Source organism: Chrysoperla carnea, chromosome 4 (assembly GCF_905475395.1).
Source record: "Chrysoperla carnea chromosome 4, inChrCarn1.1, whole genome shotgun sequence".
Lineage (NCBI taxonomy): Eukaryota > Metazoa > Arthropoda > Insecta > Neuroptera > Chrysopidae > Chrysoperla > Chrysoperla carnea.
The window spans coordinates 56,398,349-56,459,296 of NC_058340.1; the positions used below are offsets into that span (position 1 = coordinate 56,398,349).

Genomic DNA, 60,948 nt, shown 5'->3' on the forward strand with positions numbered 1-60,948 from the left:
ACTCTATGACGTCATCAAAATCCAAAAAATTTTATTTTGCTCTATCAGACCCGAATTTTATCCAATTTTGATAAACGAAGTATGTAATCCTACTAAATATGGGTGATACTTTTCAAATTTGTGCTCAAAATTAACCTTGCTCTAATAGGTTTCAAGATTGTGGTGTCCTGGTCCCGGAATTAAACATATTAGTGATAGCTAGCGAAAAAATGACATCGCAGCTGAAAAGAATTTAGTGGGTTTCAAAAAAAATTCCAACCAAATCGGATAAAATTTGCTTGTGTTGTCAAAAAATCGAAATTTTGAACTGTATGACGTCATTAAAATCCAAAAAATTTTATTTTGCTCTATCAGACCCGAATTTTATCCAATTTTGATAAACGAAGTATGTAATCCTACTAAATTTGGGTCATACTTTTCAAATTTATGATGAAAATTATCCTAGCTCTAATTGGTTTCAAGAATGTGGTGTCCTGGTCCCGGAATTAAGCACATTAGTGATAAATAGCGAAAAACTGACATCACAGCTGAAAAGAATGACCCAAAATTAGTGGGTTTCAAAAAAAATTTCAACCAAATCGGATAAAATTTGCTTGTGTTGTCAAAAAATCGAAATTTTGAACTGTATGACGTCATTAAAATCCAAAAAATTTTATTTTGCTCTATCAGACCCGAATTTTATCCAATTTTGATAAACGAAGTATGTAATCCTACTAAATTTGGGTCATACTTTTCAAATTTATGATGAAAATTATCCTAGCTCTAATTGGTTTCAAGAATGTGGTGTCCTGGTCCCGGAATTAAGCACATTAGTGATAAATAGCGAAAAACTGACATCACAGCTGAAAAGAATGACCCAAAATTAGTGGGTTTCAAAAAAAATTTCAACCAAATCGGATAAAATTTGCTTGTGTTGTCAAAAAATCGAAATTTTGAACTCTATGACGTCATCAAAATCCAAAAAATTTTATTTTGCTCTATCAGACACGAATTTTATCCAATTTTGATAAACAAAGTATGTAATCCTTCTAAATTTGGGTCATACTTTTCAAATTTGTGCTCAAAATTGACCTTGCTCTAATAGGTTTCAAGATTGTGGTGTCCTGGTCCCGGAATTAAACACATTAGTGATAGCTAGCGAAAAAATGACAGCACAGCTGAAAAGAATGACCCAAAATTAGTGGGTTTCAAAAAAAATTCCAACCAAATCGGATAAAATTTGCTTGTGTTGTCAAAAAATCAAAATTTTAAACTCTATGACGTCATCAAAATCCAAAAAATTTAATTTTGCTCTATCAGACCCGAATTTTATCCAATTTTGAACACATTAGTATGATAGCTAGCGAAAAAATGACATCACAGCTGAAAAGAATGACCCAAACATTTTTTACATTCAATTTTCAGGACGAATATAATAAATTTGAATCAAAAAAATTAATATTTACTGAAATATGAAAATATAATAAATTAAAGTGTTTGTTTATAATCGTATAGAATGTTAATTTATACTTTTCATAAATTTATTTTACACACTACATCAGATATTAGTAAAATTTTATCAGCTTCAGCGTTTATAATTTGACGCATACAGAAATAATATATAGTTTGATAAACAATCAAAACAATGTGATTATCACTATTTTTGTAAGTATAATCAAATATTTTTATACAAAATTTACTTGATTGCTTATTTTAATAAATGTATTGATAATACCTGTATGGAATTTTAATTTTAACTAATCATTTTATTTATAAATAAAGAAAAATTTTGGTAGAATAAGATCAACCACACGTTCTCAACTATGGAGATAATCAATTACACCAAAATTTAATGATTTGAAAATATTTCATGCAAAATTCCCGTGTTTCAAGGCCATTCATTATTTGTTTAAAAATATAATTTCGTGGTTTACTACACTTAAAATGGATAAAAAATGAATTAAGAATCACGGTACTACTATAACAAATAATTTCGGTTTTTGTGTTTTTGATATACCTGAAATATTTATTTGAGTTTGGGGAATTAGTAGTAGATTTTGCATTCAGAATATCTCGCAAAAACCGAGTCAACAGTCTAAATTTTATATTGGCATGTATTAAGACTACTACTAGCATGCTTATGTAATAGGATAACTTCCTTAAAATATTCTAAATATGTATTAATAGAATAATTTTACAAAATATATAATTAACAGAACAAATAATATAATATAGTCAGAAGGCTACTTATAATAACAATATTTAGGCAATAAAAATAATTGTATACCATATAATCAAAAATCACCCACTTTAAAACATTTCGTCAATTATTATTACTTATATTACTATCGATGTATTACAACTGCACACAAATATTTTCAATCTAAATTCAATTAATCATCGTTATTATTACCTACTAGTGTCAAGGATTTATGACAATGAATATATTTAAGTTTTACGCTTTGACCTCTTAGAAGGATGAGAAAAATGAACCGAACACTAGGTAATTTGTTTTTGCGCATATTGATTTTCAACGTTTTTTTTGTCTGTATGATTAAATATCTTTATTGCTGTATGTAACCCCATGAAATAGGTATCAATGGAAAGGTTTTGCTGAGAATAATACGAATAACATATGTAAATTGGATAACAATGCATTTTTATGGTAAACATGACCTGATTTTCCCATCGATTCTGCCATATTTGATATACATACCTTTTTTAGTTTTAAATTAAAAGTTTGAATCAAAAATAAAGGACTACCTTTTATTGTCATGTGACAGATGGACAGACAACCGGAAATGAACTAATTAGGTGATTCTATGAAAATCTATACCAAAATTTTTTTCCTAACATCAATATTTTTAAGCGTTACAAACATGGGACTAAACTTAGTATACCTTGCATATTACATATATGCATGGTATAAAAAACCTCCTTATATTTAAATCTAGAACAACTTTACAATACGACCATATAAACATAATCGTATTATAATAAACCCCTCCATTTTGGGAATATTTAATGATTAACACAGAAACGAACATTTGTGGAACTAAATTGAAGAACACCTTTGCACAAAATAAATAAACGTATAACAAACATCCTACACATTTTTTACACTTTATTAACTTTTTAATTTACATAATAATTATTTACTAATCATTTGTTTTTAATAATTATTATAATTTGCGCATGTCTTAATTTATTATGAATGAAATGTGGTATGGAGTGTAGTTACGAAATATTTGATTTTCTTATTAATGAAAATTTTACTGATTCCCATAATAAAATCTTTCACGTAATAAAATTTTCCATAAAATACTTTGCTAATGAAATGCAAGAAAAAATTATGAATGATGCAGAAATGTTAATATGATAGGTACAAATAAATAATTTTTTAACTCCAGAATGCAAATAGAGTCCACTAATCTCACAAGTTTTTAATATTGAACAAGAGAAAACAAAAAATTCATTGAGTTAATTGTTGAAATACCCTGTAAAGAATATGTTAAATATCAGTACTTGGATTTTTTTTTTAAATAAATTTTTGATAATATTTCACAAGACCGCTAGTGGAAGCTGTCTGCAAATACTCCTTATCTTTTATAGTTTTGGAGAAAATGGACACTAAAATCTTGTCCTAATTTATGCCCTCACGGGTACACAATGACGTTTACGAAAAAATGTTTCAAACAAAAGTTGTTTATTTTTTTGTAAGGAACATTTTCTATATAACTTTTGTTCTATCTCTAACAGTTTACAAGATGGGTAATACGAATCCAAAATTCAAGAGCACGCTATAAAAATTTCAGCTTGAAATCTCTTTTCGTTTTTGAGTTTTATCGTGTTAACAAAAGGGTAGACATACAGACAGACAGACTGACAATCGGAAATGGACTCTTAAGTTGATTTTATGAACACCTATACCAAAATTTTGTTGGTAGAATCAATATTTTTAAGCGTTACAAACTTGGGACTGAACTTAGTATACCTTTATCTATATTACATATACACAGGGTATAAAGAGTACCTAAGATAGGTATGATTGATATTTGTAAAAAAATCGCTTACAAAATTTTTTAAAATAAAATAAATAATTTAAAACAATCAAAAACCTGACTGCATTAAATAAAATCTGAAGAGAAAAAAACAAGTCCAGTAGTTTACATAGCGATTTTAACAATCGGGGCCCTTTATTGAGAATATTTGAAACGGTCTAGGGCTTCTCTGTTAAAATTGCTATATAAACTACTGGACTTGTTTCTTTTCAGATTTTATTTAACGTAGTCGGGTTTTTTTTAGTTATTAATTTTAATTTAAATAATTTTTTAAGTAATTTGTTTACAAATATCAATCATACCAAGCTTACTCTTTCAATATTTAAATTTCCGCCTGCTAACACTGCTTCCAATCGGCTATATTACAGTGCAATGATTTTCTCATCATTTTTTAACCTGAAAAGCGGCTATTTTCTTTGTGTTTACATATAGTTTTTAAATAAAAGACATCGATTACGGAAGACACACATACATATTTGTTTTATATGATTAATCAAGCAAGGTGTAGTATAAATTTTCAAAATAAAATAACACGTTTTAAATCAAAACAATAATAACAATAATTAAAATATTAAATTTCAAAGGTTGAGATCTTGACTTGACCTTCAAAAAAATAATATAATATTGATTATGTATGTTAACGCCCTCAATAACAATTATATATTAAATTTTTGGAAAAACTATATAATTAAGAAAAAAAATTATTATTGATTTAAACAAATAATTTTATTATTTTAGTTTGAAATTATTTATAAGTAAAAAAGAACATAATCGAATTTATTGTGAATAGTGACGTCATTATGCAGATTGGATCGCCTATATCCAAAAATGGATTTGCAATATTTATTTTATATATGAAAACTTGTTATAAATTTATATGTATAATAAAGACAATTTTTACTTCTAATTCAATATATCATGTTTAAAAATTTAATTGGAAATCCATGCCTAATGCACACTGATTTTGTCAGAAAAGCACACCGCACACGATACATGAGATATCGCCACGCATCAAATGTGTTCTAATTGAAAAATTGATCTTTTTTATTTTGTTTTCAATAAAAATTCTTAAAGAAAATTTAGAAAACTGATGATAGAAGAAAAGTGCAATAAAAATTCGATTTTTAACCGACTTCAACCCAAAAAGGAGGATGTTATCAATTCGACTGAATTTTTTTTTTTTTTAATGTGTACCTCAGTACTTTTGACTGGGTGAACCGATTTTGATGAGTCTTTATCTTTTTGAAAGCTGGTGCTTCTCGTGTGGTCCTATTTAATTTTGACCCAGTTCTGACAACGGATTGATTTCGATGATTATATTTTTAGTGACAAATTAGTTAGTGTACTTTTAACAAAAAGAAAACCCACTTCAAAAGAAAAACTTATCTTCTATCTGTTACAGTTTAAAGATAGATATTAAAATTTCTATATATAATTTTGTATGTTCAAAATCCAATTTCGACAAACCTTTCAATATCGAAGATCGCGGCCATTAGATCTTTTATTTAATGCAATATAATTTCATTGTCTAGAAACTGATTTGATGGAAGGTCAAAACTAATGAATGTGTCCTTTTGCTATCTTGTTTTTTAAAACAAGATAATATTCCTTCAAAAAGGGTCAGAAGAAATATTAAGGGATATAGGACGAACTATTTTGGAGAAATGGATTATTTCTTTATTAAACTCACAATGGTCTAACATCGAGATTTTTCTTATATAAAAACAATTGTTTTACTTTTTTCAGAAACCACTCCTAGGTATAAACCTATAATGGAATTTTCAGGCCAAAACAAGGCAATATGCTTTAAAAAAAGCTCATGGCATAAAGTAATAAATCAGAAAGTTATGATAACACCTTAAAAGCAATTTTTTTCCAGAGAAAAATTAACATAAAAATAATTGATCGTTTTGGTTTAAACTTTCAAATAAATACGCGTCAGAAAGTTGAAAATAAATGAGACAGTATGCCATAGTTTCCTTGTTATTTAGTTGGCCAATAAAATAATTAATTCGAATTTTCATCAAGAAATTTTTTTTGCAAACTTCAAATTCATAAAGAGATAAGATCGATTAGTAGGGTGAATATAAATTACCAGTAAGCTTGGATATTTTAATTTGCTGTAACTAAAAACGTAAAAATGTCGACTGGAACGGAGTTTCATTCGCTCTACAATGTAATAAACAGCTAGCACAATGGACTAAAGTAACAATGAGAGTATTTAAATGAAAAAACAAATACTAACCTACAGCATTCAACTATAAAAGTCTTGATTCCAAAATGAATAAACTATGTTTGAAGTAATATACCCATATACTATATCAAGTATACAAAGTGATTTTTTTTTGTTAAATTTACTGTAGGCGTTTTTAGCCTTCTTGTTTATATAATACTATATGACGACGTCACCAATTTCATAAAATCATACCAAATTTAAATAGTGTGGGACATAGCACACTATACAATAGAGTTACTTCAAAATATTACTTTTATTTAAACAAAATGCATTTAAAGTTAATTACTCGGAATTATAAACTGCGTGACATTGACTTTTCATATTAGTTTTCCATCGCGACATGCTACTCATTATTATAGATTTTATAGTAATACAATAAAATGCATTGTCTAATAGTTACAACACATAGTATTCAATCAAGTTTGAATAAGTTAAATCGAAATTTTAATAAAATTTATTTTTTTTTCACTTTACACCCAAAAATCAAATCAAATTTGTCAAGTTTTAGGCAGAGGCGGGTTAAGAAAATTAATTTTCAAAAATTAGCGCCCCGCTTAATAAAAAACTATCAGACCTCCTATTTAGTCTTTTAGTTTCAAGTTCTTTATTTCTTAGGAAGTGTAATATTTCGTTGAATAGATGGATTAATCAAAAAATCACTTTTCTAAATCACCAAAATACATCGTTACTATCATACTTGCGCTATTTTGAACGTTTTAAGTGTTCAAATTGATCAAATTGCATAGAAACAAAAATTTACCGTAAAAATTCACCCACAAGTCTGTCTATAATGACTAGATATACTGCCACTCTGAATGTTTCCCGACCAGATAATAAAGAATTACAATACCTTGATTTTTATATTCTTTGACTATTGAGAGTTCCAAGGCTTTCTGTCTATTTTTATTAAAATTTTCTCTGACTGCAGAAATTATATGAATTATTTTATGTTTGTTCTTGCACCCCTTTGCAATATCGCGCCTAATTTTCATTATGGATAATCCTCCTCTAATATGTATTTCCCTCCTCTGTATTTATTTTTTGCAATGTTTACCTACATATTCTTTTCAGGGTATCCAATTTTTTTTTACCAATAGTTTTAAATTTTATAGTTATTGTTAAAAAGTCAAAACTGTGTAGGACGGTAATCTCATACTGTGTCATACTGTGTTAATCAAACAGAATAATATTCTATGTAAGTTCAAAATTATCACAGGTAGATAATATAAAACCCATCATTTTCAATCCCCGAACAAAAAAAAGGGGTGTTATAAGTTTGACCGCTATATGTTTGTATCTGTCTGTGGCATCGTAGCGCCTAAACTGATGAACCGATTTTAATTTCTTTTGAAAGGCAATTTAACAGAGAGTGTTCTTAGCTATGTTTCAAGTGTGAGCTTAGGGTTCCGTACTCGAAAAAACGAAAAAATTGGCGATTATGACATATACTATGGAAACGAATGGTCAAATAAACCTGGCTCAATTCATTTCCAAAAATGAATTGGTAAAATAATTAGCTAATTCAAAACAATAATTCAAAAGAACAAGATCAACTTAAACATTTCAATTTCAATTAAAATATTTCCAAAAATTTGCCCCAAAAAATGATAGCTCTCTAAGTGTCCTTTTCATCTCATCTGATGTCCTTGACCATCACTTTGATATTGATTTAAGAAGGAGTGTTATAAGTTTAAAGTGTTTATCTGTGCGCCTGTGTGTTTCTCAGTTGCATCGTAGCTCCTAAATGGTCTAACCGATTTGTTTGAGAATATTTTATAGCTAAGTTTATAAAAATCGGTAAGGTAATAATCGGTCGGATAGAGAATCAACGAAAGAAAGTCGCATGATTTAAGATTTTTGTTTGAAGGGCCCACAATTTTATTCGCATTTTATTAAAATTTTTATGGTAAGCAAACAAAGCTAGAAAAATTTAAAACAAAGAAAAACATAAACTGTAAGTAACGCGTAGTCTTCAAAAGACGCTATGAAACATTTTAATATATATAAGATAAACATTCTATAAATACCGTACACAAAAAGAAATTATTACTAAAACAAAGGAGCAAGCCAGAAGCATTGTAAACACCTAATTTTATAAACTCAACCGGTATTTTTTTTTTCTTATTTGTTTATAATAACCTTGCACACATTAAAATCTTGATTCACAATTCTGTTGAATGTAAATATACATAGACAGATAGACATTTATAATAATGCACTATTTATAGTTAAATTAATAGTCAAGTGTACCCATATAGATACTTAAAGCAGTAGCGTATTCTTAAACTTCGTACAAAGGGGGTAAATATCGTGAATTTTTGCACTTACAAATTGTGGTGACGTTATAATGTATACTATAGTATCTCGAAATGACTACATTCGGGACAATGAATTGATGATATACTACAATTACTAAAGTGATCTACATCGATTGCGAGCCGCAAGGGATCCATATCGGTGATAATAAAAAATAAGGAATCCAGGAGAAGTAAGTAAATGGAAATCCACATCCACCACCTTGTGGTATCATAGCTAAGACGGTATACCTAAAATTTAGCAGGTAATCTACAAAACATCGAAGTTTGGGAACTATTTACCCCAGAAATCTTTACGGATAGAAACAAATTCTTAAGGATAAGATAAGCAAGCTACTTGTTTTGAATGCAATTTATTGGTTAAATCAATTACATATAATTATGGTGGAAGCGTTGAGTAGATTCAATTTGTGGGAAAATGAATGAAAATTTTTTTTTATCTAACTGTAACTTCTACAGTTTTTTCGAAATAAAATGTAATAATTTCGAAAAAAATTCGATTTTAAATGTAAGAACTATAAACATAAACTCTGTAAATATTAAACTTAAAGAAAAAGTGGCTGGATTAAATTGTGGTATGTTTTATTTTCTACAACTCTGTTTATTATAAAAACTTTGGCTTTTCTAATATTATTAAAGAAGTTCTGAAAATTAAGTAAGGTAATTAGCGAAGTCCTAGTTCTTGGACGATGTGTGAGATCGAAAAAGAATAGAATTTTCCTCTATTTACCATTTTCTGCTGTTTTCTATTTTTGGCCACCCTGTACATATATGTCAAGCTATATAATTCTCTATAATATGTCAGTGTTTAATGCTTGATATGAATTTCTAACAGGCATTGCTATTATGAGTAAAACTATTTTTACAACTATGGAAAACATATTATCTTGCTATACATACCTTAAATAATATGGCTATTTTTAGGAATATTAGATTCAGAGGACACTACCTACGCATTTCCCTACATTTTTTAGCGTAGAAAGAATTTTGAGCTAGATATTTGATTTAGTTTATAGTTGTAAGATTTCTCTTTCTAGAATTAAGTAGAAAACTGGAATTCCAACGTGTAATTTTCGTATTTTTGTATAGTAATATATAAAATTGCTTATAAATTCAACATAATTTGACTCGATAGTATCTAGTTTTACAATTCATCCAGCTTTATTTTACAGCCATGTTGAAAGAAATCTTACTGCGTTAAAACAGTATATAGGTAATACAATATGCTATCAATATTTGTCTATGGAATATTCGCTTTAAAAAGAATACTCTTTAACGGTTTTAATATTGTATAATGTCAAGTACTTAAAGTCTTAAACCAACATATACAACAGATATTATGGAGATAATATATAATATGGTCGGTCAACATGCAAGCGGTTCTGAAAAAATATGAAACAGAATACTCACATTACTTCAATACAATAATATAGCAAACTTAAGCCAGTAGTAAATTATTTCTTCTGCATTCCATTTTAAATTTATTTTGTACTACTTAACCGAGGACTTCATATCCAAGCTTACCGAGGACTTCATATCCAAGCTTAGATTTTACCAAATGAAAAAGTAATCTTTACTACTCAAATTCCGAGTAACAATATTCGAGTATTAAGGATTACAGCCCCACCTTCTCGAGTGAACCGGGGGGAAATAGTTAAAAATATGTCCAAGAAAAGCAGAAGCTTCCCGTGAAAGTCTCACCGAACAGGCAGGCAAACCAGTCACTTCAATTTTATTAATTACTAGTTCTATTAGCTATTTCACCCCCAAGGCTACGAATTTTGTTCTATTCTCCGCTAATGTGAAAGCCTCGGTTTTAAGAAATTAAAATAGTTATATTTAGTCATATTGTGGCTGTTTTTATACCATCTATATGTGAAATATATCAAGGTATACTAAATTTAGTCTCAAGCTTAAAAATATTAATAGTACAAACAAAATTTTGGTATAGGAGTTCATAAAATCACCTAATTAGCCCATTTTCGGTTTCGGCTTGTCTGTATGCGCCTGTCTGATGGCACGATAATTGAAAAACGAAAAAAGATTTTTTGCTGAAATTTGTATAGCATGCTCAGGACTAAAAAAGTGAGGTCGAGTTCGTAAATGGTCAACATAGGTCTATCGTTTCTTGGGCCCGTAGGACCCATATTGTAAGCCGTTAGAGATAGAACAAAAAGTTAAATATAAAAAATGTTTCTTATAAAAAAATAAACAATTTTTGTTTGAAATTTTTTTCGTAAATATCACTGATTACCCGTGAGATCGCAAATTATATAGTATGTATTATATGGAAATATCAGTGTATGTGTAACATGTATGTATGTGTGGCTATCTTTCTTTACTTACGTGACGTAAAAACACAAACGATTGCGTAATCAACACTGTCTATGCATGGTATTTCAACAATTAACTCAGTCAATTGTTTGCTTTCGCTTGTTTCAATTAATAAATGGATACCATTTTCTAATTTAAAAAAATACTTATTTTAGTATCTAAACTAGTACGTAAACATTTTGGGGGGAGAGGGTTAAACCCAAACTCTAGTCTCGGTGCTAAAGAATAAAAATTTACGTCAAACTGTGAGTTTTAGTGTAACTGATCGGCAAAACGAGATTAAATCTTGCGTAAGTTGGGGGGGGGGGGTTATTGGTATAGGTTTACGTAATTAATGAATGACCCCTTAAGGATGTATGAGCACGGTAGTGGGAGCACAAATTTAAAAAATATATATTTTCAATTTTGATGATAAATTATATTATAACTTGACAATATAAGACGAAAAATAAGAATAAAATTTTTCGATATCTGGCTTAATTTTCAAAATATCGAAAATTGAAAATTTTGTTTAATTATTTAGCTTTCGATATTTCGAAAACCAAGACACATATCGAAAAATTTTTTTTCTTATTTTTCGTCTACATTCATGAAGTTATAACAAAATTCATCATCAAAGTTGAAAATAAGATAAAAATAATTTCAACCCTTAATCTACCCTGCTCTTACATCCCTTATATGGACGGAGACACTTAGTTTTTTTCTTTTCTAATTCATTGCTAATATGTTTACTTTCTATTAAAAAGTTTTTTTTTAATTTGTTTTCATTCATTCCAAATGAAAATTATCAAAAACTTCCAAAATATGTCGTTTTTTGAGATTCCTCCATAAGAGCCAATGTATTTTATATCGATTTTTAATGACTTTTTTCTTAAAAATTTGCACGGATACCTAAGCTGAAATTTTAACCACATATTCTTGGAGTAAAAATCTGCCTATACAAAAATTGTGAGCCTTTAAATCAAACATTGTTGTCATGCTCATACATCCTTAAACACTGTTTTGTACATAGAGGTAAGAATGGAAAACCGCGAATAAATACGTAATATATATAAAGCGTATTTATAAAACGTAGGCGAAAACCATACCAATAGATAAGACAAAAATATTCATCCTAATAATACATTTAATAAACTGAAGTATATTTAAAATAATATTTATATTTTATACATATTTTATTATTATTATATATTATGTATTTATTTGTAAGTATTGTGAATGATGTCATTTTTAAAAGTAAAATACATTCAATAAATAAAGTTGTAAAAAATTATTATTTAAACACATAATTTTATTTCCAAAAATGGTATTAGTAAAATATTATTATTATGAGTATGATGGATGTGTTATGGGTACATGATTACCCATATGTGTATATGTTACAAATTCATCAATAATTAAAGGGGATATCTTCAAAATTTTCTAGAAAACTTTCACATTTGACTTTCTTACTTTTATGGAAGATCAGAAATTATACATTACTGTATCCTATCACGCTTCGCTGTGGAAATAGGTGAGAAGTTTAACAACTTGTTTTTATAAAATTTAGTAAGCCCCCGATAAAAGAGCTCACAACTTTTAAACAGCTGAACTGATTTTCATGTAATTTACAGTTTTGTAATTTACATTATGCCCTTTTGAGACCAATCGATGCAAAAATTTAAAAGTTTTTGAAGCATACACAATCTAACTTAAAATTTTTATTTAGGTATGTAGATTTTCAATTTACGGAGAAATTTCAATGATCACGCCTCCTATTAAATTGTTCTTTACTTTGCCAAACACATTAAAATTATTTCTTGTATTGTCTCATTGTATTGTTTTTAAAAGATGAAAATTATATATCGCCTGGTGTTTTGAATCTGTGAAGAGGGGTGTATTTTTGTCCCAATGTTTGAAACTGGATTTTTTTGAATTTTTGAGCCCCATTTACAACAAAACGGACCATTACAACCTCAAAAATTCACTGCATGGGATGATTGGAATAGTTTTCCAAATATTGTCTTAAATCGTTTTGTTTTCGATTTCCATAAAGCTCAAGAAATATGGTCATTTTAACTTAAAAATTCAAAAACCAATTCTCGCCGTAATTAAATGGAATAAAATCTTAGAAACAATTTATATTATCTGGTAGAAGAACGTCTAGACATTTTCAAAGTTTTTTTTGTAGTTATAATACTTTTTTTACAAATTGGAGATATGTTGATATATATAATTGAGATTTATTTAAAAAGAGTACATTCTTTCGTTTTGCACTCGAATCTCAAATATTTATCAAAAATAAGGATTTTATAGTTTCGACTCTCCATGATTTTTCCCGTCTCGTCTTGTTTCTCTCATCTCTTGGGGCATCAGTAGGCAAAAACTCAAAAATATTTAATTTACACAGCGTGGTCCACGAATACATAAAAATTCAGATTTTACTCAAAGTGGTGCAAACAAAAGTTATTAACAATTTAATTGTTTTAATCGCTGTAAGTCGGAAACAATCAATTTTAGCGATAAAAATTAACAAAACTTGTGTAGAGAATTTCCTTAAAAATATGCCATGAAGTATAATTTATTTTAATTTATTTCTGATAATTATGGAGATAATTACCGGTAATTAGCGCGAGGCCATACTAGAGGAGCGTCGCGCGGCAAGTTTAAGTGCTTTGTCTCTTGACTGGGAATGCTTTTTGTAAATTGATTTTTTTTAAATGTCGCTACAATGGATAATTTTCGATTTACAGCGATTCGACACACGTATTCGTAATCACCTAAAAACACTGCCCCCAGTTTTAATCCCGACGAAACTCCCTATTCCGCTAAATTACTATATATTTACAAATCACGACATACTAGCTATTGACTATTAAATTTTGTATTGCATATATCTCCTTGATCTTTGAACAAAAGTAGACTTTCAAACAGGACTTCGGACCCAAATGAAATAGCGATTGAGTATCGTAACTGTATCGATACCTACCTAAATAATTTCGGGTTGATAACACTTCGTGTAAGGTTTTACCTATTTTCTTGACTTATCTAGCACCTGTCTTAAAATAAATGAAATCATTTATAGGTCTTTTTTCAAATAATTATTGATTAAAATGGCATAATGGCATCAATAACATTTAATTACATAATAAAATATATGATCTTGTTATGTGTATCTGTGTGTTGATTACCTAAAATGGTAACTGAATTACCTAGTAGCAAGTTATTAAGAATATGATTATTACATTGAATTTATATACTTACAAGTAAATAACCTTTTTAATACTTCTTTTTATTATTTTTATTTTACAAAGAACTGAAAATGAAAGCCGTTATTGTATTCACAATTCATATAAATTCTCTCAATATTATTTATTATATTATAATTTATAAATTTATACGTAATTATTATAATTAACATCTTAACTTATAAAAATTAACCAAATCTATTCCATATTTAATTTATTAGGTATAACTTTTATGAAATAAAATTTAAAAGAATCTCAATGTACAAGATATATATAAAGCTTTTTCTCCTAAAGCTCACTCATCATTCGAAAACTGACCAGCTGCCATTGAACGGTATTGTAATTTTTTGGTAATAATTCATTAGACGCTTTTAGCTTAAGCCGCTTTTCCACTAAACGGACAAACAAAAAACAAAACTCAAACTGCAACAAAAACAAAAACAAAACTAAAACTATAATAGCCATTGGCTAATACATTGCCAGTCTCCAAAGAGTTTAAAAAAGTTGCAGTTTTGTTTTTTTTCGACTCGAGTTTCAGATTTGTTTTTGTTTATCCGTTTAATGGAAAACCGGCATTATACAGGATAAAGCTCTTTACAGTTTGTGTTCTTTTGATTTTTTTAATCGCAAATTTTTAAATTTGTACCCTAATATAACAAGATTTGTACCCTAATACAAAAATTTTCTTACAAATACTAACAACTCTTCCAGTCAGCGTAAGCTACAGCAGAGAAATCTTTTTATACACTTCGGGGGGTAAAATCTTAGTTGCGTGCCTCATTGGAACTGGAAAGATTATTCGAGCTAGCTCTCCTAAACATCTGGTTATCAATGACATTACCAATTCGCTTTCGCGAAAAAACAAAAGCTTGAATTTGTTATTTAAGTAAGCCCCTCAATAAAGTTATTTAATGTAAATGTATACTAGTAGTTTAGTTGCAAAAATTTCATCAAAATTGGTTCAGTAGTTTAGAGTCTAAATGTGACACTGAGCGAACAAACTAAGATATTACAGGTTTATTAATTTACAAATACACTGTACAAAATCTTCAGGTCAGGGCGTCATATATTTTGTCAACATCTCCTTTGTAGGAATGCACTATATCGATCATGAACGAGTTCATACTATGACCCGATTTGGACCGATTTTCGGGTGCCATGCCCATCACTTTTTTTGAGGGCCTGAAGCTAGTGCTTAAAATGACTAAAGAAAGGTCTGTACAATTAAAAGGTTCTGCTTATTTTTTCACATAATTTGATTTTAAGTAATGTAGGAATAAATGAAGAATATTGATTTTTTGTACGTGTATGCATCTGTGTCGCGCCTTTTCATTTAAACACACAATAAACGACTTTATATCGCACTTGAACAATTTTATAAATATCTTTTAATTAATAAACGAACATACATCAACAATTAACATGTTTTTTTTTTAAATCGAGTGACTCATTATTATTAAAATGGTAAAGAATTGCAATCAAAATAAGTAAAACTCAGTATGAGTGTTTGTCTGTCTAGTACCGATAAATTATAAAAGGATTAGTATATCGTAAACTGTAAATAAATGGTCATTTCACATTTACTTTTTTATTAGAATTGCTTCTTGTATGCATTGGGTCCAGTATAAAAATAGTAGTTATGTTCAGTTAGATATTTCATTGTGAAATAAAAACACATCTTTTTCTCAAGACTCGAACAACTTTTCATATGACGAGACTTTTCGCATAAAGTTTATTATTTTATGACACATAATATCATCAAATACTTTGTTTCGTTTAAGTATAGAGTATCAAAAATGAGTAGATAGAACATACAGTACCTTGCATTAAAGATGAAGACCCTCTCAGATTTTTGTTATACAGTCATACAAAGTGATAGATCACATTTTTTACTTAACCCAAGATACTTAACCCAAATCAGAATTTTAAACTCAGCCTATTACAAATTTACAAATAGGGGCGATTCTTAATATTTTGCCTAACGTCAGAGATGGTTAGAAATATCGAACAAAATTATGAGAAAAAGTTGCTTGATTTTCATAACAAAATTCACATTTTTAATTTTATCATTATTTTGATCTTCACTCAAAATTATTACAAGTTTATTGAAATATTTGAATACATAAAACTATTAAATTATCAATTTGTCCAGTTTTTATATTCCATAGTACACAGCACACTAGTTATAAAATTAAAAAATTAACTTTTATGTATTCAAATATTTCAATAAACTTCTAATAATTTTGAGTGTATATGCGTTTTGAATAAAATTTGATCAAAATTTGAAAATTACAAAAAATATATATCGTGATATCATCTTTACCAATCCTCCAAAAGAGTCATAGAATTTCACTCCATTATGAGCTCAAAATCAAATACGATAAAAGGCAATAGAGCAAATATTTTCACCTTCTTTGCGCCAGTACCAATTGAATACACAGTATTTCTGAAAAACTTGGGCTCATTAAATTATGAGTCCGATCAAATCAATGAAAATCAATCTATATCTATAATCATATACTTTGTAAATGAATAGAACCAAATTGTTATGAAGAAATAACTATTGGCAGGGAGTATAGTAGAATGTTTAGTTAACTTTAAATTGTTCACATGTAAATGGTATAGAAATGTCAAATTGAAATTATTGAAAAATAATACAAACCATAAACTTATATGTCCATCCATACAATTATATTAATAAAGTAGTTTATGGTTACCATGGAAACAGCCTGAAATAAAACTCATGCAGGTTGCCAATAATAACAAAATCTTTTTAGAACTATACTTTTTACTCCCTGTGTCTTAGAGGAAGTTTTAATTCCGTACGGTAATTGCTCCAATTTTAGATTATTTAAACTTTTAGCCATTTAAAATAGCCCGTGACAAAACCAATACTTGAAAATTATTTTGTCTCACTTTTTTAAGACACCAATTCAAATGTCGGCTGATCTCACATATAAACACATACTAATATAAATTTTCAATTGAAATAAGTATTCGTAAACATATGTTTTAAAAAAATGTAAATTTCATATTTTAATTATTTAGAATTATGTAAATAAACCTTGCACTAATGTAAATGAATTTTGTATGAGCATTTATCCAATATATGCATTGTTTTAAAAATGTTAATGCTTTTGATATTATTCTTTTTGGTTTCGATGCGTTTAGCATCTTTTTGTTTTTTTTCTTTTTAATATACTTTCTATATAAAAAGCCAAGCCAGGGTCGTCAACAAACTACTTCCAATAAACACCAATATTTATGTTATAAAATGATTAATCGGTAAATTACATCACTCTTTTCTGATTCTGAGTACATTTTCAAATAAATTATTAGGTAATTCGTTTTTATAAAATTATACTGGTCAACACAAATTTTGTCACAGAAGCATGAGTGTACTTCTTGAAAGATTTTTGACGTGCTTAATACGAATCTAAGCCCAAAATTGCTTCAGCATGTCACGTTTTCGAGAAATTTTGCCCTTAATAACCCTTTTCTCTTTAACGGGTCTCTAAAATAATAAATAAACAAATTAGTGGGCCCATAATATTTTCCGGGGGTGTATTTATCAATTATATCATATTATGCTGGCGGACACCTATTATACCATGTATATATGAAATATACATAGTATATTAAGTTTAGTCCCAAGTTTGTAACGCTAGAAAATAATGATGATAGGAAAAAAATTTTGTCCTAGGTGTTCATAAAATTACCTAATTAGTCCATTTCCGGCTGTCCGTCCGTCCGTCCGTCTGTAGACACGATAACTCAAAAACGCAAAAAGATATCGAGCTGAAATTTTTACAGCGTACTCAGGACGTAAAAATTGATGTCAAGTTCGTCAATGAGCATCATAGGCCAATTGGGTCTTGGGTCCGTAGGACCCATCTTGTAAACCGTTAGAGATAGAACAAAAGTTTAAATGTAAAAAATGTTCCTTATAAAAAATTAAACAACTTTTGTTTGAAACATTTTTTCGTAAACATCACTGTTTACCCGTGAGGGCGCCAGTTAGGCGAAAATTTTATAATATGTACTATACTTGATTATCAGTTATGCATGTGTCACATGTCTGTATGTGTAATGTGATAAAGAAATCAACACTGACTATGCATGGTATTTCAACAATTAACTCAGTCAATTGTTTGTTTTCACTTGTTTATTGTTTACGGCAAATAAGATTATTGTATTTGTTTATGGAAGTTAAACACAGGGTGTCTCAGGAATAACGGACGCCCTTGAATCAGGCAGAAAATAAAATTCTGAGATGAAAATTCCTCTTCCATTTGTTGATCCGATAAATTAGCTATTAATCAACACGGATAAAGTAAACTGCGAGAGTGAGACACGAGAGCTTAAACGTTACGCTGGTGTGAACGTATACCTACATGTGAAACTGTGTTAATGTGAAAGGGCAGGTGCAAGATATGAAAGAGTTCGTTACTCCTGGGACACTCTGTGTAATTTTTATATTACATCTAATGATTTCATAATTTTTTTTGTTTTAAATTAGACAGTGGCAGATTTAAATCAGATTTGTTCAATTTATAAAAAAAAAAAAATGATATATCTACTTATTTATAGATGACCTGATTTTTAAATAGCTTATTAATATTATTATTGATTTTATATCGATATTGTGTTGTGTTATTATTGATTTGAAATAATGACTAATTGTAAATTATATTATTTTTAGCTATAAATTTTAAAATAAAACACTGCAAACAAACATGCAACGTTAAACTTTCTCGATATTTTAAAATGATTTAGGTAATGACTTTGTTAAAGTGTGGTTTTTTTTACCTTAGGTTAATTTAAGTAAAGATTTATTTGTAAATCATTGTTTGAAGCACGAGATCAACAAATTATACCATATCAAAAATCAAAATATTAAAATATCAATATCACAAAATATATGTATTTAATTTTAATACAATCAAAAGAGTTTAAAATTTAAAATAATATTATTCTGTCCAGTTTTTCAACGGGATAATTAGGAGAAAATATTGTTTTTATGGAGTTGACTATAATGAGTGATCTACCTTCAATTTTTATACCATGCATATATCTAATATTCAAGATATACTAAGTTTAGTCCCAAGTTTGTAACGCTTAAAAATATTGATGCTATGAACAAAATTTTGGTGTAGGTGTTGATAAAATTACCTAATTAGTCCATTTCCGGTTGTCCGTCCGTCCGTCCGTCTGTGGGCACGATAACTCAAAAACGAAAAAAGATATCAAGCTGAAATGAAAATTTTGAAAATTTTGAATGAATTTTGAAAAACGCTGAAAATTATTACAGCGTACTCAGGACGTAAAAAGTGAGGTCAAGTTCGTAAATGAGCAACATAGGTCAATTGGATCTTGACCTATAGGTTCGTAGGACCCATCTTGTAAACCGTTAGAGATAGAACAAATGTTTAAATGTGAAAAATGTTCCTTATCAAAAAATAAACAACTTTTGTTTGAAACATTTTTTCGTAAACAACACTGCGTTTACCCGTAAGGGCGCAAATTAGGCGTTAATTGTATAGTATATGTATTATAAAATATATATGTGCAGTGTGATAGAGTAATCAACACTATTTATACATGGTATTTCAACAATTAACTCAGCCAATTGTTTGTTTTAACTTGTTTTTTATGTAGTTTAATCGAATTTCTTTTTACAGTTTATTATAAAAAAGCTTTACACATTCACAAGTATTTTGATTAAAAATTTATACATTTTGCGTTTCAGAGGCTGTTATTCCATATCCGAAATAATAAGATTAATTGATTTTCGAAAATTGATTGTAAATACATCAATGAAAATTAAAATATTGAGTCCCGTCCGGTTTTTCAACGGGATAATTAGGAGAAAAATAGTAGTTTTTAAGAAAACACACTTTGGAAAAAAAACGGAGTACAGGAAGTTGGACGCAACAATCTTAAAGGGTGACTAAGGACTTGAAGACTATATTGCTTAGTGGTAAAGAAGGAAACTTAATTCATAAATTTATTTCAAAATTTTTTGTTTCTTTGTTTTTGAGAACATCTTACTGGGTACACCATGGCAATTAGAGGTAGGTATATTCAAATATTGTAATTATTCATCATATTAATATATTAATATAATGATTAATAATATAATAAGTTATTAAACAATAATAATAATAATAATATAATATATGATTTTTTACATTGACCCAAATATTATTAAAATACTTTTGCTGTAAAACATATTTTTAAGTTATTTAACAAAAGACATTGCCCAAAAATTATTTAGATACAAATTTGGAATACATCGAGGTTATTATATTTAACTTTTGTTTGTAACTCGTTTTAATACAAATGACAAGCAATGCTTATAAAATCGTAAAAAAAGTGGGTCAGTTTATGTTAAATTAAAATCCTGGATAATTTGATAGTTATTATAGCCCTGGAGCTAGTAATAGTAAAAATGCACTTACACGGGTTTCGAAATTTCGCATATGAATCAATACTATTTAACGATAGATACAATAAGGACTAAATGTGCCAGGCATAAATATTTTTTGCCAGGATTTTTCTAGTTTTTACTGGTGTGACAGATATTTTAGTCAAGTTTTAAGCTGTCACACCGAGATAATTCGAAAGTAGAACTCAGAACGAACAAATTTAAAAAAAAAAAAAAGTAATTCCTCGATAAGGGTAAAATTTTATTGGCTATATATATTAAAGATCGGTGTAACAGACTTTCTGCCATGATAAGAGCTGTGAGACCATATTTTCCTGAAAATAGATAAAATTTGCAATAAAATGGTCACTTAAAAATTAATTCCCATGCAAGTGCAAAATACTTTTAAAAATATAAAAATTTATAAAAAATATTTTTGCCAGAATAAACCCTGGCACACCTAGCTCATATTGTACCTATCGTTAAATAGCATTGATTCATATGCGAAATTTCGAAATCCATGTAAGTCCAGTTTTACCGTCACGAGCTCCCTGCTTATTAGGGTTGCCTTCAAAATACTGCACTTAAGGTTTCACTCTCGAAATCCATAAGAGGATTACGCCATCTTGAATTTAGGCGAAATTATTACGGCACAGATTATTGACGACAATATTTCTAACAACTTTTTTGAAATTTTATCATTTTCAACGATGAGATGGTACCGAAATACTTCCTTCCTCGGATAGTGAATCAATTTTAAAGTTTTTCGAAACATTTTAAGGCTTCTTATAGAAAACCAACGCGTTAAGAAAAAGTTTTCACTGGAAATATTCCTTGATTAACGATTATTAGTCCATATGACACATTTTCAAATCGTCCACTTTATTATCAATAGAAACTGATCATTTATTTTTAGCGTAACATTCCTACTACATTTTAAATCTTTACAAATAAAAGCCCCTTATCGTTTCAGTAATAATAATCATTAATACGAAATAAACGATTTGAAAATTCAGTAATTTATCTCTTATCTCATGATAGCTTATATCCTGTCAATCACATAGCATTTCGACGTGCAAGGTATAAAATAAATATTTATTTTTTATGATTAATATTATACACCTACACTTTTCCTACTTAAAGTTTAATCATTAAAAGAATACAGTAAAACTGCTGAATAAAAAATTCACTCTATTCTATAATTGCAATATCGTTTTTATGAAGGTACGTGAAAATAAAACTAATGTGAATTGTTTAAATACTCTGCATAAGTTATCAATGTTTGTGAAAAATGTAGATACCTAGGTATGTTTGGCAGGTTACCAAATTTTCTTTTTCAAAAGTGGTTTTAGTATTTAAAGTCATTTCTTAAAATCTAAACACGTTAAATCTACAAATTCTACCTCGCAATCTCTTTTCGATTTTAAGTTATCGTGTAAACGGACAAGTAATCAGACAAGGGGACTATCAGATACGATGTAAATGTCTACTAGTCTACTAAGGTGATTTTATGAACACATATACCAAAATTTTTAATGCTCTATATATGAAATATATCAACTTTTCCGTTTGTCTGTCTGTCCGTTTGCCCATCTGTCCATGAGCACGATATCTCAAAAACGAAGATATACTGAGCTGAAAATTTTATAGAATTCAGTTCGTAAAAAGTGATTATTAGTTTCTAAACGAGTAATATAGCTCAATTGTGTCATGGGTCCGTATGATCCATCTTTTAAATCGTAACATATAAAACAAAAAATCAAATACAAAAAAAGTTCCTTTTAAAAAAATTAACAGCTTTTGTTTGAAAGATTTAAAAAAAAAACTTATATTTTTATTTTTCCCGTGAGGGTACAAATTATGACAATACTTAGGTTTCTATTTTCTCAAAAACTATAGAACTACTGAGTTGAAATTAAAAATTTGTAGGTAGCTTCAAACAGTGAGTCTATTGATTATAATTTCATACTAAACTCATCCGATAATATTAAGAAATATTAAGGAGGTTACAGAGATCAATTTTCGGGAAACAAATTTTTCATTTTTTTAAAATCTACTCGAATTTTTAAGCAAAAAATTGTTTTCCGAAAACTGATCTCTGTAACCTCCTACACCGCCTGAATTCAACACCGCCTATTTAGAGTATTTCAACAATTAACTCGGCCAATTGTTTAGTTGCACTTGTTGTGTCTACTTTCTACCATCAAAAAAGCGATAACTTTTGAGACTGAATTTAATATATATATATATGGTTTTCTAAAAGTGGATATCTTTCTTTACTTTCGTGTCGTCAAAAAACAAACTATTGCGTCATCAACACTGTCTATACATAGTATTTTAATAATTAACTCAGTCAACAGATATCAACAATAAATATTGCAATACGTGTATACGATGTTATGTAAAAATCATTGCCTGAACTCTTTTATTGTAGCTTGAATTACATATAATTTTTATGAAAAATTTAAGTTAAACATTCATTAATTACTTAAAAAAACGTCATTTCTTAATAAGTTGATGTTTATGAATTAAATTAATTGATATTTTGTTGATTTATTATTTCATTAAAGTCAAGGTTAAATTCAATTATCTAAATAATGAATATATTTTATTGTTAGTTATCATAGTTTAGTAAGATTTAAGTTTAATTAACAATGTATTTGTAATACTTAAAATATCAAGTATCGTTCAAAGTGGCAATTTGAGTAAGTTTAATAAATTCGCAATTTATTATTCATATCTACAATTACTTATTTGAGCACAAAAATAAATTACTTTCGTTAGTAGAAAACTAACTATAACAATTTGGCCATTACCCTGGAAAGAATCAAATATCACGACCATCAATGGATGGTTTGTGGGAACTTCAAAATACTCACAATGCTTTTGGGTCAGCAGGCAGGCTATACTAAATACCTATGCTTCTTATGCTTATGGGATAGTAGAGCCAGAAAAAGACACTGGACTAAGAGTGATTGGCCACCCCGAAAACTTTAAAACCTGGGAAGAAAAATGTTATCAATACTACTTTGGTGCCGCCAGAAAAAAGGTTTGTTGTCACCTCTCCATATTAAATTGGGGTTGGTGAAGCAATTTGTAAAATCACTGCAAAAGGATGGAGACTGTTTTAAATATCTATGTACAAAATTCCCGAAGCTGTCAGAAGCATAGTTGAAAGAGGGAGTTTTCACTGGCCTCGACATAAGAAGGCTTTTAACTGACACCCTCTTTGTGGAAAATATGATTGAGAAGGGCAAAGAAGCTTGGGTATCGCTCAAGGATGTAGTGCGAAATTTTTTGGGAAATACTAAGGATCCTGACTACAAAACCATTGTTCAACTAGCAGCATACGAAGCTCAAGGCTGCAAGATAAGCCTGAAGGTCCATTTTTTACAATCCCACATAGAGTATTTTACTAAAAACCTGGGAGCTTACAGTGAAGAACACGTGGAGCGGTTTCACCAGGATGTCCGCGATATCGAGAGACGGTACCAAGGAAGATGGGATGTCACTATGCTTACAGGCTACTGTATAATTTTTAATAAACGAGTACTTTTACCAATTTATTGGGTTTGAATTTGCAAAAAACCCTTACGTGATAGAAAAAAATGGCCATCACTTCTGAAATCAGCGCATTCTAAAGCATATAATTTAGTAAAAATATCTCATGCAGCTGACAAAAATTTTTTTTGCAGACCTGTGTTATTTTATATATATTTTACGCCATCTTATCTATGCGTTTTGAATAATAACTTCTAAAAGGTTATGTTGGTGAAAACTAATGTCACAAGATGGCAGTACACTGATATTTTGAAATGTCAATTTCAAAATCAAAAATTTCCTGTTTGTAACAAGAAAAAACAAATTTATTCTCAACATTTTTCCATAAATTTTCAAAAAATTCCATGTGTACTTTTTAATACCCAATTCAAAAATAATGAGTGAGTTTGAAGATCATCAGTTGATTAAAGAATTATTACAAACATTTGGGTGTGTATTTATAATTTATGAACAAATTACAAATTACAAAGTTTTAATTAAACATTTTTTTAATTCGTAGATCAAATGCATCTTTGGAGGAATGTGTTAATTTAATAAGTTCTGGAGCTGGGCACGGAGGGAATTCAAATTTGCGGCCAATCGATAAACATGTACAAGAAATTTATAAAAATTCACCAAATCCTCAGCTTTTTCTCCATAAATATAATGAATTACAAGGCAAAAAGTAGGTTTATACTTATTGTTATTTTTTTTAAGTGGTCTTATTAAAAGTTTTAAACTATTTTAGAGTTGATTCATTGGGATCTTTTGTCGATTTGTTATATATGATCAATAAAGATACAAATTTGAAGAAATTAATGAAGAAATCGGCTAAAGTCACTCCTACATCAAGCAATGAAAGTATTACATCAAAAGTTGTAACACGCGCTTATATACCTGAATTGAAAACAAAATTGTACAATGCGGTTGCAAATGAAAAAAATGCCACATCAAAGTTAAAAACTTTCGATCATTTGCATAACGATATGAACTTAGAGGGTATGACCAATTGGATATCAGATCGACCACATATGTCGTGGGATTTTCTTGAACAAACAGAGGAATCAGGAGCACCACTTATGACGGTTTCAGTGCCAGCAGTATCACAAGAAAGTATCATCATCGATGATTTAATGTATATATTAACCGGTGTGGAAGGGCATATCATTGAACCGTTGCCAATACAGGAACCTTATGCACCACGTGAATTTACTTTTAATCAAGAGCTTGATCCATCATTACAAAATTTAATTAAATTGACATTTCCATTAGCCTCAAATTATTCGATTGTACAGCGATTTATTGAAGAAAAGGTGAAATTTGAAGCGGGTCAAGTGAATCATGCATTAGTTGCAGCTATGACAGGATTTGTTAAGGATTATGTGGTAAGATAAAATATTTTATTGTTAGGTTTTCAAATGTATATTATTATTCAAAAAGAGTTATGAAACTTTCGGAAAAATAGTTTTTTTTTCATTTCACTAAAATTCGAACATGTTATAATTCCGATCATTCGAACCTATACATTTTCACTGAATTTTGATAATTTTTTTTGTCGATTATCAAATTTCTTTTCGCTTTTATAGATTGGTGAGATAGAATTTATATAAAAAATTTTAACCTGTGATTAACTGCTTGTCCGAGGGGTTGTTTTCGATAAACTGTATACAATATAAAGCTGAATGCCACCCGCAGGGAAACCCTTTCCAAAAATTTAATTTCATTGATATCATTAAAAATCATTGTAATATTTGGTTTTTTTCTAGTATTTTGTGTGCCAACTGGAAGTTGAACATCGTACTGAAAGTTTAACATTGCAAAAAATGTGGTTTTATATTCAACGAAATATGATCACAATGAATGTTATGGCAGAAATTGCAACAACGATTGGAAAAGTAAATATTTTCATATATTACTCTAGTAAACGAGGCTTAAACCTCTAAATTCTTTCCTTTAGCCCCGATCAATTGTTTTGAATTTTAATAATGATTGTTATATTTTGTTTTTCAAAGGCGAATGCAAAAGGTGGAAAAGCGCTTACATTATTACATGAACTTTCAAATGGATATTTAGCAGATGCACAAGCATACAAATTATGTTCATTCCTATTAGAAAGAGCATCTCAACCGTACATGAAAATGCTGGGCACTTGGATTTATACTGGAATTATTAATGATCCATTTAAAGAGGTAACTATAGTCACATTTTAATTGATTAGTTAATTTATTGAAGTACAACAATAATTGAAACTTAAGTAATTCTTAAAAACAAGTCCACCATCATACAGAGCTAACAGTGGAGGATCTGTACCCGAGCCCAATGAGATCAGGTTAAGATGTGAAGAGTGTCAGCTCACAAAATTCGAGTGTATAAATAAGATTGCCATTTAACCAGTCACATCATGTTCAACCTTCTCCTCCCAAACAGAATTTATTATTAGTACTGACAAGTCTAGTCTCAGCGAGGACGTTTATTGAATTTTCTGTGTTTTAAAAGCTATTTCAGACTTTTAACATTATAAAATAAAAGTTCACTTTTTTAAAGTTAAATAACCGGTTGTCATTAATATAAGGTTTCAGTAACTCTATCTTTATTTTATTTTTTTTTATTTGATTTGGAATATTTGATAGTCTTGCATCATAATATTATATTTAATATTATTAATTTCAGTTCTTAGTTGAAGATAATCAACTTGTATCCAAGTCCGAAGAACCAACGGCATATGCTGATGATTTTTGGGAAAAACGTTACAGTATACGTCGTGAACGTACTCCAGTGTTTTTAGAAAAAGTCGCCGATGTTATATTACGTACTGGAAAATATTTAAATGTGGTACGACAATGTGGCAAAACATTCAAAACGGAAACACATGAATTAGTATATGATCCAAGGGATCAAAATTATATTAAGGTGATCAATAAGGCGTATTATGCAGCCAGTCATCTATTGCAAAATCTATTAATGCAAGAAAATGATTTAATTGGACGATTGCGTTCAGTAAAACGTTACTTTTTACTTGAACAGGTAAATAATATATTTTTAAGTGTTCCTTCTTTCAAATAATAATTCTTGTCCGATAATTTTCACTCCAAGGTTACTTCGTGAAATAATGGTTTGAAGTTTTTCGGATAAACTTGATTTCGCCATCAAAACTGAAACAAATACATAATAAATTAGTTATTAAACAATAAATTTATTTAGTTCGCGGGACAGCACCCTTTTTGTTAAATGATTAATACATACTTGAAAATTCATGAGTGGTTTCCTTTTGGCGAGTTTACCAAACTTTCTCTCTACGGCTTTTTTTCAAAAGTGCTGCGTTTTCAAATGTACGTGATAATTTGTCGGACATTATGACTACTTGGTAACATTAATAATTATTAAATAATAAAATATTTTGTCCGTCAAAAATACTGCACTGATAAGCTTGTTTACCATCCGAATTAAATTAACTTCCCGCAGACTAAAGGAATGTTTCAAAAAAGATATTTAAAAAAGTTCCTAATACAGCACTAAGTGAACCTTTTTGAATTAATAATGTTTGTAATTTTTGTACAGGGTGACTTCATAGTACAATTTATGGATTTATGTGAAAAAGAATTATCAAAAGATATAAATAAAGTAATTGTACCACGTTTAGAAGCATTATTTGAACTAGCACTACGCTTGTCTGTCGCCAATAACGATTTGTATAAGGATGATATGCGGATTGAACTATTACCGTACGATTTACAATTTCAAATGTTCAAAATATTATCAATTCATACACAAGATGAGCAAGGTAATTAAATTTTCTTTACCAAAATTAAAATTTGAATAAATTATGAATTTTTTTTAATTAAACTCGATTTAACAAATTAAAAAGCTCAAATAGATAAAATCCGAATTGAAAATAAATACTCATGAATTTCTAAAAATAATTTTTTTAAAGAAAATATTACATTCGAAGGTTTAATCGTGATTAAAATATTCTCATATTTTATGTAAAAGGAATTTTTGAGTTTTTTAGTTTGTTATTTTGAGTTTGATATGTTACAATGAAATTTAAAATATTATGTTTGTTTTTTCAATAATAGAATATCGTTGTTCAGAAAAACCACCGTTAACTGGATTAGAATCATTTTCTTTCGGATACGAAGTAAAGTGGCCGATATCATTAGTATTACATCGACGGGCTGTTGCTTGTTATCAAATGATTTTTCGGCATTTATTTTTCTGTAAACACGTTGAAAGACAAATTTGCAAGTAAGTAATAGTTTTTATTTTATTCAAAGCTAAACTAGAAAGAATATTGAAATAATTTAAAACCCCTTAGAACAGGGATGGCGAACCAATGGAACGGGTCATCATATTTTGGCCACGCAACCGATCACAACGTGAATGATCCTAAAAATGCGCTCTCGTTTGTTATTATAGTTAAATCGTAGATTATTTATTGCTAAGGAGGCATAGCTTGTTTACGCACATACTATGGGCCTTATTAAACATTTCTTTCTTTTTTTTTTGTATATGATATATCTTACTTTAAATTATCTACTCTTTCAGAGTTTGGATCTGTAACAAGGATGCAAAAAGTTTTGGACATAACGAAGCAAAACAGTATCGGGGAGCGTTCACATTACGACAACGTATGCTAAATTGTGTTCAAAATTTAGAATACCATATGATGGTGGAAGTTATTGAACCAAACTGGCAAGCGTTTCAAACCAAAGTTACAAAGGTTAGTGAAAAATGGTTTTTTAATTTACTGTCTAGTTTAGAAAAATTGGTTTTTACATGTTATTATTAATAATTGATGCTTTATTTTAATTATAATTACAATGAAGTTCATGTACTACATTGATTTTAAAATGACACTGAAATAAGACAAGATAATTAAAGTTTTTCCTTAAGTTGTGAGCAGTGTCCTTTATACTCCTTTAATGGTTGTTGTGACTTGCGGTTTTTTATACAAGAAAATGAGAAATGATTTGGTGATACCATTAAAGGAGTTGTTTTTTATTTTACTAACCAAACTACTGCTGGGCATATTTGGATGAACGCTTAAAAAACATTTTTCTCTGTATCAGGTCTGTCCGGAAAAAACCTGAGGGCGACTTAACGTAGGCTCGAATAAAGAATTTTGCAAAGTGAGATAGTTAGAAAACAGTTAAGTCGAGCATCAAGATGATTTCGGGTCAATATTGGACCTTTCGCAGCTATGTGAATTAACATTTACATCACGAATTTCCTGCAGCTCATTTCTTATGTCGACAGTTGCGTCGACAGTGAGGTTTCTTAATGCATAGTTTACCATAAATCGGTCGTCTCTGGGTGTTGTTTTTTCTTTTCGGCATTGTCCACTACGTGTTTTGACCAGATCCTGTTGGGGGCAGAAACCTCGAATAGCTATGTGATTATAACTCCGAACAGTCATATTTATAAAAAAAAATAATAGCTGTGATTGACGAATTTCCTTACCTGATTTGGAACTTCCGTTATTTATAGTGGTTCAGTACGAATCTATTATAAAAATTGATCTGACTGTTTTTTGAAAGAAATAGATAAATTTAATTTATTAAAAATATTAATTTATTTATGATAATATATAAATATATAAACAATTTAATAATAATTAATAATGCATTATTAAGATAGACTCGTAATTGAAATTTTTTAATCACTATTATTATAGATAATTGTAAAGGAATTTATCGGTCGTGTTTATTCATTAAAAAATTTAAAGCATTAAAAAATAACAATAAAAGTGATTGTAAATAAAAGCATTGGCAATGCTTAAATTTACCTTGAAAATTAAAAGACTAGGTATTAAAACTGGGGATTATGTAAATTGCAACTGGTCTTATTTACATTACTAAAATATTAAATACCTCATCTATTATTGCTATAATTTACATATAGCAAGTATTCAAACGAAAAATGTTATCTGAAAATTATTCGTTCGTCCTAGATTGTTTTAAACACTTATATTTTAATATGTATTCCTCATAGACGTATTACAAAAATATAGACCGCCAATATAATACCATAAAATTTATTAAAATGTAACTATAAAACATTGATATATTAATATTAGTTGATTTTGTCAATGACATTTGGATATAATTGGCTGTGAGACAATTAGCAACAGTAAGTAAAACTTAACACTCGCGACCAAACTCGTGAAGTTGAAAAACAATGATTAGAGTCTCTACAATTAATCGTTCATGACTACTAAATTCGAATGAAATCTATATCACTAAAAGTATCCTCAATTTTGATGGTCTATATTTAATGTAAGTCTGTGGTACCATGTATATTGAATTTAATGCCACTGTAATAATACAATTAAGAGGATGAAACAAATCCCAAGATTTTAATAATTATATTAAAAATTCAAACTTACGAAACAATTTCTTTAAATTGTAAGCATCCTTATTTTAATTTCTTTCGTGTAAAATACGTATCTTATTATGAAAGTTTTACCGAGAATTTGTTGAAAACGTACACAAAAAATTGAGTAAATTATAAAATTATGTATTATTTAAATTAATAGCAGAATTCGTGTTCACTTCAAAAGCATTTGATAAGCGTTTTTAATTTTTCATTTACTGTTGAAATTGTTGAAAAATTGAAAATAAATTTATAGAAAAATATTTCTAAGAAATATAATTGCTACTTTTTGACTTCAAACAAAATAAATTGAAAAGTAATTTCAATCAAATTTGCAGACATTTTGAAAATAAACAATTTTTTCGCCACAACTATTTATATATTTTGATTCAAATTTTCAGATCAGCGAATTTGATTGATACCTTTTCTCATTTGATCTGCATTATGATTCATCACTAATACGTTGATTATTAGTTAGAATTTTGGTAATATTTAATAATATTTCAGAGATTTCATCTAAGCGTTTATCCGTTAATTTAATATGAGTTTCACATTCGGAAATATTTTTATATACAAACGATAATGATTTTTTTAAATCATCAAATTCTGTAATTGTATTCTTTTCATTAATAACACGTTTTGCTTCTTTAACAACTCGTGTATCCATTTGTATATCTTTACACCAATTAATCAGACAACAAGATGTTATTTTTGATTCATAACTTGTTGTATAAACTTGTACATCTTTCTCATTTTTACAAATTATTTTTCTACCTTGATTTGGTTTAATTGAAATTTTATTTTGTGGTAAATAGTTTGGAAACAAACATATTTTTGATGCTAATGGTTTTATACAAAAATTTGTTTGAAAATTCACACAACAGCATATTTTTTGAATCAATCGTCCAATTGGTGGAACATCCCCTAACATCATGTTTTCAATATAAGATATTAATTCGATTCGAGTGACATAACCAACTAACTCAGCATCTTTTTTAATCATTTGTGTATCGGATACAGCCAAACCATTTAATAAATTAAATAAAACAATTGCAATCAAAAATACGAACATAACAAAAATTAAATGACTTGTAATTGGGAATGATTTAAAATCAATCGAAGCTGCATCGAATTCACCAGTTAACATTACAATTGTTTTAAATAACGACATTCCTGGATCTAAGAAAAAGTTCTCTTCTCCCTCTTTATCATCTTCTTTACCATTAGTGGTTGAATTTTGTTTTGATTCTTCTTGTGGGCTTCCTCTAAAAAGAGTATAAAAACTCAAAGCGAATGCAATTAACAAAATTGAATACCAAAGTAAGAATTTAAAGAAGTTCCATGAAACTGTTTTTAACATAACAATATTCGTGGATAAACTTGGATGTTGTCCAATTAATAAAACCAATTCTAATGCCGATAATAAAATTGCAATTGCACTTAATTGTTGTCGAATATGTTCTCGTGGTTCATGGAATACAATCGTAAATGCAACAACGATCAATGGTATTTCTAACCAATTTTCATAATTAATGAAATAAATCTTTGGTGATACCAATAATTGAAATAATTCTCGCAAACTTAACACAATACAACCAATTAACAATAATACACTTAATACCCTTGCCAAAGGATCATCTTGACGATCCTCAGACGATTGTCCATAACCGATTAATATATAACATATTAAAAGTAAACAAAATGTTACGTAAAACGCAAGATTTGTGTAAAATAACCAACTAATACGTTGCCATTTTAAAAATAAAAAGCTTGTTAACACCGGATGTTTTAATAAGTGACGTAGCTCAGGATTTTGTGTCATATATAACAATGCATCGGTTTCCGGTGCTAAAAATTGATTATTTTGAATTGTATAATTGTTATTATTCGGTGGTGACATTTCAATATTTTCATCATCGATTGGTATCGAACATTGTGTATCGATATATTTATTATTCGAATTATTTGGTGGTACAAGAAAATCGTAATTGAAGGTGATTTCATAATTTTCGTCAGTACAACGTTCGTCGTTCGTATTTAAACACTCATCTAAGTAAGAATGTAACGTTGCTGGTGGTATATCAGCTAGAGGCGGTTCTTTGAATGTATTACATATTGAAACACAAGCTCCTGCACGTAATAACTGTAATATCGAATCATGATCTGAATTTCGGGCTGCATAATGTAATGCTGTATTATTTTTTACATCTACCGTATTTACATTAATTCGTGAATCATGTAATAATAAATCTAAACATATACCATAATCAATTTTTGGATTCTGTGATGTGGTTGTCATATATTTAACTACTGTGTGCAAAATTGTACTTGGTACAATAATACCAGAATGTGCTAATAATTTTTTTAGTATAATATGATAGCCCTGTAAACAGGCAATTTCGATAGGTTTTTGTAGATTATTTGCATGACTAATATTTGGATTTGCACCTTTCACTAATAAACGTGCGACACATTTATCTAAACCTTTTTCACATGCTAATTGTAACAGTGTATATAATCCGTTATTAGAATCAAGTATATCACTTCCAGAGGTGTTGATGTAATTTTTGAGTTGTTCAATAAAATCTTCTTCGTTACATTGACTCAGTAAAATATATAATTTGGATTTGTTTGTTTCAGAACGTTTTTCAATGTACTTGGGTAACGTTTTCGTGTATAGATTTTTATTTAATATCAAATCACGTGCTGTTTTACCGCTACGATCTTTATACGAGTCAATATCGACGTTAATTATTGATTGTTCCAAAATGAGTGCAACTATTTGTTTGTAGCCATTTTTCGCTGCTAAATAAATAGGTGTTGCGCCTTTTGCATCAGGAATATTTACGTCAGCATTCGCTTTTAATAATAACTGTATACATTCGATATATTTATCCAAATTATCCTCATCGTCGACAATTTGTTTGATAATTAACGCCAGAGGAGTATTACCTTGACTTAAAATATTCACATCCAATTTTGGTTCACGTAATAAACGTTTCACTATCTCACTGTCAGCTCGTTCCACTGCAAAATGTATCGCTGCACGATTATGATGTGTATTTATTAAATTTGGATTTGCACCATGGCGTAATAGTAAATCAACAAATTCCGGTGTGTGTTCACAACATGCTAATTCTAAACATGTTTTATAATCAGGATACTCGTAACAATAATTTACATCCACTGCAGAACTTGTTATAATTTTTTTAAATGTTATGATATGACGATTACGTAATGCATTTAATAATTGTTGTTGATTATCGGATTTTGTACATAAACTGTTTGTACGTTCGAGTATGATTGTTGATGGACGTTTTGTGGCCGATGTTCGAAATATGTTTAATTCGTGATTTTCCATTTTTGTGATGTGATTTTGATTCGATCTTTTTCAAAATAGATCTGAAAATAAACAAAAATAATGTTATTTTTTATTTAAAAATTGGGTGTTTATAAGTACAAACGAAAAATTTTAGGAATAATTTCCCCAATTATGTTATTCAGTTTTGATTTTTTAACCCCCGAAACAACCCGCGGCATCGTAGCTCCTAAATGGGTGAACAAAAAGTGTTCTTAGCTATGTTTCAAGTGCGAGTTTAGGGTTCCGTACCCGAAATAACTAAAAAAGCGGCAATGAACTTAAAAGAACAAAAATCGGTTCAAGGAAAAAACCGCATTTACCGAGAGTTTTTTAAATTTTCTAAATTTCACTTATTTAAATAGATCCGATTGAAAGATGTTCTGGCATAAAATTAAATTTATGGTTTAGTACTTTTAGTAATCCAATGCCGAAGGTTAAAAGCATAAAATTTTGAAGGGATAATTTATAATATGTTAAAATGACATGAACTGCTTTTATAAACATTTTAAATTGGAAAAATAAATCATTTATTTATACGATTATTTGAATTAGCCACTAATTTGTATGACTCACGACAACTCTGCAATCAGGATACTACAGTTTTGTTTGTTATTGTTATTTGCTCTATCTATCGTCGTTTCGTCTCACTCAGCTTCACTTTTTGAGAATTGATTGCTCTTAAACTAAATCGGTCCATGATATATTCAAATTTTAAGTCTTTTGATTAGATCTACTTTTTGAATTTTTCATTTTAGAAATTTATTTAAAACAGAAGAATTCTGTGTATTTTGTTTTAAAAGGAATTCTTATAATAAATTCACTGAAGGATTAAGCGGAAAAGCGAATTAGGCAACTGCCAAATTTGTACGAGAAGGGCGAAACATGGTGATACCAAGTTCTTTTACGAAGACTAAACAAAAAAGTGGGAAAAGGCAAATTTTTATAAGAAGGGTCGCATACAAAGGGGCGGTCAGGATGATTTACGAAGATTCGCCTGATTTTCAAATCGTCTAGGGGCCCCGATATGGGTTAATCCAGCACTGAATAAATTGAGAACGTCCCTTAATCTTAAAAGGACTACTAGTTGTAATTAGTATGGTAATTTTTACTTATAAATAAATATTAGTTTGAAAATGTGATTAAGTCTGACATAAAAAGATGCAGATGACTTACGTTTATGCAAATATTTATTTAATTCTCATTTTGTTTTGAATAAAATTTATCATTTTTTAATAAATTTTGAAAATCAGAATCCTGAGATTTGGATACATAAAAAATTAATAATTTTAGCACGTATTTTCGAACTATTATTAAAAAAAAAATTGAAAAATGAATGTTTGACAATTGATGTTAATGTTTAACGAAGTATGCAAAATAAGAACGTTAAAAATTCCTAATTGACCAGAGAGGAAGGTACTTAAACATTGACTGCATCGAGTATTAACATAGGGATTACATATAAAACTCTATTTTGCAAGAAAGAGACGAGCAACAATCTTTGAATGCTTATAATTTTTTCGTTTTTGATCATTTAACTTTCAAAATTTGTTATGGTATCAAGTGTACTTTTGCATTTTTATGAATAATATAGTACATTTTATATCGGTCATCTAACCAATTACTACGATACGAAAAGATTCATTCACATCTACTTTTACGGTACAGATCCCTAAAAATGTCAATATACATTACAATTCATTTATTAATTACATAATAATCTGTTGTAATATAAATTCCATTTGTCGTCATTTTAAAAAATCTAGGTGAATTTTGTTTAATTTTAAACCTTCCGTTTGTCCACTTTTATTAATTTAATTACTTGATTGAATTATTATGTCCCATTGAAAATCATTGACCGATATTTTTAAACATGTGATATGTGGTTTGCAGTATCTTTTAATAAGAACTAGAACAACGCTTTTATAGTTATTTTTTTAAATTCATTTTTTTTCTGGAAATAACGATTGGTTTTAATTATGGAGTGATGGGATCCCCGGACCTGGTAAAACTGTTTTAAAAAAATTAAAAATCACAAGAGTCATTTTTTAATTAAATCTGTCATTATAATTGTGATACAATTTAGAATGTTATTAAATAATTTTAATGATTTTTTTTTAATTTCTTGACAAACAGAAATATATCTTTTAAATCACCGTTAAATACTTATAACGAGACGAGAAACCCGTTAAAAATGAACGGTACTGCTTTTTTCTAACAAAAAAATTTAACATTTTTCGTTGTAAATAAAACTAGGAAAAGAAGTAGCTCTCAATCCAAGCATTTTCTTCAAACAAGTACCTAGTCAGTAAAATAAATTTCATTAATGGTAGAATCTTTTCTCAAAAAATGTCTTTTTTCAGTGTTTAAGTTGTTATATTTGGGTCTATCTCAGACAGAGGATATTCAACACGATTTAGTGTACGATATTCTGTGGAAATTTTCTTTTTTGTTTTTGTAAACTTTGTTGTTAACTGTAATTTTGTTTAAATGTAAATATTTCATTTGTAGAATAATTGACTCATTTTTTGCTGACTATACGCTAATTAACATAAACATTAGTTTTTTTCAAAAAATAAATAATATTTTCATTTAAGTTTTCTTGTATATTAGAGGCAGCATACTTAATATTGCCTATTTTCGACTTAGTTAAATGAAAGTTCTGTATTAAAATTGGAGATAGCCTTAGCTAAAGTTTGTCATGGGAAGTTATGTCATTTTTATAGAATTTTATTACGCAGAGTAAAGCCGCGGGCACCGATTAATAAGATGTACGATTCATACTGTTATATTTCAGTACCAAGCTCGATTTGTCATTTATCATATTGCATCTATCGAAAGAGAAGGATAGATGTGTTTGGGGATTTTTCAAAAGTTCCATTGATTTTAAGCCACTGCATCTTATGATACTGCAAGTTTTATGCACACAATTTAAAGAGCCTCGGATAAAACCAGCAAATATCGTAATGAAATCAGTTTAAAATAACTCTTAAAATAAGACGCCTATTTTCTCGAAGGGATAATTATACGTTATTTATTATAAACATGACGCAAATCTTTTATATTAAAAAATTTTCATGAAATCTGAATAGATTTAATTTCAATTAACTAGATATTTATTAACATAGACTTTAAAATTACGCTAAATATGTAAAATCTTTTGACAATAACAATAATAATCTTAATATATCGCAATATTGTAAGCAGCAATATTTATTTATCTAATATTACGATTAGTTAACTGACCAACGATAACAAAATTTCAGATTGCTACTTCATTCCCAAATATTTAATTATCAAAATATTTCCAACCCAAATTCCCTAACAAAGCTCAAATCAAGTCAGCGCAACCATTGCCAACCAAAACTATTTCGAATTGAGGTGAATCAAAATTTTTTTACAGTTGGCAAAGGCAACTTTGCATAAAATTAGCTTTGACTATAGCACAGAATCATGCATTACTTGTAAATGTAGCATTATAGACGTTAATTTATAATTTGAGAAAATCGTTTCTTAGCAGTAATGTTAAAAGTTTACACGAAAAGAACTCGAAAGTTCTTTCAACAGTTACTAGTAGATAATTGTCGAGGGTATTCTCTCATTTGAGACTATTTTTACCCCGACTATTCTATGGCGAGGGTTATATGTTTGACCGGTATTTATCTGTGTCCCAATATGTTCATCTGTTCCCTCGTATCTTTTAACTACTTATCAGAATTTGACATGCTAGGTATCGTTTAAAGCGTCTTCATCGTCCGCTAGTTATAGGCTATGTGACAACACATTAAATTGTATATGACGCCCTTCTAGAGGGCATAAATTATTATCGAAAAACAAATTTCGATTTAATTGATAGTATCTTCGAGAATCCTTGATATGAACTTATTTCATTCGGAAGTTTAATTCATGGGAGTATGATGTAATTAAGAATGGAAAGGGTATAGTATTACAAAGAACCATCGTCTTGATAAAACAAACATAGTGTGTGAATTTAACCTAAATCGGACAAGTCCTTCAGAAGTTATACTATTACAAACAGACTCATATAGGTGTGAGTCTGTTTCAAACAGAGTCACCGACGATTAATAGTCTATAATCTTAAACTCAGATTGATAAAACTAAAGTGAGAATATTAATTTTCCTATTTAAAATGATTGTAATAACACTGAAAGTTGTTGAATTGACGCACAATAAACAACGCACGGTTAAATAATTGACCTAGTACTCATAGTCACATCGATATATAATACTCAGTTAACGGATGTTTTCAGGTTGATTAAGCGGATATACTGTTCTTTTTTTCAATATATATTCAATAAATATAAGTGATTGTGGTCTGTCTATTTGATGGTCCATTTTTAGGGTCCGTAGATATTAATTTATCTCCTATTTAATTTTCTTATAGACAATTTTTTTAATTATAAATTCGAATTTCGACTACAATAAACCTACGGCTCACATGGAACTCGGTATGTTAGAATAACAGAAAAATTTTGTGTTGGTGCTCATATCATACAGAATTACGGAATAATCATAGTCGGCCAATCAAATTTGGAATTAGTATCACTAGCAAAATGCAAATAATATTGTAGATCAAAGTGAAGTGTTCGGTAAATATCTGATATAAATATGTATTAACAATTCTTGTGCTCAACATTTAATTTGAAAATTTTTCAATTTCCGCATCTCTATTATCTATAATTTGTAATAGTACACAGTACATAGTAGAACTTGCAGCAGCTTGCTATTTACATTTAATCCGGCTTAAGTTTAATTTTTACGAATGTGTCTGGTAATAACGGATGATTATTATACGATATGGTATAATTGCATATTTGACGATACAAATTTTTTTTTAAACAGAAATTAATAATTACAATTATGTCATGAAAACTATGTTGAGAGACACAAATAAACAATTATAAATAATAACAATACCATTAATATTACAAACAAATGATATTAAAGTTTATTATTTAATAATTAATATTAAATTAATTCCTTAGTATGTTTTTATAACAAGAATGCAACAAATGTTAAAAACAAACAGTTTCATATAACAAAAAACATTCTTATTTTCCCCATTGTATTCATTGCTACAATATAGACGGCTAAACAAGTTTAACTGTTCTCACATATTGCCTATTTTTGGTAATTAATGCCATTTGGTTACAGCTACAGCTAGTGTAAGACACTACGTAAAAAGCCAAAGAAATCATTTACAATAAAGAATCGTCAGCAGCCCTCCTGTGGTAGCACTCGAAACCAATGGTTTAAAGTGATAAAAATAGAGTTGAAATGATACTCTTACGCCTGCGCAGATGTATTTTCTTTATGCTAACGTAAGTTGTTAAACCGTGTTTGGATCACTTTCTACTCATAAGAATTATTTGAAAATAAGACGTCGGTTTTTGAGCGGCAATATTCGCACTATTTTTTATATTTTTGAAATGGAACATGTTTCAATTGACATGTTGGTTTTTCCTCAAAGTATGTAAAACTCTTAAATTTTCGCAAAATTAAGATGCATATTATTCCAGCGCCATCAAGAGTATGTATATTAGAAGTTAATCAGTCGTACAAAAAATCTTATACGTTGTATCTTACTTAAATATCTAGTAATTAGCATCGATTACTTTGTTGTTTAGTAAAAAGACAAAATAATTATCCTTGGTTTAAATAAACGCCAATATTTAAACTGCTGATCACTGACAGCGACAAACAATGAAATCGCATGTCAAAAATCAGGTATTCCAACACCTTTTTAAAAATAATTATATTGCTGATTTTGTTTTTATAACGGCGTACTTAATACAACCTCCTCAAAAAGGTTATCTCGACGAAAATTTAAAGATGGATAAAAATATTCATCTTGAAGGATTTTTTCGGAAGGTATAGAATCTCTAATACGTCCAGGAAAAAAGGAAATAATGATTCTTAATCTAAAGAGATGAATTGATATATCGCACTCAAAATTTCATTCGAACCGTTCTTAATATAGTATTGAAGGTGAAGTGTATCGTACCTTTTTACTTTTTATTCACAAAGTAATTAAGAACTCAGAACTCTAGTTAAATTCAGAACTCTACTATTTGGAGTTTGTCGCAGAAAGTGATATTAGTATTTATTTAGTTTAAATAAGGTGGCATTTTATGTTAGAATTTATTCCTGTAAGATTCTTAATATGCCGGTCATGAAGTATTCAAACAATTTCAATAATATTTGTTTAAACGTTTGAAAAACCTCAAGCCGCAAGGCACAACTACTTAATGAAAGATTTAATAGAATATAAATTGTAATTTCCGAAGTAGATAATGTCTATTTTTATCACACTTACGACTCTCAATTATTGAATAAAAATTGAAATATTTTGGCTAAACAACCGCACCTTCTCATCATACACCCACATCATTATAAATTATTGCAATTGGTCAAATAAAGGTTAAAGTAATTAATAAAAAAAATTCAAAAATGACGGTCAAATTCCTCAATCATTTTAATTGCCACTAATTACAACAATTTGGCTGAACTAAAGGATGAATCTGCTAAATAAAACTCACCAAAAATAAATCAAATTTAAAAAGAAAAACTCGTTCTGAACTTGTAGTCTGAACTTTCACAAGAAACAATTTATATTAATTTGTTTCAAAAATATAATAAAAATAGATTTTCCATTCGGATGCTGATTGATAATTTTTTAACATTATGTAGGATAATAATTGATGATGATGAGTTTTCTTCCATAAAACACACAAATCCAAAATAGTAGTCTACAGTATTTTGTGATGACTCAAAAATTATTCCGTAGGTAGACAGCCATCCAATATGATTATTTTAATTAATATTAAATAATATCCAACAAGTATATTTAAATATAATTATTGCTGATGTTTTAAAATTTAATATATTATTATGAACATATCTTTAGTTTAGTCAGTCAGTAGTCTGTTATTGGTCAAAACTATTTGAACAACAAAACACAGCAACACAGAACACACATGTACACTTATGGAATCATTGAAAACCACTGACTGACAACCGGTGGTTTTATTTAAGTTGACTTGTTGCTTTAGTTAGTTTTGTGGATGTCTATTTTGTTTCTCTCTACACCATATAATAGTGGGATATTATACATATTATCATGATGATGGATATCAAAATGCTGAGCAGTATTTTAAGTTTATTCAAATCATAAACATACATGGAGACAGACTTAAGCGTCCAATGACGGAAAATGGTTAATCCGTCACTGGACGCTTAATCGCCTCTGTAGGCAACTACCTAGAGCAGTTGGTATTGGCTAAGGACCCCGGGGAAAGGTCAAAATAGAAAAACACAAATTTGTATCAGAAGGGCGCAAAAGAGGGAATCAAGTTGATTTACAAAGAGTTTAAAAAAACATAGTGAGGGAAAGCAAAATTTACGGAAAGGGCGCCACAAGATGACGCCAAGTTGATTTACGAAGTCTTGTAAAACACCTCATCTGATTGTCGCATTGTCGAAGGTTCCGAACAATTCCATTGCCTAGTGGCCTCGACATAGGTTAATCCAGCCCTGTAAGGATCCACTTATTAATTCAAAGTAACCTTCAATACCCATATTTTAGGAGCCTCAACATGTCGACTATATATTAATTCTAAAAATCATTTGAATTCGTCATGGAAGACCATTCCATAAACAAAAAATGTTAATTAAAAAAATAAATTTACTACTTGTGGTCAAGATGCCTAGACATACATCAAATCGATACAAACTGAAAAACTGATTAATTCGCCAATATGGTCACTCCACTAAACGACTCTAGAACTTTTCCCTTGGAGTACCAAAGCAATGAAATATAAGCATTCTGTGAAACTTGAGTCCAACCAACGGTTCTTGGGTAAATACTCGTCGCATTGCAAAACCATACAAAGGTTCTTTGGTCTACGATATGCCCAAAAATTATTATCAATGAAATATAAGCATTCTGTGAAAGTCCAACCAACTGTTCTTGGGTAAATACTCGTCGCATTGCAAAATCATACAAAGGTTCTTTGGTCTACGATATGCCAAAAATTATTATCATAGGGAGATTTTCCCATAAAGAAGGCGAAACAGGAAGGTAGACAGAATCAGGCGCGGACTACAAATGTGCAGTCAATCTAATAACTACATCTAACTTGCATCTAGCTTGATTACATTGATGATCACATTATACCTAGAAATTTTCGTTTCTCGGAGCAACACCAATCAAATAAAAAAGTGCTAATATACCCAGCTTTAATGTGGATATTTAATTTAAACTCCCATCAACAATCATATAATAAAATGTATACGCTATGAATTACATTTATTATTCTACAGTTTTTAAAAATGTGTGTTTAAAGTGTGTGATGGTCTACGTCGCGTCGCGATGTACGAATTACTTTAAGTCAATTGACATTTGACTAGGCATATGCTAAGTGGGAAAAAGTAATTTCAAGGATTAGATAAAACTGAATGGGAAAGCAAACTACTAGACCGAAGGACACCACGGGTTTTTTTTTTATACATACTTGAAATTTCATGAGTGGCTTCCTTTCGACGAGTCTACCAAACTTTCCTCTACGATTTTTTCGAAATGGCTACGTTTTCAAATGAGAATGAGGACGTCATATTTGATTTATCGTTCTGTAAAATTTTTACACTTAATTAATGAGAAAAAATTTACGTTCCATTCGAGAGGGTTAAGGGGTCCACAGAATATTAGTTCTTTAAATAAGAGTTAGAAAACAAAGCCATATTTAGTCAAAAAAATTAGACTAATCGCCTTAATCTTTTCCTGCTCAGTCTTTCCGCGTATGTATAATAATCAAATAACTTATTTACCTAAACAAGGTACGCTTACAATTTAAATTATTATACTTATTGAAAGTTAGTTTTGAATGTAAATGTAATATCAGAAAATATTTAATATCATTCATATTTGTTAAACACATCCAAATGCTTTAAAACACACACAGTAGCGTCGATATTGTTGTTTTAATCTGAAACAAGAGAATGAAGTTTTGAAAAGTGGTAATGCTCCTTTTAATATTTACTTTCTGATTTTAGTTCAGTGGCAGAAATTTAATTTAAAATATAAATCAGCATTACCTGACGGTAGAACGATAGGCGACCGATCAACGCGTGCGGCGTGTGAACTTAGTAGTCGCAGATATCACGATGGAGCATTGAATGGGTTTTCATAATCGAATGAGTACAATATTCGCCGATTAAGAGACGCTCTGGGTTTTAATTTGATAAAAAAAAGTAATCAACGTAGTTGCGTGCAATAGATTGTGCTGTTAATCACTCCATTTCGGAGACGATTGCTTCTGTATCAATGATAGAAGCGTACTTATCGAGTTAATAATTGTGTATTTACAAATGTACTATATTCTGTACTGAATATAATTGGCTGCTGTATGAATCTTTAGGTCAACGCACATGAGTCTTAATTTGATAAAAAAGTGCATATCCAACTGTATAAAATCGCTATGAAGAAAAATAATGATGAAAACAAGTTTTAACTCACTGAAGTTGATGAAATAAACTGTTAGTTTTAATTAACAGATATGTTTACTAAATTTCGAATGAGAAATTTTTATTCTAGTACAGGAAACTGGATCAATCCTTAACCTTAAATTATACAATATTTGCCCTTATAGTGACGCCACTGGTTTATTCAGTGAAAACCGAATACAGTATATTAAGAGGAAATAATATTAATTTTTAAGGTAATACCATACTTGAGTACTTTAAACTAGGTAATTCCAAAATATTTAAAATTAAAGATTTAAAAAAATTATCCAGTTTTTTAACGGATAATTTTTTTTTACTATCGGGTCTTTTGTACATCGAGTAGCATTAGATCTAAAGTATAAGTTTGCTAAATAACGTCCATACATAGACTAAATTCACTCTGTATATCGAGGTAGTGGGGCTTTCAAAGAATATTTCTGCCTATTTGGAAGGAAATTATTTAAAATATAAATGGGTGGTATAATTATAATTGATACCTTCAGTGCTTCTTAATATTTTCTTTTAATATATTTTTTAAATTAATAATTGTAATAAATTAAACAATTGATTATTTATTTTCTTAAAGTATATAAAAACAATTGAAAGAATTCATGGTATGAATTTGTTAATGTTAGTTTTAATTATAAACATATGTACTAAATAATATATATCTATGTACGACATTTAACAAGTTTTCATTAAAAAATTCTCACGATTTGAAAAAGATAATAGACCTTTTTCATGAAAAACAGAAATGCTTTTTGATAATTTTTTATGAAAATATAGGTCGAGTAGAGCCTGTAACTCAAAAATTACGCATTTTTAACAATAAAAACACTACGAAAAAAATTGTTAAAAAGTCACAATATTTGAAATATTTTAAAACGATTTTTTTTTGCTCCACTGACAATAAAAGAGTGTCAACAGTTGTATTAATATATCACTATTATCAACTTTAAATGACGTCAAACCAACCTTCGTGTAACATCGTATGTTTCCGGATCGTTTTCGCCAATTTGAATTTTAATGATTTTCATTGTCTGTTTTCTCGGTCGTATTCAATTGCGCGCTTTAATCGGTTTAGCAGTGGTAATTAAGAATCATTTGTCTACCAACCTGCATGAATTCGTTCCGGTGGCGTGTTGGACATCGATTCGCATTTTTTGTAATATGTGGCTCACTTTTACTATTAGTTATCAAGTCGGTGCATTAAATTATTTATTATTAGTTCTTTTGATATTCTGACATCGAGCTTCATTTTCTGGCTACAAATTTTTACCAATCGAATTACAATTTGCGTTCGTTGAAATGATTCACTAAGATGATCATCTGCCATATACCATCTAAATAGTAAATGCTTATACATCTTAGAACTTGAAAACTAAGAGTAGAGTAAAAAAAAACGTTTTTTTTTTTAATACTGTTCCATTTTCAAACGCTAGGACTAAAAATCTCCAGAACCCAAAGAACTCCTTTATAATCGACAAACTCAATCCAACCCAACTCGTAATTACAGCAATACTCCGGGTCTATAAAATTTTCGGTCTATTTTTTCCGATTACCGTTTGACCGCTGTTTGTCTGTCTGTGGCATGATATGTGTGTCTGTCTGTGGCATGATAGCTCCTAAGCGGATAAACCAATTTTTTTAGCTATGTTTTAAAAAAATTTAGTTTAGAGAAAGTTACAAGGAAAAAACTGCATTTGTCGAGGGTTTTTTCAATTTTGTAAATTTCACTTGTTAAACATTAAAATTTTAAATTTAATTAACTATCAGCATCTTCTTCAGATTTAATCAACGCTGATGATGCTGATGTAATGCGGTTATTAATTTATTTAAAATAGATTGATAGTGGTTATATTATTAGATCAAAACATTATTGCTCGGAGAATAAAATAAATAAACATTTATGAAGTGGCTAAGTAAACAATTTAATCTTTATTTGCGTTTGTGTATATGCATTTCTAAGATGGTTAGATTATTAAATGCCTACTTCAAATCCAGTGATGGATTTAGGCTAAGTATAAGTATTGCCTTAAACACATTAGAAAACGTAAGTATTTGTGCCATCAACACTTATTACAGATACCGCGGCGAGTACAATATTTTCTCATAGTCAATTTTCTAAACAAATTTTTTTTTTCAACGGGGACGATGAATACATTTTTTTTATCACTCCAGGTGAAGAATTTTCACTGCACGGGCAGAAAAGTGAAGTTGGATTTTGGAAATCTTTAGAAGTATGCAAAATATGAACGTTTAAAACTCCTAATTAAACAAAGAGGAAAATTTAGAATAGTGACGTCATTGAACGGTATCGCCATAGAGATTACATGCACAACTCTGTTTTGCAAAAAAGAGATGGGCAACAATCTTTGAATGCTTATAACTTCCTCGTTTTTTAATCTATTTTTATTTAATTTTCAAATTTTGTTATGGTATCAATTCTATTTTTACATTTTTATGGGTAATGTGGCAAAGATTTTCGTCATCAACCCCATTGGATAAATATCCTTCTTTTTTCTTTTGATGTCTCATGGACCGAAATTAAATCCGGTACTGTTAATATTAAAAAAAAAAAGTTTATGTTACAATTTTTAATTAAATAAACAAATGATATAAATAATTTACAAATATAATTAAGAATAAAATAAAATTATTGAAGCATAAATCCTTTTATGTTTTGACTAAAATTAGCCTTCCAAAAAATATTGTTGGTAAAATATAGTGTGCTATCAATGTTTGAATGTCCGAATGTCCGAATGTCCGAATATCCTCAAAATATTCGCTTAAAGTGCGTATTCATCCATGAAAGTGTTTAGATCAATCACCTTGTTTATTTTTTTGGATTGTATGATGTCTTGTAAGGGTACGTAATCATGTGGCGAATCGTGTTTTTTAAATTAGCGCATAACTAAAATAATCGCCACTTATTTATTTAAATAATATTTATTGTATGTATTATCTTTTATGATTAATTTCTAGTCTATTATTTTAATATTGAAGCGCGTAGCCTGGGAGATTGAGGTGCTGAAGCACCTTTCCCGCTCCGAAATTTTAGAAAATTTAAAGAATCCAACAAAATTTCCATGATAAACTAGTTTTTGATTATCGGAATAGATATACATGTTGAAAACTTCACCTTTGTAACTTGCTGAATGAATTCAAATAACAATCACCTCAGCACCGCCCCCCTGCTTCCCGAATGAAATTTCTGGCTACGTGCTTATAAATGTTAATTGAAATATCACGAGTGAAAAAAAATCAATAAAATATCTTTGCTTATTCAAATAATCTAAACATAACTAAGTTTTTACACAAAATTTCTGCCATTTAAGTAAAATATGCTTGTTTAAATGTTTAATATGTGAGGACTATTTTTTAAAGTGTAAAGTTAGTAAATTTTCTATCTCTATCTCTAGCGAAAGCTCTGTTTTCCACAATCTATAATCGAAATCAAAGAGTATAAGTTAGAAGAGAAGGTCGCGTATACAGGCAATAATGCCATCTGGTATGGATTGAATGGAATGGATTGAATGGAATAAACTTTATAAATTTTAATTTTTCGTTATCAATTAGTTTTGGCACATTCCTACTTTCAAATTTAAATTCAATTTAATGGATTATCCTGTGGGTTTACATATTTATGACTGGACACAATCACTAGAGGCGTTGAAACTCGTATACTATGTTTAAACATTGCCAGTAATGGGTGCCTTCTGCTCTTCTTGTAATCTTTAATCGAAATGATACAACTGTACGCGGTGAACTTACACTAATTGTTTCTTTATCAGTGTGTATTATTAATTCATACAAGGGGAAGCACAATTAATTTTTGTTGCAATGATTGAATGTATTGTTTTGATTAATTTATTTGTCTCCTCCTTTTCATTGTAAAAAAAAATGGTCGCCTTATATTTACACATAGAACTTATTTGAAGTCATCTTACATTTTAAACGCTCGGGAAACGGATTCCTAAAAAAAAACGGTCTTATATTGTGGATAAAATATTAATTAATTTGTTAATAGAAACAAATGAATATATAGATTGAATATTAAATATATGACCTAACGTGAATTTCATTTAAATGGCACCGATTAAAAATATAATTAAAAATTTAATTTAATAAGGAAACAAAAAGTGTTATATGATGAGTAATAATTGTTATTATATAATAAATATCGTATGAATATTTCTGCATATAATTATTTTTTTGGAATAATATTAAATAAAATAATGACTGTACACACTTTGGTAGACCAATGGCTACGGGTGATACATAAATTATACAAAAATAAATTATTACATAAAAATAAGCCCACATAATAACGGATATATTATATTAGGTATTATCAGTTTTATTTGTTTAATGTGTAGTTAAAATATTATAATATGGATAAAAATTAAATCCATTGTATTTTCCAATCCAGTAATTTTATGTAGGTACAGTGTAAGCACAGTTATTCCTACCATCATATATAATGCCGAATACTTTTAAAGCCTTAGTTGATAAGATAATGATGGAAGAGCTGGCTCAATTTTGTGAAAAATAGTTACAAAGGGTGGGCCATTTTAATCTAATTCAACTCAATTCTTTCATATTTCAAAGTTGAAAATATGAGGGTACAGTTGTTTTTTTGAGATTTTGAGGTTATTTTACTATGTTTAAGGCTCGATAGCACGCAAGATCGATGCAGAAATTCTTAATAAACAAATTTTTTTTTAATTCAATTTAATCCGATCAATAGAAGCAGAGATATTCAAGAAAACTTCACCAAAAAACAATGTTGAGATAAAACGTGCAGAAGTTCGTGCCGATCGGGAACCGGAAAACTCCTTTTCTGTGTTTTTTACAACAAAAGAAATCTATTAAAAAAAAATTTGCCATTTGCAAAAATTTATCGAATTCTTTATCAAAATTCGGTAGATTTATTGTTCTTTTACAAGTTTTTTATTTTTTTTGATAAATTGGTAAATAATTATGTCTTTCCTTATGGGATGGTTTTTTTATTTTGGAAATACCGTTTTCATAAAATTCATAATTAATTATTCAGATTGATATATACACATACTCCTCTAATTGATTTTTTCCTTTAATGGATCCGAAAGTTTTTCTTAGTAATTTTATTGAGTACAAGAAATGTTCTCAATATATCTATCTAGTTGTTAATGTTGTTTTATCATTCGATAATAAAATGATATTATTATTTTATATTATACCATAATATTTGATGAAAGTTGACCTTAGTTAATAATTATTTCATTGGTATATTAATAAATATCAAGTTATTTTCATCTTGATAATAATGTAAAAAAACTTTTAAATTTTGTGAATGGTGAAACTAATGTAATTCTCCAAAAATTCATTTAATTTACAAGGTCTGACAGTAATAACACACTAACAAGTTTTTCGAAAGTGTGGTAAGCATGTAACTATAATACACGGTAGTCAAATTAATAACAGCAGGATTTCATCAAATCTTAAATAACGTTAAAAAAATTACAATTTAAAAATACACTTAGAACTGGGGGAGCGTCCTTTTCGAGGTACAGGGTTTTAAAATTTGGACAGGAAAGGCTATTTTTGTAAATAATGCCAAATCGCCTGCTTAGAAAAATTGAAAATTTGACAATATGAGCTTAGGGTCCTTCATATTTTAAGACTTATGGTGATAAATTAAGAAAACCAGCGGAAGAAATATGCATCACTCCATTTCGAGAAAAACATTCCTTAGCGTCACTCATTTTATTGCAAATGCAATAGCGTTTTGCAATGCTCTAAGCTTGGGACAATATGTGCCAAATATCAAATTTTTCTGTTTTTGCTGTATTCACAAAAATATCCATTTTCTTCCAAAATTTCAACACCTTGCATCTGGAAAAGGACGTTTTCCCAACTATAAGTGTATTTTTGTGAAACCCTGCTGTTATAACGTGGATCATCCTGTATTATAGAACGTGCACAATAGTACGACTTACAATCGTAGTTATTACGATAGATTGTAGAATTCCCATTCAATTTTTTAGACGTCCAATTGTTTATTAACTATTTTACACAACCTATAATAATTTCCGAAGGAGGTGGAATCCAGAAACCACGTATCATATGTTTTCCTGTCTTTAGCTGCCTATTTCAGCTATTTTTGTTTTATGGCTCAAATCATCGACTCAAAATGAACAATCATAAGTGACAGTTTTGATTTTTTAGGAATAAAAAAGTTTGACAAATCTGGTCGATATAGTCGTTAAGTCAATGATTTACGTTCTCTACTTTTAATCTTGTTTTCTGTCGTAATTCCTGCTATATGCGATGGTTCATTATAGTCGTACATAATCCACGAATGATTTTTCCACAATTTTGGCCCTTTTGACCGATTTTCTAACTTAAACGCTTCATTGAAGTCAAATAGTAATCTATATTAAAGGGGAATATTCAAGATGGACTAAACAACGAATATTTAGAAGATAAAAACTTTCTTAAACACAAATTTACTAAATCATAATTCTTGTACTTTGCACCAATCTAATTAAATTTCTTATGTTAAATACTATCTGCATACAAATTTTTATCAAATTTTTTTAGAGTCGATCTTGATATCTATATATATATATATATATATATATGGCGCAATCTAAATACTTGCCAAAGGCGCTATAACCCTCGTTACGGCCCTGCTAAATAGAATAATAATATAATTTGTTGAACAGGCTCTTTACAGACTGATATGTTAAACCTGGTAATTTTAATTAATAACCATTATAAGATAATTAATATTCTGGTTAGTTTTCTAAAATACAAGTATACAAGATCACTACTGTTTTAAGTATTGGAATGCTTGTTTCAATGTCACTTAAACAATTATACATACATAGTACATTTCAATTAACATGAACATTTATTTAAAAAACAAATGTTTTTAAATAATTTTAATTGTATTTAATTAAAAGAAATACCAAATTACCAAAAATAAACATTTGTAAAAATTATTTTTATTTAAATTATGATTCATTAATTTCTGGTAAAATTTATTAAAAATAAATGTTTTTATCTCGGTTTTCAACCATTTCTAAGTAGTTCGTCTAATAATCAATTTTGTTTGTAAACGAAATCTATGACATAATTTTATAGACCGTAGGACAGAAAGGATACTTTGTTTAATGATTAATACACAAACTCGTGAGTCTGCCAAACTTCTCTCTACGATTTTTTCGAAAGTTCTGCGTTTTTAAATGAGCATGATAACGATATATTTAAGCTATCAGTTTGAAAAAACGCGGCAATTTGTCGGCAATAATTGCCGTTGTAATGTTGTAATTTTGATTACAACAATACAATAAGTTGTTAAGTTTTTTGATTGACATTGAATTTTGAGAACCCTTAGAACCAAAAATCCAATTTTGGTCATTGATCTGCATGTTTTTCAATTATTTTAATACACCTCTATCCTCGTTATTTTTCATTTTTCTGCCTACTGTCTTCTATATTTTGGTAAATAAAAATTTATTTTATTTGAAAAATCGAAGGTAAAAGTCTCAATTAAAATACAAAATCTCTTAAATCAACTACTACTTAAATTATCTGAAATTTAAATATGGCAATAACCTTTCCGTTCTTAAGATATTTGAATTCTAATTATATATCATATATCCTTTCGTTTACCATTTGCACCCTATTCGAAAAAAAGTTAGGTTAGGTTAGGTTATATTGGCTGTCCACGAAGGACACACTTAGGGTATAGATCCCATTGTGATACCATATATGTGTTTTACCACCATCCGCTGATAATTTCATTTATCAACTCCTCGATTTCAGAGGCTGAGTGCACCTTCTTCATGCATATACCATGCACTTCACCGGCCCATCATAACTATTAATTTTAATTAATTTCCCGGATAGAGGTAACTATACTTGTAAATTTTCTTATTTTTAAATAGTTAACTCTATCCGGGGACACAATATATATAAAAATGTTAAACAAAAAATTTACGATTAAACAATATTAATTTTATTTTATTTTTCTGTTTCAGATGGTGGACATAGATGAAGTATTAAATTGCCATAATGATTTTTTGGATATGTGTTTAAAAGATTGTATGCTAACAAACCCAATATTATTACGTACTGTGACAAAATTATTACATATATGCATGGAATTTTGTTCTTTTATTCAGGTAAAAATTGTTTGCATATAAAAATATATTATTGAAAATTCTACTAATTCCAATCAGGTTTTCAGATTATTTATTTTTGGGCTTTAGTTTTATTTATTTTATTTGGGCTTTTGTACACAATATACATTCGCAACACATTAATTTTTGGGTGGATTTGTTTTTATTGCTAACAATTTGTTGAGATTTATTAGGTTTGTTCTTTAAACTCGTAAGTTTCATTCTTAGAAAATATAAAAAATTGTTTATGTTTGCTTTTGTATATAAGTTAATAAGTAACATTGTACTTTCAGTCAGATTGTAAAGCAACTAGTCCGATTGTAGATTTATCTTCAAAAAGCATTCCAACATCCGTGATAACTCGACCCATATATTAACTCAAACCAACGCAAGTTGGTTTTTGTTAATAGGGACTAAACTAGCATCGGAAGGTTGATTTTTCGTATCACGTTTACAATTTAAGAATTAACTAACCTAAGAAATTGAAATTTTAACATTATTTTCTGTTTCAGGCAGTACATCAAAAAACTATTCAAGTAAAGAAATTTGGTATTGTTTTTGCTTGAATAGTTTTTAGCAACTGCCGAAACAGCTATTGATTGATTCAACTTAGATTTCATGATTTCAATAATTAAACTAATTAATGTAAGGCCTAATGGTATAAGAACTAGCAAAAATCACAAAAAAGCTAGATTTCAAAACTGCTAGGCTTTCTGATTTTAAAATGCAACCCCTCTCAGATGTCCGATATATTTCAACCCTACCTAATTTCAATCAGTAAATAAATATCCAAAGCCTAGCCGTAGTAATAAGACAAGAAATATCCGAAAATCAGCCGTCTTAAAATAAACTCTCGAACACATTACCAGCTCTCGTAACATAATTAGAAAATAAATTTTCATCTATAGTAACGGATTATAATGAAACATGAAAAAAAGAACATGCCTAAATAAATTTTAGTTCTTTTATTAACATTTATAAGTTTGTTCAATTCAAGAATTCTCGTAAAACTCAATCAAGTGTTCACGTAACAAGGCTCCCATATCATTACACAATTTTTGTTAATTATTTACCAAGACATTGTATTTTTTCGTTTAGTTTGATTACCGAATTATTTTTAAGGTACAGAACTCCAAATGTTTTGTTAGAGAAGTTTTTACCCTACATATTTAAGGAAATTATGGAACGTACTGCATACTTTTAACTATTCGTTCGTTATTTTTATTATTCCCTCAGAATTCAAGTAAACTAAATTTGTTACAATATGAGACGAGAATGGATTCTGTAGACCCAATACTTTTCGAGATAAAGCCTTTCAAAATTTATCGACGTAACTTTATACATCAGAGGTAACGTCAAATCCGGTAGTTCTAATTTTTAACAGATTTGTTTATGATGTTGTCCCAATGAATAATCCAAGTTTGTGACCTCGAACGACGAACACAACTTCGAAAAAACGCGGGGAAATTTCAGCTTTTGGCGATTATAATCCTAAGGGGGTAGTTTTTGAAGTACCTTTCCAAGATGTTTTTAAATTAGACTAAATAAACTAAAATATGAGACTAGAATCGTCCTAGCTATCTATAGAAAACAATTATTTCGAATTTATATTTTTGAATAGAACAAACTTATTTTGTGGAATATGGGTGGATTTTTTTTTTTTTGTACAAAAACACATTAATTTATAACACTATAAGAAATGTTAAACAAAAATTAACAGTTTGTTTTCAAGTGTGTCGTTTTTTTTTTTTTTTTTTTTTGAATTGTTATGTCAGACATAAAAATATATAACTAACACGAACACGATAGTCGAATAAATGAAGTTCAGAAAATATCAGTACAGTAGAATTCTCAGATATAGCTCCTATTTAATTTATTGATTTAAGTTCAGTCGAAAATGTCTAACAATTAAACGGTACGGTTAATCCAGTCCTATCCACATGTTACCTCTTAAGCGGGCAGTTAATAAAACAGTTTATTAACTCCCGCTTAAGAGATGGAGTGTAAATATGTGAGTTTATAAATACAGTAAAACCTTTTTTTTAATTGTTTCTCATGAAAACACTGTCAACTTTTGTTCGAAATATTAGTTCAAATACTCAACGGATTCGATCCAAATCCTACTTAATGTGTGAAATTTATGACGGCGGCCTTAGGTCCGAAAAGAGCCGTTTTCGAGTTCATATTCGTATGAACTTTTTGTAATGTTTGGGTGACATGAATTAGCCATTAAAGTGAAAGATAATTGTATTCATTTCACGCTGTATATAAAAAATATAGGATACCGTACCATTCTAATACCACCAGTTTAAAACAATGGAGATTATTTCTGAAAATTCTTCGGCACTCTCATTCATTGACTCGACATCAACTTCTTATATTTTTCAAAAGCAATACAACATAGCCTTCATAAAGTATAAATTTTGTAAATAGATTTTAATATACACACAATAGTTTTCTACACAATTATTATAAAATAAAAATAAAAATTATATATTTGTAGCGAATGCAACGCTACTATGTGGACGCTGAGCTAAGCTCAATGATTAGTACTACTCACGAGGCTACTGAACACTTTTGGCAGGTATCATACACAATGATTGTGCCTTTGTCATTAACTTACAGCTGATAATAATTATTATTAATATTTTTAGCATGCGATTAATATATTATTTTTTAAGTGAAATTATGTATTTTTTTTATATTAATTTTATGTTTTTCCGCAAAATTTTATCTTATTATGCAATTTCTTAATATTAAGGATGTTTAAACATTTGCAATTATTTCGATTTACAGGCGAGAGCCATTGATTAGACTTATCGGTAAATGAAGGATATAATTTCTGATTATGAATTATTAGTACTTTCTACTGCCTTAATAGTACGTCGGTTAGTGAAATTTTCCCTGTAAATGCTGTCAAATTGGCACAACGTTGCGACTGAATACGAAAATTATCTCTTCTCGATCAATCCTCTCATTTTTATTCAGTCAAGACATTTTCGATCTTGTTATAACATACTTAACGATATTTTATGTGTATTTAATTGAAATTTGTCCCACCACTTTGCCAGCAGGACAAAAAGATCATGCCAATCAGCCGAACATGCAGAAAATTCAATATACCTTACAGACTTTCTCTTTAAAAACGACATATGTCCTCGGCAGCAGTTTTTTGATTACAAGAATCTGAAATGTATCCGAAATTGCCTACATGTTCTGCTGATTGAAAATTGCAGAAACTCTTTATCCCGCTGGAAAGCTTGCAGGACAAAAATTTCAATTAAATATACCCAAAATAAAAGCCATTAATAAAGTTTTATTAATGGTCACAATTTCAAATTGTTATGAATCAATAGATCACAAATGTCTAACCTACTAATACAACATGAAAAAAAAGTCAAAAGGAATTGAACGTCCGCCGAAAATTTCACTGCCCTAATTATATTCATACCCATACATCCTTAATGGCTAATTAAATGCAAAAAATGCATCTGTTAATCGAGAGAGGCAAGTTGCTGTAATTTGTCACGAAATTTAATAACAGGCACCTGTAATACCTAACAAACGCATATGTTTTCATTTTATTCTTAGCCGGAGGATTATTTTTGCTTATACTTTTATTTGTAAACTGTATTTCTTCATCTCCCAATGAAGGAATATTGTTTTAGTTTTGGTGGGTTGGGCGCAATTAATCAAACACCAGGAGTGTATTTTACACTAAACCTAATTATTAGCTAGCAGCGAATGGGTTACCTAAAGTTGCAGTTGGTTTTTAGCAAATGATTGTTTAAATTTGCTGCAAAGAATATTTTTGTAAATTTACTAGTGAACAATATTTAGTAAGAATTGTTTGCATGAATTTATCATTTTCTTTGTGATATGCTTTTTATGTGCTTTATTTATAGTTAATATATATTTAAGTAGATGTTAAAGGAATATAAACACAAAATTTTGAAAGTTGAGTCTTTTTTATTTAAGAAAAATTAATAATATGAAAATTGGAGAAATTTTTTGAGGTGTGGGTCACAAAAATTTAGATGCTACATATGACGCTTAAATCTGTGCCGTATAATCCTGCGACCGTGTCATTTGATCATCAAAAAAAAAATTTTAAACCGTTTTATAAAGACCAATTATTATTTAAAATATTAATTGCTTTGGACGAATGCCTATACAAAGACTCAATATTCAATTTACAAAATTATTTATATGATTTTACTAATGATTTATTTTACTTTCGTAATTTTTTTTAATTTCCCCCTTATTTTACTAATTGAATTTTCCATTTTAATTTTTAAAATATTTACAAAATAATAAATTTTTTAAACTAGTATGTGTGCAAGAAGATTCACCAAAAAAAAATTTTTTTGCAGCCTATGCAGGCAGATTAGGCAGATGCTTAGGCAGGCACAATTGTTCATTTAAAAACTACGGTAATGACATAAAAATGGTGAACACAAATTGTGAAAAATTAAGGATAAGTAACGAGTAAACAACATTTGACTTCGGCATCGGCAGTTATCTAGACTAGATATTTAAAGGGGCGTCGCCAGCCAATAGGCCAAAAATATAGGAGAGTAATACGCGAAAATAGTAGTCTTTTAAAATTATACCTATTTTATCATCAATTTACCTGAAATCGAATTGATGAAAGAAAATTAAAGTTTGAATTCTGTAGAATAAATGAAATGACTTCCAATGGACATTTTCTGGAATCTCCAGAGGGAAGCAGCTACTCCTTCCCGCATCCTTTGACGACGCCCATGGATATTTATCTTCACTTTTTTAATTTTTTGAACAATTATATATAAAAAAAAAATTATACATATGTATATAAAAAAATTATATATATATATATAATATTATATATATAAAAAAACAATATTAATTTTTCATAGTACACTACTTTGTTTATATTCTAAACCCACCCGCGACATTTTGCTGTATTTTCAATCCCTATTTTCGTATTACAAAAAGTTTGCACCTTCAAGTTTTGAAGGGAAGAGGCGAAAATTTTCTTAACTGTCTAGGGGTAGCAAATTTCAAAATCCGGGCCTTAATTTAAGCCATTTCAATTTATGGTCTTTATGTTCAGGACGATAGTTTTATCTCTTTAAGGTAGTTCCTCCGCGACCGTCCAGTCAAAAAGTTTTGGACTAATACTATCATTCAGTGCATTAACTGTGCTATGACTATTATACATATACCATATATTATTTTCAAAAGACTGTAGTTCCTCACTACTGATTCTAGTATACATATAAGCACACACACTATGACATATGCCTTTAACATTAGTCTTCATATCTTTTCCTCAAAAATCATCGCTAAAACGAGTTATTTATTTAAGTTTTTTATCGAAACTATATGGTAAATAATTTTTATTTTTATTTATATATTTTCTAAATATAGTATTCTACATTATATTAGTTTTTCATAGAGATGGTGGACGTCATTCATTGGTAAATAAATATAATATTTGTAAATTTGTGTATTTTTATACACTTCTCCCATGTACACGTACAAATTGCGTCACTTTTAATTGCTAATATCTCATGTATGGCATGGTAAATCATCTTCTAATTTTAACAGCAAGTGTATTATGAATTAAATATTTTATATTCTGAGTTTTGAGAAATTCTTGGAATATCACTTTCGTGTAGGTACTACCTTAACGGAAATTCTAAACATTTGTAACGCTTACTTTTTACTGAAAATGTATAAATCTACGAAGTGAAGAATGCATTTTCAGCTTCTAAATAAACAGAAAATAATTGAAATTATTTTTTTATGCATGATTTTCTGTTTAATATTTTTGGTGAATCTCTTTGCATAAATTACTTCTTCAATACATTAAAAATATTTTTATAATCCTATTAAAATAATTATAAACTTCATAAATATACATTTGAATTTTTCTGTTGAATAGTCACCAGAACATTCGTTATCAAATTCAATGTCAGCGTCAATGTCAGCGAGTATGTTTGGACCAGATCAAACACAGCCGCATGCACCTGTTGTTGAAGCATTAATTAGTGAAAGTGAAAGCTTTGAACAAAGTATCAAACGTTTTGATGTACAATTCTCAACAATATTATTAAGTTTAATGAATAAAATCAATGATTTAGGAAGACAGAACACAAATGATAAACTCGTCAATTTATTATATAGGTAATGTATTTAAATATAATGCGATTTATCAAATTTTAATCATTTAGTACAAAATTTTTAAAATGTGGGAAATTTGTATCAATAGGGTATTATCGTTAGTCAAAAATAAATCATGAAATTTGAAAAAAGTTAAAATTTATGTAAAAATATACTTAAATATTCTGATTTCGAGTCATAAAAGCACTTTTTTATTTTAAAATATTAAAATTAAAAATCGTAATTTTTAAACTGTATATCACGTGACCTAAAGCGCGGGTAAGCCCTGCTGCGATGTTATAGCGGTATTAGTCATAGACCATCACTTAGTTCAGTGTAGGCAGTTGGGTATAATTAAAGCTATATTTTATGATGAGAAGCTAGTAAATTACGGGTTGGAAATTTAGTGCAGAAAATCTCTAGAAAAGAAAAATTGTCACGTTTTTCTCAAAGTCAATAATTATCGGAATCCTCAATGCACACATAAGACCCAACCATATACTATTTTCGAAAAGCTAATATTCAAGTTAATTTCGCAAATTTAACCGCGACGATTTGATATTACACTAGCCGCCATGGAACACGATTCCCGTTTTGGGGTCCGTTGCATTTATAAAATATATTAATCTTGCTTAATAATTATGCAACAAATACCAATGATTTATAGCATTTTAGTTTCATAAAAAGGCATTCTTCACCTTGATAAACATCATCCGTATTGCAATCAATACTTGGCCAATTTTTTGAAATTATTTTCATTATTTTTTTTTTATAATGGCCCTAATTTTCTTCAGATTTGGACTGGATTTTAACAATTTACAAAGTTTTTTAGAGTCAAAAACGCTATAAATTGGCTTAATTTTTATTTTTTTATTCACAATTATCTGTTTATTTTATGTTGGTATGACTTTATAGATATATTATTTTGTTTCTAATTTCATACACATTCATACACCAACATGCTAGGCAGTAGGCACTTAATTTAATTCTTGAACGCCTCAATCGTTTAGTGTCTATTTTCTTTCTATTAAATCGACCCCACAATTATAACGTTTACATCTGCTTATATTATTAATGTTAGCCATGCTTATAATAGCCATACCTTGTTTATCGAATACCTACAAAATATACTGTCTCGCACTTAAAAAATTTTTAATTTTCTCGAAATTTCAAACAGATATATTTCGCCAAAAAAAATGATTGCATCTGAATGAAATATATATCATTCGATAGTTTGTACTTTCTAGTTTTTGAATCAATATCAAAAATTTTTACCATGCCTCAATATTTTATTCGCGGTCTGAGTTTTAAAAACGTACACGTAGTGCACACGTATTCATACAAGAAATTGAGTATGTACAATCGAAAGCTTGTTCATTTCTCTTTATAAGGCACTTAAGTTGTTCTTGTATACGAGCTTCTAGAACCGAGCTATTCGCCGGTAAAGAAAAATAGACTCTTCTAATTGCTTATGAAGTTTTTTTTTAATGAAAAATCCAATAAAAATACTTGAAAATTTGTCCATTTCTCTTCAAAATTCGGTACTAATCAACCTCGTACGAGCTTTCTTGGCTAAGTTATTGACTGTCAAATTAAAATAGCTACAAAAAAATTCTAAAAACCAATTTGTCAACAAAAAAAAAAACATTTACAAACAATGATAAGAAGTCTTTAATAACAAAAAGTTCAGTGAGTTCGAGTTTAAAGAGAAATAAACAAGCTTTCGATTGCATATACTCAATTTCTTTTACAAATACTTATGCACCCCGTGGCGCTGGCGTCGATTTGCTTGCCCCTACTATGACTACACACCTAACGGATATTAAATCCATGAGAATCAATGTAAAAATTAACTTTCATTTACCGGAAATTTTAACAACGTCCTCTATTATGGCACGCTTTGAACAATGCTTTTAATGTAGAGGTAAGCACTCTATATTATTAACATAAATCCTATAAAGACTTATGAAATGAATTATTTATTCTCTTATAATTCAGCACAGAAAATAATCATTGATTAAAAATTTGATAAATAAAACAAATTTTCAACTTTACTAATTAGTAAACTTATTTTCATAACCATATATATTAGAAAAAGTCGACCTTTATGTACGTGCATAAGGCAAATTCCTAATACCCTTGCTCGTTTTCTGGCTTCCTCGAACTCTATTTTGGCACTGAATTTCTTTCGAATCTATTTGATTAAGAAAAAATGTTTCCAACAAAATTTTGTTTTTTTAATGAAAAAAACTTTCTAATTTGAAATTGTTTGTTTATGTCTTATCTGTTACGAACCTGGCTTGGCTTTTAAATAATCCTCAATGTAAAAGTCAAGTTCAAGATCATTATAAGACGTTTGCCCTACTACACAACAACGTTCGTTTGAAACATTTTTCTTTATCTATTACCTATTTTTAAAAGGATGACGAAGGCTTTTGAGATAAACTATATAACAAGGTAGAGCTTTATTTACAAATGGATAACAGAGTAAAGAGGCGTTATAACTTTGCGAGTAACAACATTTCGTGTAACTGATTGGTTTCGATTGCTTATCTTCTATACGGCCACATGGCGATCGAAAATATAACCTTGTGCTCTTTTATTAAAACAAGCCTCTTTAATCTCTGAATTAGGCTGTACATCTGATAAAAAGGGTCCTGCATCAATGCAGGGCCTATTAATTTTATTAATTTAATTTTAACTATTACACATTCATATTATCATTGCATAATAATGTTTAAAAAAATTTATATTTTAAAATGTTTAATAACTATTGTTTTATTTTGCAGACTCGATTTTAACTCATTTTATGGATCACAATTGGATCAACTTCCTGGAGTTTATAATAATACGAATGATGTGTCCGGATAGTAAATATAGAAAAACTCGTAAATAATATCGTTTCAATAACGTAAATTATAATTATTCTAGTTTATAGTTGAATATTTTTAATGAATTCAAATAATTATACTACCTAGCAACTCTTTGTAACTAAACTAATTAATAAAAACAACTATTATACGTAAAACGTTTTAATCGTAAATTTTGAGCATTAATAATTCTTGTAAAAAGTAATTTTGATATTTAAATAAAGTATTCATGTTATTTGTTTTACTTTTATTTGATTGTATTATTATTTACAAAATCTCCTGAAATTTAATGTTAGTGCTTTTACAAGACTCGGATCTCTATGTAATTATTAGGTTTTAAAATTAAGATTATTGTGGCTACAGTGACAAAAATATAAACGATTATATTA

The 60,948-nt window shown here is 28.8% G+C and overlaps 2 protein-coding genes across 4 annotated transcripts; one reads left to right on the top strand and one right to left on the bottom strand.

Moving 5' to 3' along the window:
- The first annotated feature begins 24,385 nt into the window (after window positions 1-24,385).
- LOC123297250 (gamma-tubulin complex component 2-like) lies at window positions 24,386-60,695 on the top strand. Of its 3 annotated transcripts, none has more exons than XM_044878837.1 (13): window positions 24,386-24,569; window positions 24,640-24,804; window positions 24,868-25,504; window positions 25,886-26,014; window positions 26,132-26,308; window positions 26,790-27,143; window positions 27,678-27,900; window positions 28,196-28,364; window positions 28,665-28,839; window positions 51,402-51,545; window positions 54,046-54,126; window positions 57,472-57,713; window positions 60,479-60,695. In XM_044878837.1, the coding sequence occupies exons 1-13, from the start codon at window positions 24,517-24,519 to the stop codon at window positions 60,558-60,560; spliced, it is 2,631 nt and encodes an 876-aa protein (XP_044734772.1). In that variant the 5' UTR covers window positions 24,386-24,516; the 3' UTR covers window positions 60,561-60,695. The 3 variants fall into 3 exon arrangements, with proteins under 3 accessions (XP_044734772.1, XP_044734773.1, XP_044734774.1); XM_044878838.1 differs by lacking the exon at window positions 60,479-60,695 and adding an exon at window positions 58,484-58,556; XM_044878839.1 differs by lacking the exon at window positions 54,046-54,126.
- On the bottom strand, window positions 30,845-40,592 carry LOC123297249 (transient receptor potential cation channel protein painless). The gene is made up of 2 exons (XM_044878835.1): window positions 40,410-40,592; window positions 30,845-33,893 (listed from the first exon to the last, which is right to left on the bottom strand). Exon 2 carries the CDS (start codon window positions 33,850-33,852, stop codon window positions 30,934-30,936), a length of 2,919 nt encoding a protein of 972 aa, XP_044734770.1. The 5' UTR covers window positions 33,853-33,893; window positions 40,410-40,592; the 3' UTR covers window positions 30,845-30,933.
- Window positions 60,696-60,948: the final 253 nt, after the last annotated feature.

Coding starts and splice junctions, on each gene's coding strand:
- LOC123297250 (XM_044878837.1), top strand. CDS start 24,517: ATGAGTGAGTTTGAAGATCATCAGTTGATTAAAGAATTATTACAAACA. Junction 27,144..27,677: donor GTTACTTTTTACTTGAACAG/GTAAATAATATA, acceptor ATTTTTGTACAG/GGTGACTTCATAGTACAATT. Junction 54,127..57,471: donor CTACTGAACACTTTTGGCAG/GTATCATACACA, acceptor TCTGTTGAATAG/TCACCAGAACATTCGTTATC.
- LOC123297249 (XM_044878835.1), bottom strand. CDS start 33,852: ATGGAAAATCACGAATTAAACATATTTCGAACATCGGCCACAAAACGT.